At 60.2% G+C, this 60,948-nt stretch overlaps 5 protein-coding genes and 1 long non-coding RNA gene across 25 annotated transcripts in view; 4 read left to right on the top strand and 2 right to left on the bottom strand.

Moving 5' to 3' along the window:
* Positions 1-371: 371 nt before the first annotated feature.
* ABHD17A (abhydrolase domain containing 17A, depalmitoylase) lies at positions 372-8,654 on the top strand. The gene is made up of 5 exons (XM_070793569.1): positions 372-527; positions 3,959-4,495; positions 5,481-5,675; positions 7,895-8,074; positions 8,176-8,654. The coding sequence occupies exons 2-5, from the start codon at positions 4,164-4,166 to the stop codon at positions 8,399-8,401; spliced, it is 933 nt and encodes a 310-aa protein (XP_070649670.1). The 5' UTR covers positions 372-527; positions 3,959-4,163; the 3' UTR covers positions 8,402-8,654.
* A 615-nt stretch (positions 8,655-9,269) lies between these two features.
* LOC139183998 (atherin-like) lies at positions 9,270-16,880 on the bottom strand. The gene is made up of 8 exons (XM_070792299.1): positions 16,751-16,880; positions 16,444-16,699; positions 16,168-16,296; positions 15,664-15,885; positions 15,222-15,313; positions 15,034-15,104; positions 9,469-9,624; positions 9,270-9,416 (listed from the first exon to the last, which is right to left on the bottom strand). Exons 1-8 carry the CDS (start codon positions 16,878-16,880, stop codon positions 9,270-9,272), a joined length of 1,203 nt encoding a protein of 400 aa, XP_070648400.1.
* Positions 16,700-27,631, top strand: KLF16 (KLF transcription factor 16). The gene is made up of 2 exons (XM_070793570.1): positions 16,700-17,335; positions 25,351-27,631. Exons 1-2 carry the CDS (start codon positions 16,879-16,881, stop codon positions 25,650-25,652), a joined length of 759 nt encoding a protein of 252 aa, XP_070649671.1. The 5' UTR covers positions 16,700-16,878; the 3' UTR covers positions 25,653-27,631.
* A 3,283-nt stretch (positions 27,632-30,914) lies between these two features.
* REXO1 (RNA exonuclease 1 homolog) lies at positions 30,915-50,180 on the top strand. 4 transcript variants are annotated; one of them, XM_019964890.2, is made up of 16 exons: positions 30,920-31,186; positions 40,236-41,950; positions 42,716-42,820; positions 43,659-43,869; positions 45,487-45,650; positions 45,764-45,895; positions 45,973-46,096; positions 46,594-46,707; positions 46,817-46,954; positions 47,108-47,221; positions 47,785-47,858; positions 48,055-48,165; positions 48,574-48,689; positions 48,806-48,944; positions 49,087-49,207; positions 49,292-50,180. In XM_019964890.2, the coding sequence occupies exons 1-16, from the start codon at positions 31,030-31,032 to the stop codon at positions 49,378-49,380; spliced, it is 3,624 nt and encodes a 1,207-aa protein (XP_019820449.2). In that variant the 5' UTR covers positions 30,920-31,029; the 3' UTR covers positions 49,381-50,180. The 4 variants fall into 4 exon arrangements, 1 of the variants encoding a protein (XP_019820449.2); XR_002181117.2 differs by lacking the exons at positions 49,087-49,207; positions 49,292-50,180 and having other exon boundaries at positions 30,915-31,186; positions 47,688-47,858; positions 48,806-48,905; XR_011567665.1 differs by lacking the exons at positions 48,574-48,689; positions 49,292-50,180 and having other exon boundaries at positions 30,916-31,186.
* Positions 50,181-50,315: 135 nt separating this feature from the next.
* Positions 50,316-52,173, bottom strand: LOC139184151 (uncharacterized). Of its 2 annotated transcripts, none has more exons than XR_011567666.1 (3): positions 51,564-52,173; positions 51,288-51,396; positions 50,316-51,085 (listed from the first exon to the last, which is right to left on the bottom strand). It is a non-coding gene; the product is annotated as an uncharacterized lncRNA (long non-coding RNA). The 2 variants fall into 2 exon arrangements; XR_011567667.1 differs by having other exon boundaries at positions 51,569-52,173.
* Positions 52,174-54,022: 1,849 nt separating this feature from the next.
* Positions 54,023-60,948, top strand: part of ATP8B3 (ATPase phospholipid transporting 8B3) — a 20,804-nt gene continuing 13,878 nt past the window's right edge. For 6 of the 16 annotated variants that reach the window (XM_070793563.1, XM_070793556.1, XM_070793558.1 and 3 more), the window contains exons 1-9: positions 54,364-54,833; positions 55,405-55,463; positions 55,936-56,027; positions 56,402-56,515; positions 57,557-57,655; positions 58,014-58,075; positions 58,452-58,524; positions 58,755-58,825; positions 59,218-59,300. In XM_070793563.1, coding sequence (XP_070649664.1) covers positions 54,739-54,833; positions 55,405-55,463; positions 55,936-56,027; positions 56,402-56,515; positions 57,557-57,655; positions 58,014-58,075; positions 58,452-58,524; positions 58,755-58,825; positions 59,218-59,300 — 748 coding nt within the window. In that variant the 5' untranslated portion in view covers positions 54,364-54,738. The other 10 variants (XM_070793565.1, XM_070793562.1, XM_070793559.1 and 7 more) reach the window with 10 other exon arrangements.

The raw sequence follows: 60,948 nt of genomic DNA, 5'->3' as shown, positions 1-60,948 counted from the left end.
ATGCCTTCCTCCAGGGGATCTTTCAGACCCCAGGGATGGAACTCTAGTCTCTTACATCTCCTGCACTGGCAGGCAGGTTCTTCACCACTAGCGCCACCTGGGAAGCCCCACTGAGTTTTTTGGCCCCCTGTAAATTTTGATACCAGAAGAGTTCCTCACTAGAGTCCTAGACCTGGAATAAGAGAAGGATTAAGTGAACGGTCATGAGTCTCCACTCACAGAAACCTTGATTGGAACCTGAAGCTCGGCTCCTGCCCACCCAATCGCCCCGCCCACCATGAAAGTTAACCCCGCCCCCGGACGCGCGCCGCGCCTGCTCCCGGTTCTGGCCCCCGGCCCCTCCGGCTCCCCACGCACACCTGCACGTCATTTCCGGGGCGGCCGCGGGAGTGAGGCTCACTTCCGCCCGCGGGGGAGCGGCGGCGGTGGCGGCGCAGGGGACCGGTCCGGGGCGCCGAGGGATTGACGGGCGGGCGGCCGGGAGCCATGGAGCGCGGCCCCGGGGCCGGGTGGCGCGGGCCGCGGCGGTGAGTGTGAAGCAGGGGCTGGCGTTGCGGCTCTGAGTGCCTCCCGCGGTCTCTGCCTCCCGCGGCCGTTTGGAGAGCCGGGCCGGGCCGCGAGGCTGGGGCAGTCCGGCCGGACGTCCCTGAGACCCCGCACTCCCGGGGCGGCTGCGGTCCCGGGTGGAGGACCACTGATCAGGCGCGGGACAGCGTCTCCGACTCTGGCAGAGCAACGTCCACAGTCCATTCAGTCCTCCGACGTGGGATATGCGCTCACCCTCCCGGGGACGCGGCCCCGCCTTCGAGGAGTGCGCTGTCCGAGCCGCGGACTCTGACCCCCGGCCCCGAACAAATGCCCCAGCCTGACACCCTCGCCCGCCACAGCAGCCGGAGCCGAGCCTTGCTTCCTAAACATCTCCAAGACACCTTTGCCCTTTCGCGGGCGTCCTGCGTCCGGCTTGGACACCTGGGCAGGCTTCCCAGCCTCTGCTCCAGTCCCATCTGCAGGCTGCTACCAGGGCACCATGCACAGCGCCAAACCCATGGGCTTAGACCCCAGACCCCCACTCCTTAGGCTCCCCGTTTCCCCCAGGATGAATTTCCCCCAAATTCTGCAGCAGGATTCACGGGCGGGGCCTGACCCAGCTCTCTCCAGGACCCCTCTGCTCACTATTCCTCCCAGTCTGTCTAGTCCAGGACCCCTAGTTCCTGGAACCCGCTCTCACCTCTGGGGTTTAACCTCTCCCCGCTGTCCTGGTCGCTGTCACCAGGCACTCTGCAGGCGCCTTTCAGACTGACTGGGAGAGGTGCGGTCACAGTTGTCCGTATTTAGGTCGTCTTGGAGAATTGTAACTGCCTGGCTCCTTGTTGATCCTCATGATACCAGGAGCCCACACTGGGCCTGGCAGCGGGGTGCCGGATATGTGCTTGTGGACAGAATCACTGGGCTCTGAGTGCTGGGAGTGCCTGCCCAGTGAATGAGGCATCTAGGTGTGCTCTGCAGTTTGAGGGCCGGCACTCTCATTGATATCTGGCACCCTCATTGATATCCGTGTAAGACTGCGGGAGGTCCCAGGTCTGGGAGGCCTGAGAAGAGACTGTCCCCGCTCTCTTGTCAGGCATGGCAGACTGTAGAGCCCCCCCTTCCCCCCGGTCCTTTGTCTGTTCATTCAGCCAGTGTTGATTGAGTGAGAACCGGTGGTGATACTGCCCTCATGGAGTTTCTCTTTGGTTGGAGGCGTGGGGTGAAGGCTGAATTTATACATACAAGCTGTGGAGTCAGATCTGGAGCCTAGAGAGCCTGTGGGGAAGGGACTAACCTGTTTGGAAGGGCACTGGGAGATGTGAAAGGTGGATGGGACAGGGAGCCCAGGCCGTGCAATTAGGGGAACTGCTGGGGCTGCAACTCTGAGGCAGGAGAGGACAGTGTGGTTCATCTGGGGAAAGTGGGTTAGTGATGAGCAAGGGAGGCTGGAGAGGTTGGCCACAGCAGACGGTGGTGAGGGATTTGATCTCCATCATAAAAATAGTGGGACCCCTGGAACAGCCCAGTGGCTGGTAGATTTGTGTTGTGAAGAGATCTTTGGGCTGCAGAGGGCAGAATGGCATGGAACAGGGTGGCGGTGGTCGACGGTTGGGGGGAACCAGCAAGGAAGAAGACTGTGTGCCCCAGGTGGTGGTGGGAGGGAGAGAGGCAGTCAGCAAGCCCTGTGATGGGCCGGTCTTGAGGGTACAGGGAGGTGTCAAGGATGGCATCCTGGTTTCTGGCTTGGTCAGCGGGCCCTTGTCCATCTTGGGGTGCCTGTTCATCCTCGGGTCTCCAGGGGCCTCCTACCTGCCCACTGGCTCTCAGCCAGGCCTCCCTCTCAAAACCAGCCTCGCCTTGCTGCCCAAACTCCAGACCTGCCACGCCATCAAAGCACCGATGGAATGTCAACCTGTTGGGGCCTGGACATCTCTGAGAATATGTTGGAGCAGCCTCAGTTTGATTGACACTCTGGGGAGTGTGTCCTGGGCATGGTGGGGTGTTGAGCAGCATCCCTGGGTTCCACCCACTCAATGCCAATAGTAACCCCCGCAAGTCATGACAACCATAGCTGTCTTTCCAGTGGTTGGCCCATGTCCCCAGAGCATAAATTTGCCTTGGTCTGAGAACCAATGTGATAGACTCTCCCTTCTGAACATGCTTGCACGTAACACAAATCTCCCACCTGGGAGTCTGGGGGCTCCTGGAGGCCGTCTGTGTCCCTGCCTCCCTCTCCCACACCCCTCCATGTGCCCCTGATCCAAGTGACTGTGAGATGTAGCTTTCTGCGGCCCCCGGTCTCAGATCACAGGTCTGAAGCAGGCAGGTGTGTTTCTGGGCCTTGGACTGCACCAACCTGCTCTGCACCCGTGTGGCCCTGGCCCAGTGGTTTTCAAATGCTGTGGCCGGGAAACAGAACAGGCTCAGGTGCTCTGCTGCCAACAGTGAGCTGTGAACGTGTGTCCCTCCCTCGCTCTAGGCTGTAAGGACAACGTAGTAAGTGAGTAGGTTTTTCTCAGACCTCTGTATTTTCTTCCAGCCTCTCTGTTGGCAGCTCCATGCATATTGAGTATAGCTGCTTTAGCAGCTCAGCTGTAGTCTGCTTGAGATAGCGTTCAGGACATTCTGTGCCTGTCCTGAGCCCTGCCTGTCCCACCTCTTTTCCCCTCATCTCATTTACTCTCTTTGTGACCTGTGTGGTGTCTGTACTGATGGAAGTGTAAACTGAGGCCTGGGGAGTCTAAGTGACTTCCCCGAGGCCACAGACCCCTAAGTTGGCGGAGCAGGGGAAGGTGCCCCAGGCTCCTGTGGACCCCAACCCCCACTGCGGCCTGGCCCCAAGCACAGGAGAGAGCCATTGTCCCGGCTCCTTGGGCCTTCCCAGCCTGGAGATGTATCCTGCTTTTGTTCCCAGAGCCTTTGTTTGTTGTATTTCCTCTGCCTGGGCTCCTGTCTCCGGACATCGCAGGCCCTGGGAGCATGCTCTCGGGTCCCTGTGGTCAGCAGTCTGTCCTCCCTTGGCTGAGCTGTGTCACCTGGGGGTGGCAGATGGGAGGGGGTGGAGGAGAGTCTGGGCCAGCTGTGTGGACAGAGGTCTGGGGGTACCAGTCTCCCTGGACCTGGGTCAGGGGCAGTATTGGGGAGAGTTGGGTAGCCAGGGTGCTGATCACCCAGCACGGCCTGCAGGCAGAGGCTGGACTGATGAATGGGGTTAAATGGCAAGAGTCACCTGCAGGCTGAGGAAGTGTGGTAGCAGGCAGGGGGCTGGTTGGGTCCCACCAGGGTCGCTTGGAAGGCTGGTTCCCCAGGGAGGGCAGGCCAGGCCGTGGGGCAGTGGGTGGAGCTGTGGAGATTGGGCGGAGGGGAAGGCCCAGGGCTTGGGACCCGTGGGAGCCCCAGGGGAACCCCACATCATGCTGTCCCCCTACAGGCTTTCCCTCTGTGCCACACGGACACGCGAGGCTGCGAGGCTCCTGAGGGCTCAGCTTGGACCGCGATGGGGCTGTGCCACAGCCTCCTAACGGGGCTCTTATCTGGGGAGGTGGCCGGGGGTTGCCCTGTCCCCTGCCCGCGTCTCCGAGCACCCCCAGCCCTCCCCTGCCGGGTGAGGCCCGCCCCGGCACCCGGCACCCGCCATGAACGGCCTGTCAGTGACCGAGCTTTGCTGCCTCTTCTGTTGCCCGCCCTGCCCCGGTCGCATTGCCGCTAAGCTCGCCTTCCTGCCTCCGGAGCCCACCTACTCGCTGGTGCCTGAGCCTGAGCCCGGGCCTGGTGGGGCCGGGGCTGCCCCCTCAGGGAACCTGCGGGCCTTAGCTGGCACCCCTGGGCGCTGGAAACTCCATCTGATGGAGCGCGCTGACTTCCAGTACAGCCAGCGTGAGCTGGACACCATCGAGGTCTTCCTGACCAAGAGCAGCCGGGGCAACCGCATCTCCTGCATGTACGTGCGCTGTGTGCCTGGTGCCAGGTGAGCCGCGCAGACATGACCCCTGTGGTGGAGGGGCCAACTGGGATGGGGGCCCCAGATATGCTCTGTTCTCAGCCTCTCATTGCGGCCCATGGAGACCACCAGAGGGCCAGAGCCAGCAAAAGCCCATTTGGGTGGGCGGGTGTCCCAGAGATGATTCTTGCCAAGGAGCAGCAGGTGAGATCTGCCCACGGCCACCGAGAAACTGTTTGGGGTCCTTCCACATGCAGCCTCTTGGGGGCCCTCTCTGGGAGCCTCCTGCCTCTGGGTATCAGTGTTCATATGCCCTGGGTCAGTTTCCTGGGCCCTGAGTGCCCAGTGAGGCCTTGGCACCCACTTTCAGGTGGTGGCCCTGAGACTAGGCTGGCAACTGGGGCCAGGTCTGACTCCCCGAGCCCCAGCGTGGCACAGAGGTGGGGCCTTCCAGCTGCTTCTGCCTGCAGAGGAGGCCAGGTCCAAAGGGCAGGCTTTTACCTCGGCTGGGCTGGGCTAGGGCCCAGTGGTGCTGGAGGAAGAAGATTTTGGGAGCCTGTCAACCAGGATCCAGACTGGTCAGACTGCCTGGCAGGGCCGTGTGGGACCCTGGGCAGAGATAAGGGCTCTGGTCCTTTCCCATGGAGAGGGAAGAGCCGTCCCGCAGTGAACAGGGGTTGGCCTTCCTCCCTGTGGTCGGAGCCCCCGCAGTCTCATCCTCCAGGAAGGTTCAGAGCAGCAGGGAGATGAACCACCATCCTTAGGCTCTCAGAGTCTCTCCATCAGGAATGATTCCAGGGGGAGGCAGCTGCCACCCAGGGCCATCGATGTGAAGGTCACTGTGGCTTCTCGGGCTCACACTGGGTGGTCCCCTGGCTGATGGGGAGCCTGAGGCTTCACTGTCTATCCTGGCCTAAGTCCCAGTGAGTAGAACCAATTCTCTGCTCCTTTTATAAGGGCACCAGCCCCCTCCTTCCATCACCCTCTGACTTGTGCTTCCCCGCCTCACCAGGTACACAGTTCTCTTCTCGCACGGCAACGCAGTGGACCTGGGCCAGATGAGCAGCTTCTACATCGGCCTAGGCACACGCATCAACTGCAACATCTTCTCCTACGACTACTCTGGTTATGGCGTGAGCTCCGGCAAACCCTCCGAGAAGAACCTCTACGCTGACATTGACGCTGCCTGGCAGGCCCTGCGCACCAGGTGAGCCCTGGCTGCAACGGGGGGGCAAGGGTGCGCGTCTCCTCACAGGTGACTGGACCCTGTGGGAAGAAGCCCAGGTAGGGGGCTGCAGGGTGAAGCCTGACCCGAGTTCTGTCTGCTTGGTGTGCAGGGAGGCTGGATGGGGCCCTCCACCCTCCTTGGAGTGATCTCCTCCTGGGAGCCCCAGTCTGAGAGGGGTAGGGACAGGGCCTGGGTTTCTCTCCATGGGAACGGAGGCTCTGCCTGGAGGGAGGAGTTAGGCAGAGGACTCAGACCTCTCCTGGGCCTGGTACGTGGTGTGTGAGGGTGGTGTGAAAAGACTCGGAGATCCCCACACCTAAGGGAGCACTTGAGGGGTGGGGAGGGGCCAGACCCCTTGTTGTGGAGCTTGGCTTCATTCTGGGGAGGGTCTCTGGGCCTAGAGGTGTTGTTAGACAGCTTAGTTCCCAACACAGCCCCTGTGGGAGGTCAGCTAGCAGAGGCTGGGGCCTCCCCAGGCACAGTACCCGCCACAGTTGCTGGCTTGATTCAGACAGAGTCCCTGTGGTCTTGTCTACGCCTCTGCCCCTGGAGCTCACCACCCTGGTCGTCCAGGTCCTGGCAACCCCCTTCCACTCCATGGTTGCTCACTGAAGCCTGGTGGCTCAGTCTCAGAGTCAGCACACACAGCCTGTGGCCTGGTGCCCCATGCTGCCCTGGAGGGAGCACCTGACCCCCAGCCTCCTGGAGGTGGTGCCCTCTGCCTGCCCAGGGCGGCCTGACCTCGGCCCTGCCTAGCCAACTGGTGCGACCAGCTCCTTCAGGGCCCATAGCCAGCCTGCCCTGGGGAGGCAGGGCCCTGGTTGCTGTAGTGATGCTCCAGGAGTCCTTGATGCAGGCCCTGGGAACAGGGTCCCCTGGCACCTCTGTGGTACTGGGGACTCATGCTGGGTGGCCTGGTGCAGGTGTTCCACACTCAGCTGCCTCAGCCTGTCCCCGCTGGCTGGGGGTTGCTAGCAGAATCATGCCCTGCCGAAGGGTGAGGGTTCTGAGCTCTGTCATCCGTCCATCTGTCCTGCTGCCAGCATTGACCTCCAGCAACCTTGTTCCTCAGCCCCAACAATTGAGAATCATTAGGAGGGCGGGAGGCATGGGCCCAAGCAGTGGTGCAGGGTGGGGAAGGGCTGGAAAAACTGTGGAATCCAGCACCTGCTGTGTTTGTCCAGGTGGAGACAGCCAGGTGCAGCTGGGAGTCCTGCCTGGAGTTGGGTGACAGGACCGTGCTGGTGCTCAGCACAGCGGTGCTCCTGGCAAACCAGGGAGCAGACTGGGGTGGAGTGGCCAAGGGGGGTTGGCACAAGGTTGGGTGGCATCCCCAAGGCCTGAGGTTGGGGCCAGAGGGCAAGGACAGGTGCTCATGACCCCTGGGTGCCCAGGGGCCCGAGTGCCCTGGCCACTTGGAAGAGGGGCACCCCCTTTGAGATCACAGCTGAGGGTGTGTGGAGGTAAGGCCATGGAGACCTCCTATACCCAGAGGGTGGTGAGTCCTTGAGTGGTCAGGAGAGCTGCGCTGAGGTGGTGCTCTGGGAGTTGTGTGTGGAGTAGGGGGGAAAGGGGCATAGGACCTGACCACTATGTAGGAAAGGTGCCCAAGGAAGGAGGTAGTGACCACTCACTGCCCTCAGGGGCCACTTCCTGCTCACCGACATTTTACTAAGCACCTGAGGGGCTGCATACTGGCTGAGATAATTGGGCAGGAACTGTCTTCATTCCCCAAGGCCAAGGGAGTGGGTGAGGGTGAAGGGAAGACACGCCCCCTTGCAGTGGGACCAGGAAGGGCTGTCAAATTTCGAACTGCAGCGGCAGGAAGGCTCCAAGCAGGTTCTGCATGTGGCCCTGGTCTAGTGTGTGTATGGGTCGGGAGGGCCGGGTGACCAGAAGAAGCCCCAGGGACCTGTCTCCAGGAACCACAGCGCTGGTAGGGCCTACACAGGTGTACTGCCCAGGTGTGACCAAGTACATACTATCGAAACTGAGGGTTTGGGCTGCGGGCAATCAGTTCTCCTCACACCTGGGGATCCTGCCTCCCCTGCTGAGCCAACGCCCTCGGTGCTGGCAGGTTGGGGAGGGTCCCAGGACCCTATCATATTTCCTGGAGCCAGCGCAGAGAATGGTGGACAGGCAGAGTGGGAGGGGTGTGTGAGTTGCTTCGCTGCTGATCCTGCCCCTACCGCCGCCAGGTACGGCATCAGCCCGGACAGCATTGTCCTGTACGGACAGAGCATCGGCACGGTGCCCACCGTGGACCTGGCCTCGCGCTACGAGTGCGCCGCGGTGGTGCTGCATTCGCCGCTCACCTCGGGCATGCGCGTCGCCTTCCCGGACACCAAGAAGACCTACTGCTTTGACGCGTTCCCCAAGTGAGCGCGGGGCGGGGTGGAGCGGGGCGGGGGCGGGGACTAGGGCGGGGCGGGACCTTGGAGGGGCGGGGCGAGGAGGCCTAACGTGCCCCGCCCCGCAGCATCGAGAAGGTGTCGAAGATCACGTCGCCGGTGCTCATCATCCACGGCACGGAGGACGAGGTGATCGACTTCTCTCATGGGCTGGCGCTCTACGAGCGCTGCCCCAAGGCCGTGGAGCCTCTGTGGGTGGAGGGCGCCGGGCACAACGACATCGAGCTCTACAGCCAGTATCTGGAGCGCCTGCGCCGCTTCATCTCCCAGGAGCTCCCCAGCCAGCGCGCCTAGCCTAGTGGCCGGCCCGAGCCGCGCCAGGACCTCAGCAATAAGGCGGCGCCCGGACCCTGCCCCGGCCCCGGGGGCTGCATGTGAACCCCCGGGCGCCCAACGCCCTAGAGGCAGCCGGCCGGCAGGGGTCGGGACCTGCCCCGGCCCCTGGGCCGTGGACAATGTACAGGTGACGGAGCTATGTGCACCTTTCCTTTTGGAAGCAAAACGAAAGAAAAACGTGAAAACAGAAATTAAAGATTTAAAATTTTAAGGTTCCTTTCCCTTTCTTGGCTTGTGCGTGCTCTCCATGGGGCTCAGCGAGCCCAAGACGGGGGCGGGACCAGGCTTTGTCCCCAACCCTCCAGGGGAGTTCACAACTGCAGATGCCAGGTCAGAGTTCCGGTCCTTGAGGCTGTCGGTTGCCTAGGTGGTGATGGAGGGGCGACAGCATTCGAATCCAGGACCCTGCGTGCTCCGAGGGCACGCCTGGGGAGGGTGGTTGGCTCCCTGTCCACAAGACAACCCTGAGGGTGGAAGTGGCCCCCGCGGGTTTAGGCTGGGACTACTCTGGACCCTCAGCGAGACAGACACCCTTCCGTACCCGTGTGGTAGACCTCGCAGGGTTAGGGTTAGCTCCCCCTGCGCGGAAGATCAAGAAGAGTCTTGCACGCTTGCGTCCAGTGGAGGGCAGTGGTAGGTCCGAGGCTCCGTGCGGCCTCCCCAGGAATGGGGTCACGAGGAGCACTCCTGCAGCACACCTCCGGACCTTGGTCTGAGCTCAATACTCCGCGGGGGATGCCCTTAAAGACAGGGACGGCCTAGGTCTTCCGGGATCCTGGCAGAACGCCCGGCTCATCTCCGCCCCCCGGAGTGCCCCCTGCGACCTCTAAGGGCGGCGCCCTGGAGCGCCGAAGGCTTCAGAGACGGGCGACCTGTTGTCCACGCCGAAGTCGGGCGGCAGCTCCGAGTGCCCGACACCAGACAGTGGCGAGGCCGAGAGCCACCGCTGCTTCCGCCTCGTCCCCTCGGGGTCCTAGGCCCCTTTAAAGAAGGGGGCGGTGTCTCGGCCTGGGGGCGGGGGTGACGCCGAAGGGGGCGGCCGAGCGGAAGCGGAAGTGGGGTGGCGTGCGCTTGGCTGCAGTGGCAGGCGTGGAGGCCACGGCCTGGCCGGTAAGTGGCGGCGCCCTGGCGGCCGGCCCTGCCCTTGCCGCCGTCCCGGCCGTGGGGGCGCGCCCAGCGGGCTGGCCGACGCCGGCGGATGTGTGTCAGCGCTTTCTGTGGCTCTCAACTGGGCGTCGGGCCTGGGTGCTGGGAAAGCCAAGAGTGGCCCGGGGCACGCGAGATCGGCCCGGCGGGAGCCCTGGTCTTGAGGTCCCCGACCGAGGACGCTGCCGAGGCTTGTCCCTCCCGAGTCCCCGGGCCCTCCCGCTGGAAATCTAGGTTCCCATTTAATAATCCAGGATGTCTGGGAGCAAAACTTAGCGTGGGTGTGCACTCCCGGGAGCAGAGAGCCTCCTTTGTACTGGCTGGTCCTGGTGACCGAAGTAGCCGGATCTTTACCGATCCCTCCCAGCACGTCCGATTCTTCGGCCATCAGCTGCAGTATTCCTTCCGCAAGCCCCTACCCTGATCCTCCTGCCTTGTGCTGCCACTGACCGCCGCTGCTGCCCCTGTCACAGAGCCCGCCGGCTTTTCACCCCATCAGAATACAAGTTCCCCGAGGGCTGGGGCTCCGCGGTGCAGCAAGTCCAAAGCGACGGCTTACGATTGAACAGAAATGTTTTCAGGCAGAGTAAAAACTTCAGAGTATGAGTGTTGGGTGGTAACTCACTGCTCTTCCCACCCCTGACCTCCAGTGTTCCCGTCTACCGCGGCACAGACAAGCAGTTTTTTAGGTGTCAACAGAGAAAGTGCACGTGTAGCCAAAGAGTTTATACAGAAATGTGGTCCTGTTATCATCGTGGCTTGGAGAATGTTCAGTTACCCCTACATAGATTGGATTCAGTCCTTCTAATGGCTGCACTATATTTTATTAGCACTGTAATTTATTATTCCTGTTACTTTTTGGTTGAAATTTGTTTTTTTCCCCCAAGTCTGTAACAGGCATTGCTAGATCCAGTATCCTTATACACTTCTCTTCCTAAGTACGGGTATTCCTGAAAACTGATTTCCTTACTGCAGAAGGGCTTTCCATAGATCTGTAAATGGGCATATGATCTCTTAAAATAGTATTTCATTGTAGCTTCATATTTCCTAGAAATATAATCAAACATCTCAGTGCTTCTGTCAGACTTATATTTTTTATGTTGATCATTCCTATCACTAATATGGTCATTTTGAAACTGGAAACTATTTTAAACAGTAGATATTTAAAAGCCATTTGTATTTCACATTCTTTGTCCATTTTTCTATTGGGTTCTTGGCATTACTGTTTTCTAGGAATAGATTTAAGAAAATTATCCCACTGTGAAGAAAAAGTATTTTTTCCAACTTGTCATTGGGTTTGACTTGGATTGTATGTGGATTTTTTTGTGTTTATTATTTTTGCCAGGCATTTAAAATCATTATCAGTCATTAATTTATCAATTATGGCTTCTGCATTTCAAATCATGCTGAGATATCTTCCCTACTCCAAGATTATAAAACATTTTGACCTTTTCTTCTGTAAATAATTTGTTTTTTAAAGTATATGTTTAAATTTTGTATCTAATTCTGGAACCGACTCCTGGGAAGGAGTGAGATAGAAATCCAAACTGCTTTTCCCCAAATCGTTTGTCCCCAATTCTATTTCCCCAGAAAGCCATTCTTTGCCAACTAAAGCCCACCTTTTAGCCTTGACCACAGGAGGGGGTCGGTTTCTAGACCCTGTCATCCCAGCTAGCCTGAACCCTGCTGACTTCTCTACTGGGTGTCCAGAGGCCCCGTCTCCCCTCAGGAAAGTCAAGAGAAAACTGTCTAAGAAGTAGTTGATGGCTTGCACGCCTTTAGTGTAATGCTAGTTCTGTTAGAAAGGGTTCTGAAAACTTAAGGCTTTAGGGACTCCTCTGCACCCCAGTGCTGACTTTGCTTGAGGCAGCAGCTTTTGTCAGGAGCCCCACACCCCTGCTTTTACCACCACCCCCCTCCCCTACATGCCTGCCCAGTGAGCAGAAAGGATAAGCTAAGGCCAGGGGCTCCTCAGGCTGGCCTGGCCTGTGGGCTCTGCCCTTCTGCAGTGGGTGCCTCTGAGGGGCTCAGTTTGTGGCCTCTGGGGAACCATAAAGGGGCCTCAATGGGAGGGATGCCAGTGGTACCTTCCGGGATGCTCCCCTCTTCCTTTCAGTTGGTACAGCCCATGGGCCAGGCCGCCTGGGACAGGGGCCAACTTTCGGTTCTCCATTTTGTGGATTTCCCAGGACACATGTGTTCACAAGTGGCAGCGTTCTCCCCCTGGTCAGCAGGCGCCATGGCTCCCCAGAACCTCAGGTCCTCCCCTCGACACCTGGCCTGCCACACTTCACCTGACACCTGGCTCCTGAGTCCCAGAAGCAGATTTCTGGCTCTCTGTTAGCTCCTGGGTACGCCCTGACACCCAGAGACCCCAGGGGATACAGCCTGCCCAGGGGCTGTGAGGTTCTCGAGGGTGGGATCTGGGTTGTGCACAGGCCCCTCTCCCTGAGGAGTCCCTACTGGACTTCCTGTGGGCCCTGGAGTCCCAGCCCCCGAGGGCCAACCATCCATCTTCCCCTCCCTTCCTCTGGCAACCCTGCTTCACTGACCACCCATCAGACTGAGCTGGTGGGACCCACCCCTCTGGCTCTCCATGTGAACTGAGGGCCTCAGAGGTTCCAGAAGAGTGGCAGGGAGTTAAGTGTCCTCGGCCCCTGGTGGCTGTGGTTGACAAGCAGGGGCCTCGGGGAGGGTGCCACCTCTCAAGGCCCCCTGCACCCCCATCTCAGGCCTGGGTGTTCCCCAAGGCAGGCACTTGTCTGTTTGGTTCATGGTCAGGGTGCAGGGCCAGTCTGTTAACCATGGAATTCCATGAGGTGGGGGTGCCAGCCTAACGTCGGGTTCCCCCTTTCTTAATTTTTGAAGCTCCTGCTGGGGATCTTCACGTCAACAACCCTGGGGTGCTGGGGTTGCTGTCCCCACTTTGGGGGAGATGGCTCAGGCCAAGCTGCCCAGAGAAGCAGCCCCAGGGCTCAGACCTAGACTCTCTGCTGCTCTGACGGTCTCGGGACACAGGCATGCCCCGCTGCCAGACACCAGGGCCGGGGACACAGGTCAGAGCTACGTCTGTGTCCACAGCACTTGCTGGCGAGGTGAACGGGCCTGGCTTCGGTCATGGTCACAGCTGGGAGAAGCTGGGCTGGGTGCTCCCAAAGCCTAGCAGAGTGCCACTCGACCTGCTGTGTTACAGAAGAGGGCTTGTCACCTCCATCAGAAGGTCAAGGGGAGGCCAGACCCACGGGTGACCCCCATTACAACTGCACATCTGAAAGGTACTCTGGGAGTAGATGCTTTTCAGGGAGGGTCCTGGGCCATCGAGGAGTAGGGGATAAGGAGCCCTGATCCTGCAGGCCAGATCCTATTCCCTCCCGCCTCCTAGAGAAGGGATATGAGGGCCCTGGGTCTCTCCCTGCAGCTGGGAAAGGGGCCTGGCGCCTTCCGTGGGGGAAGACAGCCACATGCCCACTGCCTGCCTAGGCCTGGCCAGGGGCCCACTGCACCTCCTCTTTTGTGTGACGACCCCTTGGACTGCAGTGAATAATCTGACACGTTAGAAATAAACACGGATGGATTACAGACAAGGCAAAACAGGCGTGAATCTTAAAAACACTCATCAAAGTACAGCAACCTCATCTTCAGGAGGGATGGGAGCTTTGGTCCTTTGAGAGCCACAAGAAGGACCCACACGGAGAGGCTGAAGGTCACACCCACATACACCTGGTGCCAGGCAGGTGGCAGAAATGGGTGCATCTGCCTGTCCAGTGTGCCGCTCTGAGAAGATGGACCCCACCCCTACTCCCCGCCATGTCCCCTTGTGTTTCTTGTGTCTCCTGGCCCCTGCAGAGGTGACCACTGTGGACATGCTGGCAGAGGCCACTGTGCACCAACAGGCTGCCAAGACAGGTGGAAACACGAAGAGTTCACAGCGTGAGGGGGCACGTGACTTCCAGTGAGCTGGAGCTCGTGGCTGACCCTGTCCATATCCTGGGCCCCCATGGCCACGTGCTCCCTGATGCAGTGACAGACACTCAAGTTCATCTGTCCATTTTCCTTTTCTCCCATTACAACAGTGCAGCCATACACAGATATACTTGTTTCCTTAAGAATATTTCTGGGGGGACTTTCCTGCTGGTCCAGTGATTAGGCATGGGTTTGATACCTGGTTGATGAACTAAGATCCCACATGCTGTGGGGTACAGCCAAAAATCAAAACAAAAACAAAATGGAAGTGATACACGTGGATTATAAAAAAGTTGAACTATAGAGAAAGTACTATTAAAAAGTAAAGGCTAGGGTGGGAGACAGACCCAAGAGGGAGGGGATATGTGTATACATATGGCTGATTCACTTCCTTGTACAGCAGAAACTAACACATTGTAAAGCAACTGTACCCTAATTTAAAAAATAGTAAAGACTTCACTGTTTAAAAAAAACCAACTGTGGCCCTTCCAGCATGTCATACAGATACACACAGATACACATCTGTACCGCAGCCTTGATTCTGACCTGGACCTGTCAGGGAGCCCCTGTATGTTGCCTTCTCCTCCGCTTCTGTAACTTCCTGTGTCTGCCACCTGTGCAGCATGGTTCTGTGGGGCCCGCGGTCTGGTGAGAGACCCCTGTGAACCCCTTGGTCCCAGAAGGGAAGCCTGGAGATGGACCCCCGTTTATAGATCAGTAAACTGAGGTCTGGAGAAAGAGAGGACTGAGCACTCTGTGTCTGCCCAGACAGGACAGACGCTCCGCTGCCTCTTAGCTCTGCGTGTGGGCAGCCGCTCCAGGCCACTTCTGGATCCTCTCCCAGCCTTGACTTCTTCATCTATGAAATGGGGCTGACAACTCTTGAAGGGTAGTAGTGAGGACGGAGTGACAGAACTTAAGGTGCAAGTGAGCACACGGTCATCAGGCTCCACGGGTCACTCACATTCTCACATTCCCCTGGGCCCAGGGTGTGAATACAAACACTGCGGGTTGAGAGTGGGCCCCGCTGGGGCTTCCTGCCCGCAGAGTGGCTGGTAGATGAAAACCACAGCTCCAAGACCCTGATTCTCCCTGGGAGTGGATGCACATTTGAGGCTTGTCCAGTGCTGACCACTGCTCTGACATGGTCCACCCCCCGCATTGCCCATGGGGAGAAGGCCCCCCTCCGTTACTGCCCCACTTTCCTCTGGGTGCCCCCTTGAACAGCAGGCTCCAGTGGAGCCAGCTCTGGGATACTCCCCCAGCCCCTCCACGCATCAGGTTTGAGTCCCAGTTGCCTTGCCCTAGACTCTGGGCCCCTGGAGGGCAAGGCCACAGCGGGTGATGTTGCTCTGGGCCTGGTAAACATCACTGGAAGGAACTGACAAAGGGTCCCTGCCTCCTTCTTGCCCTGCTTCTTCCCCGCGTGCTGGAGTGACCCGGGGCCCATGGGGCAGCCTGCAGAGCACTTCCTGCCTTACCTGGACCTGGGAGAGGCTGGGCTCAGGGCCTGGGGACCACCTGTGGGCTGGGGTGCTGAGGCCCTGGAGGGCTGTGGAGATAGGGGAGGGTGAATGCCTGCCCGGGTGGTCCACCTGTTTGAATTTCAAAGGCATGGGAGGCGCAGGCCAGCAGGAATGCTGACCGCCAGTGCCCAGCGGGTGCTTACCTGGACAGTGGTTGTCCTGAGTGGGCTTCTCTGCTAGAGGAAGGGGCTGAGTGTCTCTGCAGCCTTTAGTCAAAGCTCCAGCAGGCCTCTCCCTGCCAGAGAGGGAGGTGCCACCAAGGATGGTCAGGCTTAAACCAGATGGACCCGAGGGACAGCGACAGGCCTGGGGACAAGGGTCTGAGCCAGGCTATATAAGCCACGGTGCGAGGGGGAGGGGGTGAGAATACTGCCCTGGGATGGGGGTCGGGCCCGAGTCCCGGGCTGCTGTCCAAACCCAGACCTGGGTGGGTCACTGAGAAGACTGGAACCCGTGACGGAAGGCCCCCTGGAGGTCGCTTCGGGCACTGCATCGTCCCGTGGCCAGCCTAGGAAGGGGCGGGGGCGTGGCTGCAATGGAGGGGACCACCCCATCGCCCCACTTCCGCCGCCCGCTGCTTTAGACCTGCGGGTTAGGCGGACCCCGGGCGTCTGCTTTCCCGCGTTACCGACGAAGTTAAACAATTTGGCCTGGACGTTCTCGGGGGCGAGGCCCCACTTTCCCTGTTCGCGCCCGAAAGCCAGCGCCAGGGAGCGAAGTTCCCGACCCCCGTATTCTGACAAGGCTGGGCACTCTTTCTCCCCAAAGCACCCCGAACCCTGCCCGCCCTTTGTGACCCTGGTCGTCCTAACTCCCAAATGGGGCGCAAAAAGAGAAACGAGCGCAAGCTCGCTCGACACAGCCAGGAGAGGAGTTCCTCCCTTCCCAGTCTAGCTGCGGGTCTACGAGAAAGGCGATGGGGTCCCCCATAAGAAAGGGCGAAGAAACGCAAGGGCGCGCGGTCCAGCAGGGCCACAAGTTGGGGAAGAGGAGAGGGGGAAGGGTCGCGCACGTGGCCGGGGGGCGGGGCTGGCCGCTTCCGCACCCCCACCGGGCCACGTGGGGAGCGGACCCCTCCCCCATCCCGACCTGGGGCGCGCCCTGGACCGGGTGGAAGCGTCCGGGGAAGGGGCGGGCCCCCGCCGGCCGCGCGCCTTAGCGCGCGGTGGGCGAGCCCGCGAGGAGGCGGGGCGCGCGCCGAGCAGGGAAGGACTCGCCCTAGGGGGCGGGGGCGGGCCCACCCAAGGAAGGAGGGGCGTGCCGGGATGGGGCGGGACTCGCTCCGGAGGCGGGACCCTACCAGGGACGGGCGGAGTTTCCTGGCGTGAGGAGGGGGTTCTCTGGGGGCGGACCGGAGGGAGCTACTGAGGGAAAGGCGCGCCAGAGGGAGCTGGCTCCTCAGCCTGCTGCCCGGCGTGGGGAAGGCGCGCTCGGGGAGGGAGGAGGGCGTACTGCGGGGCCAGAGTGGGCGCGACAGGGGGCGGTTCCTTCGGCCCGGGCTCCGCCCCCGGAGGCCTCGCGCGGAGGGCAGGGTGGTAGAGGGCGCGCCGGGCGGGGGGCGTGGCAGCGCGCCCCGAGGGGGCGTCCTCCAGGCGGGGCGGGCCGCGGCCGCCCCCGCGGGCTCCGGTGCGTCAGGGCGCGTCAGGCGGGGCGGGGCGGGCAGAGCGCGGGCGGCGGCGGCGGCGGCGCGCGCCGGCCTCCTCCTCCTCCTCCCGCACTCGAGCAGCCGCCACCGGCCGGACGGGCGCCGCTCCTGCCTCCGCTCCGCCCGCTCGGCCGCGCCGCTCGCCCCTGCTTGGCATGTCGGCAGCCGTGGCGTGCGTGGATTACTTCGCCGCCGACGTGCTCATGGCCATCTCCTCGGGTGCCGTGGTGCACCGCGGGCGGCCGGGCCCCGAGGGCGCGGGCCCAGCCACCGGCCTGGATGTGCGCGCGCCGCGCCGCGAGGCCGCCCCGCCTGGACCCCCTGGGCCGCCGCCGCCGGCCCCCGCTGTCCTAGGCCCAGGCCCCGGCGCCGCCGCCGCCGCACCCCACCTGCTGGCCGCCAGCATCCTGGCCGACCTGCGCGGTGGGCCCAGCGCCGCTCCGGGGGGCGCCTCGCCCGCCTCCTCTTCTTCGGCCGCCTCGTCCCCGTCCTCTGGCCGCGCCCCCGGCGCCGCGCCCGCCGCCGCCAAGAGCCACCGCTGCCCCTTCCAGGGCTGCGCTAAGGCGTACTACAAGTCCTCCCACCTCAAGTCGCACCTGCGGACGCACACAGGTGAGCCCGATCGCGAGCCGGACCCGCGCGGGGGCGGTCTCCCGCGCCCCCTCCCCCGCCGGGACCCCGAAACTGCGTGGCGCGTCGGGGGCGGGGAGGGGGGCGCGCCCGGGCAGCCGCCGCGCCGGCCGGGAGGGCGGGGCCTCGGTGGGTGGGGCGCGCGCGGGGGGCGTGGCGGCCACGCGGTCGGGTGGCGAGCGGATGGCGGGCGCGGAGGCCGCCGCAGGAGCTCGCCGGGTGCCGGTTGCTGCGGGATCCGCGGGCGGGATCGGGGCTCCTGGGTAGTCCCCTTCGCCTTCGGCCTGGTTTCTCTTTTGTTTTCCGTTGGTTTCGGATCGGGGCGGTGGGCAACGTGGTCGAAGCGCTCAGTTCTGAGGTTCTCGTCTCCTCCCCTGCCTTGGTTTCCTTATCTGTAGAAAGGCAGCAGGCACCGTGGCGCTGTCTCCGAGGTGGTCGCGAGGATTCACCCCGGAGAGCGGCCGAGCGCCTGGTGCTCGGCGAGGTTGGGGGATGCCCGGCACGTTTTTTCTGTCCTTTGCTGTGTTTTAGTAAGGCGGAAGGCGGGGCTGGGAGTGCGGGTTAGGGTTTGAGCCTCGGGAGGAGGGGGATCCCTGAGGGCGTCATGTTATCCCCCTGTTTCCCAGCGTACTGGATTCCTCCCACCTGCTCCGGGATCCGAGAAGGCTTGGTGGCGGGGGAGGGCTCCGCGATACTGTCACGTCTCACAGCCCAGCCCGGCGGCAGGGGGCTCTGGCCACCCTTTCACTCGGGCACCCCCTCTTTTTCCTCTTGCGGTTCCTTCCAGTTCTCCCTATGAAGTCCCACCTTCAACCCTGAGAATTTTTTCTTGAGCTGGGGGCCAGGGGATGGTGGTCACCAGCCTGAGTTTGACCATTGGAGGTGATCCTTCGGTTGGGAAGGGCAGGGAAGCTGGGTGGGCGTGGGCTTGGACTCGGTGGTTCTGCCACTTTCTAGCACAAGACCTCCTCTTCTGGGTGGGTTTTTTGTCTGTATAAAGGGCTCTCTGACGCCTTCTCCTGAGGGTCCTTACGTGGGTCACGTCAGGGCACATGGACATGGTTCAGTGGACATGCTCCCCTTGTAGGGACACGTGGAGGGCCGAGGTGGGGCTGGCCCTGGAATTGTGGCAGAGACAGGGATGGTGTGACCCCTGAAAGCGGCTCAGACCCCCGGTGCCTTGGTTTTTTTCCCGCACTCTGTCCTGCTCTCTAGGTCTGGTGAAGGGTGGGGGGGGCAGGCCACCTCCCATTGTGGCTCCCCAGGGACACTTCCCCAGGGTTTGCTGGGGTTTTAAGGACCTCCGTGAGTCCCTAGGCAGTGTTGACTGCCCCCTACGCCCGTGGAGGAGAAAGGACTCATTGTCCAGTGCCTGTGTGTATGTCAGTGTTGCCATTCCTGGCTTTAAAGAGAAACTGAGACCCAGGAGACCGAGTCGGGGTGTTCCAGTGATGGGTGGGGGAGGGCAGGGAGCCATTCCTCCATTCCTTGCTCCCTTGATAATAACTGTGCTGGGCACTGGGGGGCACCTGGGTACTGAGAGTCAAAGTCCTGCACCCAGGCTCCCTTGGTTCCAGCTTTGGATGCTTTGGGGTACCTTCGTGCTTAATGATGGCTAATGCAGCATCTTTCTGGCACTCAGGACCACCAGACTCTACCTTACCAAAACCCTCTGTATCAAGGCCTTTTGGCTTTTCCAGCCCCCAGGGGTGGGGAAGTCATACCTGTCTTAGGTCTGTATGATAGAGTGGTGTTGCCCACTGCCAGGGGCAAGCCTGGGGACAGATCTGATGAACAGACTTAATTAGATGCTGGCTGTCTGCTGCAGGAGCCATTGTGCCCCAAGGGTCTTTGGGAGGGGGTCCTGTCCCACCCATCACTGCCTGACAGCAGCTCTTCTCTCTGTAGAGAGAACTCCCTTCCTGGTCTGGCCCCATTTTACAGATGAGCAAGCAGGCCCAGCAGGAGCCATCATCGTCTCTGCTCCATTTGGCACAGAGGGTTGGGGTGGGGAGATGTGGAGGGGTGATGGGGTCTTCCTTGGGGCCACACAGCTGCAGGGGAGCAGCTGGGAGCGGGGATGGCTGGCCTCTAGTCCCCTGGGTCTGCCCTGCAGTCACTGGCCTACAATGAGCTCCCCTGCTTCCGCGTGGGGCAGGGAAAGACTTGGAAGCTGCAGGAGATGTTGACGCGGTTGCCATGGATACCGAGATGGAGAGGGAGGGAGGTGGGGCGGGGGCGGAGGCGAGCTGGCAGTCTACTCCTTGCTCTCCCCACCTCCCTCATCTACCACTGTTTTCCTGCCTCAGAGCCCCCAATGCCCAGCACCTCCTGGGGGGCTCAGGCCCCTCCCCACAAGGAGCTCAGATCTGGAGTGGGGGAGACTGTTAGTCTTTGGCACTGCTCACTCTTAGACCGGGTCATTCTCTGTCCGACATCCTGGCCACTGTAGGGTGTTGAGCAGCCTCCCTGGCCCCCACCTGGGGCACCTTCAGTTGTGACAATAACAGATGTCCTCAGACAGCACACACTGTCTCCTGGGGCTTGCGGGATCTCTCCTGTAGAGACCCCTGTCTGGTTACGCCTGAGAAAGAGTAGCTGAATGTTGATTGTGTGTGAGAGGGGCACTGCGGGGATGACCCGATCCCTGTCCCCCGGGACCCCTGGAACGTTGTAGGGGGCGGTGACAGCAGTGGTGATGGAGAAGCCTTCCTGGAGGAAGCAGCTTCTCTGGCGGATGCTGTGGGTTGATTGCAGCCTGGAAAGGCGTGTCTCAGGAGAAGGGCAGCACCGTGGCTGCAGGGGGTGGAGGCAGGGGCCCTGGGGGGTGGGCTGGGAGGCTAGGCTCTGGTGGAAGGTGGGGAGGGGGCCGAGCAGGTGAGCAGTCTGGTTAATCCCCAGGGCAGGGTGGGGGTGGGTGGGGAAGCAGGCCGGCTTTGCAGAGGAAAATCCGTTTATGAGGACGGGATTAGGGTCCAGGAGAGGGGTTGAGGAGGGGGGCTGTGGTGTGGGAGGCCAAGAGAAGCCCCGTGACACTGGGGACAAGAAGTGGCTAGGGGAACCCCTCTGTGCTGACCCGGGGGCGGGGGTGGGGGTGCACGTGGGGGTATTTTTTGCTGAACAGGCCCCCAGGAGGGGAGGCAGATGGGGAAACTGAGGCAGCAGCGGGCATGGGGGCTATGTATGGAGGCAGATCCCACCTCTACTCCTTGCAGAGCCATGAGTGCCCCTAGGGCCAGGTGGGGCTCAGAAGACTACTGGTTATCTGGGGGGCCAGAGTGTGGCAATGCCGAGGTGGGGTGGGGGGTGTGAGTGCCCAGGACTGCCTCCCCATCTAGCCCCCTTCTCTTGCAGTAGTGCAGTGAGCAGCTGGGGACTGGGGAAGGGTGCCCCAACATTTTTTGGGGGTGGAGAGGGTGCCCCAACATTGTGGAGGCGATAACCACCCCCCACCCAGGCTCCCTGATAAAGGTGGCCCAGATGGCCCGGGAGTGGGCATATGATACCAGCCTGAGGAGCCGGCCTCCCAGAGAGGGAGGGAGCCACCCTCGCCCAGTCCTATTTCCAGAACAGCAGGGCTTCGGAACACACATGCTCTGGGGCCTGAGAGGGCCGTGACCCCTCAGCCCTAGGCACTGAGAGGGCCACCAGCCCCCACGCTGAAGACGCCAGTCTGGGTGGGGGATGTGGTAAAGCCGGGGCTGCCTGGGTTCCCAGGGAGGGAGGCAGGGTGTGAGGCAGCAGGGGGTCCACCTTTTAACTAAACAGGGCTGGGGTGGGGGGTGGAGTGGCTCCTACCTGGGGGTTGGGGGGTAAACCAGATGATGCACCAGCACACTTGGCAGCTGGTTAGCTGCTGCTGGAGCCAGCCACTCCAGCGTCATTCTGTCTACTCAGGCCCTGTAGACTCTGCACATGTGTATGATGCACCCTCAGGGGGCCAGGCTTGCGCCCTCAGCTTTAGGGTTGGCTGGGGGCAGAGATCACATCCAGGAGAGACTGAGCTCCAGCATAGGAAAGCTGAGAACGGAGACAGTGGAGGGGATACACTAGGAGAGTGTGCTCTGAAGGGTAGAGCAGACATGCGATGGAGGAAGGGACAGAGGTTCCAGCAGGAATCAGGGGTGTGAGAAGCATCCAGGCTCCAGTAAAGACTTCAGCCTGGACCCTGAGCCCAAGAGCAGAGCACTGAGTGGGCAGCTCCGACACGGGCCGCACCAGTCCAAGCCAGCTAGGGCCTGGAGACAAGGAGGTTTGGAGATATTTTGTTTGAAGGGGGCTCTGATGGGATTTGTTGCCAGGTACCACCTGGGAAGGTGAGAACCTGGGAGATCTCTGCCTAATAAGCTTTTGGTGCAACAGGCAGAGCAATTGAAATGGAAAACCTGTAGGAGGAGTGGGGACTGGGAGGGAGGGAGGTGGGCAGTCTTGGGTTGGGGGAAGGGGGCTAACATCTGGCAGGTATTTAAGATCACAGAGTGGATCCTCATGCCTGCTGGTCCTTGTAAAGCCTTCAGGATGGCCAGCACACAGGGGCCCTGGGCCCGGGTCTCCAGACTTCACCATCAATTTTCCATTCTTTTGGCTGCATCTCTGTACTGCCCTTTGGGTTCTTTGTGGCCTGTTCAGCCCCATCTCCTTCGGGAAGCTTCCCTGCTTCCGGCCCCCCACCCTGCCACCTGCTGCAGCCCCAGCTTTCTCCAGCTGTCCTGGGATGCTGCCTTACCTGAGCCCTGCCCCCGGTGCAGTCCACCTGGCAGGTGGGCATTTGTGCAAGGGTTGGCTGTGGGCTGCACCTTCCCCTCCTTAGATTAGAGATGACCTCCGGAGGTCACGGAGAAGGCTAGCTGTCGGACCCTTGGCCTCCAGCCTGGGGAGGTGGGGCACTGGCTTCCCGGCCCCACCCCACGCCCTCTTCAAAGGCGGAGCAGGCTGAGCCAGGCCTGGCGCACGGTCGCCCGGACCTCCTGGCCTTCATTTTCTGGCTGTCCTGAGTTCACCCCAAAGCCCAGCCCAAGTCAGAGGGTCAAGTCCACCGCAGCCCCACCCACCGCATCCTTCTCCAGCGCCCAGGTAGACTCTGGAGACAGGCGGCAGGCCAGGTGCAGCCAGGCTCTGAGCCTCCGAATATTACAACACGCCCACCCCCCACCTCCCTTTCCACCCCCGCCAGTGGACTGAGAGGGTGACAGGACATGGCATCCTGCAGGCATTCGCCTAACGTTGTGGGGGCGGGAAGCCTGCGCTCCGGGACGGCCACCCACGTGTGCACGTGCTCCGCACTCCCGGGCCACCCGGCGTGGGGCGGGGCTGGCAGCCGTCCAGCCGGCGGGGCGACCCCAGGCCCCGGCTGGAGCGGCACCACGTGAGCAGGGCCGGCTGGGCCTGCGGCTGTCCTTGCGGCCGCCGAGATACGTGTGGCAGCTGTGTTCCCGGCGGCTGCGTGCGTTCAGCCCCTACGGGCCCCGGCACCGCTCTTGCAACCTGCCGGTGGTGGTGAAGGAGAGCTGCGGGGCGGAGGGAGGGAGAGAAGGGTGGGAGGCGGGACCAGCCCCGTTGCCCTAAATGGGGAAGTGAGCCAACCCGAGCGGGAGGGCCCTTTCCCCCGCCACCGGCACCACCTGCCCCTCCAGCCCCTCCGCTCCTCCCCGCCTGCGCCTTGCAAGATGGCGACAGGGCCGCATGCCCCACGGAGGGGCGTCCCGCCTCCGCCCCCGCCACTGTCTGCCTGGAAGCCAGCAGCCCCGCCCCTATCGCCCCCTCCCCCAGACTTCGGCGCTCGGAACCTGTCGGTTCCAAGTAGGGTGGGGGGTCCTTTCCCGCGCTGTTTTGAGCCCCGTGATTCCGTTGAGGAGGTCCCCGCCCGGACCCCTTCCCCAGCTGCTGTGGACTTTGCCTTCTGGATTGTTCCAGGGGAGGCGAATGGTGGTGAGGGACAGCCTCGGGGATTTGGGGCCACCTGTGGTCTTGGGGACAGTTGCTCTCCCTCCAGCAGCACGGTTGTGGCCCGTGTAACTATCCTCCCCCAGGGAGGTGGCACCAGCACTTCTGGGTTCGCAGCCTCCTGGGGCCTGCCCTCCCCCAGCTGCAAGCATAACCGACAGGTATCCCACAAGAAATCTTCTGGGGGGAGTTTCTACTAGGACCCTTTCGTGCCGTGCTGGGGGTGTCCCGAGTCTGGCCAGGAGGAACGATGTGGGAGGGGAGGTTTTACTGGGCCTCCAGGGCCGCGGGTGATAGTAGGAGCCTCTCTGAAGTCTACTGGTGCCCCTCTGCGGTTCCTCCCTCCTAGCCTTTCTCCCTAGGCAGGCCTTGCTTCCAGAGCGGAGATGTCACTGGGTCACCCTGAGATTCCAGCCCTCCCCCACTCCCTCACGGCTGCGGCTCTGTCCCATGGCCCCTGCCGCTGGTTCCTGGTCATCTCTGCCAGGGATCAGAGAAGAGCCCCTTCAGGTCTCTTCTCTGATCCCTGGCAGAGGACACCCTTCAAGTCTGTCTCCCTCGCCACCTCCTCCCAGTGGGCGTGTGCAGGGTCAGCCTGGGTCACCAAAGTCCCCAGGGCCTGGTGTGGGCCTCCCAGTGTGTAACCTACCCTAACCCCACTGTGGCTTCCCCTCTTTTGTCCCCCAGCTGGCGTCCCCCCTTCCTCTTCTGGGTTCCATTCTATGCCGCGAGGGGAGACCCTGCCCACATATCCGCATCTGTTCTCCCCAACATACCCCGCAAAACCCCACCGCATTGGGCACACAACGTCTGGGGGGTTCCAGGGTCCCAGGTACCCCGCGCTGGGTCCCGGAGCGTGCAAACTCTGGGAAGCTCACCGCCCCTAGGACGGGCGTGGCGGGGGTCCCCCCGAGTCGGCTGGGGACACGCTGACGATACGCGGTTGAGAGGGGATCGGGCGGCACTGTCGTAGGGCGGAGACCCCCATGGGATGGGCGGGTGGGGACAGGCGGGCGGGGATGGCGGCGGCCGCCGGGGCAGGATGGGCGAGGCCGGCCTGGCGGTGGGAGGGGTCTGCGAAGGAAGTTGCCGGTGGCGGCCCGCCCCTCCCCTAGCCTTCTGCTCTGCGGGGGCGGGACAAGTCCTGGGCTGCCTCGGGCTCCGCCCCTTCCCGCGCCCGAACCCAGGGGCAATCCCCGCCGCGCCTTCTGACCCTTTCCACCCTGCTAGCGCGGCGGGGGGTTGGGGGTGTCCCTTCACATGTTCCTCTGCTCGTAGAGGGCCACAAGGGTCAGTGGTGGCGTCAGGCACGGGAAACCGCCCAGATGATGCCCGGCACCTGCGCCCCTGGTGGTCATTTCCCAGAGGAAGGGGCTTAGCTGGGATCGCCAGCACCTGGGAGCCCTCGGAATGCCCCACAGGAAAGGTAGAAGGGAGTTTCGCGGGGGCGGGGACAGCAGGAACTGTTGCCTTAAGATCGGAGCGGTCACGTGTGTGGCAAGTACATTGGGAGACACATGTCACCGAGGTGACGCCGTCTTAGGGGTAGGGGTAGGCGGACAGGCCTGGGAGAACCAGGTCTCTGTAGGTTTTCCTTTCAACTCGTGGCAGCTGCTCCAGTCTGTAATTACCATTGTGCTCAGACTCTTTGCGAACCCATGGACTGTAGCCCACCAGGCTCCTCTGTCTATGGGATTCTTCAGGCAGGAATACTGGAGTGGGTTGCCGTGTCCTCCAAGGGGAATCTTCCTGACCCAGGGATCGAACTGTCTTCTGCATTGGCAGGCAGATTCTTTCACTGGCGCCACCTGGAAAAGCTAGTAATTACCATTAGTCGTAAGAAATAGACTAGGGGATATTCACAGTGTTCGGGAAATGAGTTGGGGTCATTTTCTTCATACATTTACACGTTTTAAATTCACACCCAGAATTCAGCCTCTCGAACGAGTTTTGCGGGGGAAGTGGGGATGAGACAAATGACCAGCACCCTTTGAGATCTGATGGAACGGCCTTCTCTCTCCCCACACACTGATCACTGTCTGTTTTCCACGCAGGTGAGCGCCCCTTCGCTTGCGACTGGCCGGGATGCGACAAGAAGTTCGCACGCTCTGACGAGCTGGCCCGCCACCACCGGACGCACACCGGCGAGAAGCGCTTCCCCTGCCCGCTCTGCTCCAAGCGCTTCACCCGCAGCGACCACCTGACCAAGCACGCGCGTCGCCACCCCGGCTTCCGCCCGGAACTTCTCCGGCGCCAGGGCACCCGCAGCACCTCGCCCAGCGACTCGCTGCCCTGCAGCCTGGCGGGCAGCCCTGCGCCCAGCCCAGTGCCCAGCCCGGCCCCAGTCGGCCTGTAGAGCCCTGTTCCAGCCGCCCTGAGTGCACCCCCGCTGGGCCTGGGCATGGAGCACCAGCAACCCGCCTGCTGTCCCGGGCCCTGGTGGGGCTCGGATTGACTGCCAGACCAGCCCCTTCCAGTGTCCCCCTGAGGGCCCCCCCGAGTTGCCCCTGCCCCCTCGAGAAAACCAGGAGGGGGCCTGAGACTGGACCGGGGTCATCTGGGCCTTGGAGGTTGCTCTCCGGGAGGAGCATGGCCCCGTGTCTGTACATAGCCATGATGTTAACTCTCTTCCCAGCTGTTGAACAGGGACCCTAGGTGGGGGGCCAGAAGGCATCCCTTCTCCCTCACCACCTCCCTGCTTTGGGTGGCATGTGGGCCTTGGGGGGAGGTGCCCCAGGAAAGGCACCCCCTAACCAGCGTTCAGACCTGGCCCCCAGGCCCCTCTCTCCAGGTTGGGATGAAGTGTGCAGAGCCATAGGTGAACTAGGGGTTACCGCGTGGGCTGCCTCTTGTCCCCCCATACCCCGCCCCGGGAGCCCTTCACCCCATCGAAAGCCATTGGAGATGTTCAGGGAAACAGGGTGCGGCCTGGCCGCCCCATTCGGGTACTCAATCTCAGGTGTCCACACTGGCCCACTGCCGAGGGAGGGGCCCCTCAGCTCCCCAGCCGCCGGGGCGGGGTGGGGGTGGGGGAAGTGGTAGGGTCTCTACAAGGGGTCCTGATTTGCTTCTGAGACTTGGGATAGGGAGGGAGAGAAATGGGGGTTCTTCCAAAGAGCAATTAGACTCACTTGGGGGGTGGATATCACGGGATATGAGTAAATGCAGGCTTATTTATTGTTCTCTGTCTGCTGGAGTTGGGGCTGCACTGCCCCTCGCTGGGTGGGTGTGCGATTGTGTGAGTGAGAGACTGGGAGAAGCTGGTGCCATCGCCGGCCTCCCTCCTGCAGGGGAAGAGTCCCCGACACTGGCCTTGAGCAGTATCATGTGACAATCAGTCCCTCCTATTTGGACCAGAACAGCCTTTGGGCCAAATGGACCCCTTCCCAGCACTGCGGATGGGGGCGAAGAGGCCCTGGGCCCTGGCTCCATCCTGCCCTCCTGGTGGTGGCAGCAGGGTGGCCCCTGGACCCGCGGTTGAGGCCCCACCCACGGGGGCGGGAAGTATAGCTCGATTTTTTTTGGACCGGGTAGAATATTTTTTCAGGCTCCAATCCCTTCCTTGATCTGGGCCCCTGTGGGTGGTCTGTTGTCCTCAGGGGTTGTGGGTGTGGGGGGAGGATCTTCGTGGTCTGAATTTAGGGTAGGGGAGGGATAAATGCCACATCCCCTCCTGGGGTTCTCCCACTGTGGCTGAGGTTGGATTTCATTTTGGAGAGAGACTGAAGACCCCGGCCTTGGAATGGGAAGGGACCCAGGCTCCCTGTCCCTTACCGTGAAAAGGCCTATTGCATAGCCTTTGGCTGCAGATCTGTGGCACCCTCCCAACCTGTTCCAGAAACTTCCTGTCTCCCAGTAGGGGGCTGGGGCGTTTGGACGGCACTAGTGTGGACCCAAACCGGCCCTGGCAGGATCCAGGGGCAGCGCCTAGGGTCCCGGGGAGGGGGCTGCGCCATGGTGAGATGCCTTAGCCCTAGCCCGGGGTGGGGAGGGAAGTGGGGAGGGGTGGGGCGGGCCTAACCTTGTTTCCCTTTGTGTCCATCTGGATGCCCCTCCCCATATTGTCCCAGCGCTGGCCGGTGCTTGTCCACAGGAGGTGGACTGTGGTCTGAGGACCCAGGGAGCTGAGAACTTGCCCCTCCGCCCCTCCCCAGTGTCCGGGGGCCTGAAGGGACCGGTGTTCACCTGGACCTGGTTCCAGCCATTTAACTGTGGCCTCTAGAGGTGGGTGGAGGGGGAGGGCCCCAAGGGACTTTGCTTTCGGGTGACTCCCTCCCCCCTGTCCTGCCTGGCCTCATCCTGGTATTTAATTAAACAAGTCTTTTTTAAACCCGATTCCGGAGACTGTGTGGTTTTTCTCTTCGCCGGTTCAAGGTGGTGGGCCTCCTGGGACTCTGTCCCGCTTGCCAATGTGGGTCCTCAGCCTCCTCTTGCGGGAACTGAGCCAGTGGGCTGGTGAATCCGCGGACCTGCAGGCGGTCTTGGCAACGCCCCTTAGCCCTAAAGCCGGAGGAGGGGGCTGCCCTCTTCAGCTCGCGCTGCAGACCAGAGGCACCCACACCTCGGGCATCTGAGCCCCCGGCCCGCCTTCCAGCTTCGTTACCCGGCAACTGAGGCACGGTGACATGGCGTCCGGGGGCGTCTGCTGCCCGCCCCTCTCCGGCGCCGCGGGCGCGGGGATCCCGCACTTCTCTACACTGCTCTACAGGGTTCCTCCCGAGTGTACCCCGCAGCACTCCTGTGTCCAGTCGTCTGGCCGCTCCTGTATTGTATGCCTGCTGTATGCCGGCTCCCAAATGGAAGGGAGAGGAAGGAGCGTTGGGAAATTGGTGAGAGTTCTGATCCCCTTCTTAGGAAAAGTGCACCCCAGATTACAGCCATCTCTAGAGCCCGGAAGGACAGTGGGGCTGTGGTGACACGCAGCGCAGACACTTCCCAAGGGTTTTGCTACTTCCCGCCCTCGAGAAGGTGGCAGCCCCGCCATCTGGTGGTCGCCCAACGGCATTGCAATACCGACACCGTTAATTCTCCTCCGCAGGGTCCTGCCCTTGGGGCCGCCAAGGTCGCTCCAATCTAGACACGTGGCCCTCGTCTTACCCTCTGGAACCCCCTCCCTCCTTGCTCTCTTTCTTAATGGAATATGGCCCGAAAGCTCGCAGATGTCCCTCCCCGGACCCCTGTCCCACTCCAGCTCTGGCAGACTTCTCTGCTCCTTTGCGGCAGGGTTCCTGGAATGCTAGGTCCGCAAGCTCAGAGCCCCCTTAAATCTCTCTTGCATGCACTCTCCGTGTCCCGGAATCACCAAGAGGATTTCTGCCTCCTAGACGCTCCATTGGCAGGTGATCTCGGGGACCCTTAGCCCCCCTCCCCAGGTTCAGGTCCCCCTGTGCAAAGACAACCCCTGGTTCATGCCAGCCTCACCCTCAACTTCGGGCCCAGTATGTTCTTACCCCTCCCCCACTGCATATTCATCTTTCCAAGCATGCAAAATCTTTGGGGTCGTCCTTGACTCCCAGCTTTGGCTGACCATCCACATCTAGTACCTCCAGAAATCTCCCTGGAGCTCTACCTTCAAACATATCCAGAGTCCCCCCATTTCTCCCCTCTCTTTTGCCTCCACCTTCCCACATCAATGGCTCACCTGAACCAGTCCAGCCTCCCCCTGCTTGGTGCACCCACAGCCGCCCACAATAGCCACCAGGGGGGCGCCCGTGAGCACCTGAGTCAGGTTTCCTTTCTCTGCGCACAGCCCCCAGGGCTCCCACCTCCCTTGGGTAAAAGTCCAAGTCTTCCCCTAGGCTCTCAAGGCCCTGTATGACCTGCCCGGTTCCCCTCCCTGCTCTCCCCTCCTCCCTCACTCTTTCTGCTCCAACACCGGCCTCCTCACCACGGTCGCTCTGATAAGCTTGATGCAGTCCCCCTGGGCCTTTGCCCATACAATGCCCTCTGCCTGGAATGCCTTTCCACCAGATGTCTGCTCAGTCATCCCATTTCCTTCTTCAGAACTGCTCAAAGCCCACCTTTCCCATAGGACCACATGGACCACTCCCTTTTCCCACCCCCCTACTGTAAAGGAAATCAGTCCTGAATATTCACTGGAAGGACTGATGCTGAAGCTGAAACTCCAATACTTTGGCCACCTGATTCGAAGAACTGACTCATTGGAAAAGACCCTGATGCTGGGAAAGATTGAAGGCAGGAGGAGAAGGGGACGACAGAGGATGAGATGGTTGAATGGCATCATCAACCAGACGGAAATGAGTTTGAGCAAGCTTCGAGAGTTGGTGATGGACAGGGAAGCCTGGCGTGCTGCAGTCCATGGGGTCACAAAGAGCCGAACACAACTGAGAGACTGAACTTCCTACTCCGTTCTACTCCCCCCACCCCATAGCACTTTTCACCTTGTACTTGTGATATCTCACTTACTGATTTCCTGTTGTCTGTCCACATGTAGACACTACCTCCACCAGGGTGAGGATATTTGCTTTGTTCAGGAGCCCACCCCACTGTTGGCAGTGGAGGAGAGACAACGAGAGATCCCGGGGGGTGAGGGGGTCTCAAGCCTCTGTGTCTGCAGGGCCAGGTGCTGAGGTAGGGACAAAAGTGGGCTATAAGTGGGAGGTGACCTAAAAAGACTATCCCCTGCTCAGGGGGATCCTTGGTAATTGCCAGATGGTGGACAGCCTGGAAATTGTAGTTTTTCTTGCAACATTTCCCCCAATTTTTTTTTTCCTGGCTGCACCGTGCAGCCATTTGGGATCTTAGTTCCCTGACCAGGGATCAAACTCATGCCTCTGCATTGAGAGCGCAGTCTTAACCACTAGACCGCCAGCGAAGTCCTCTCACAACTTTTTAAACGGGCAACAAACACATTTACACCATTTGAAAAACTAGTACTGAAACAAAACTGGTGCTCACATACCTATATATGCATGTTCACAGTAGCACAATTCACCAAAGGCAAAAACCAGAAACCTCTGAAATTTCCATCATCTGGTAACTGGATAAAATACTTTGGGGCATGGCCTTGGTATACAGTAGGTGCTCAAATATTAGGTAAACCGATGAATGAATCGGAACAGGTCTCCTCTGGTGTACCTGGATATTTAACTGCCGCAAGTGTTCAGGTGGGAGAAATGAAGCACTTACCGCGAGTCAACCCGGGCGGAGTTGAGTTTCACAGCCTGAACTGGGTGGGTAACTCAGGTGCCGTTGAGATGCATATGCAGAACTCCAATAGACCACCAGAGGGCGCCTTAGGAAGACAAGCTAAAAAAACGCAAATTGAATGCAAATAAGCCGTAGAGGGGCAGTGAGGAGCTTTTTTTTTTTTTGGATCAGGCGCGCCTTGGACAGCCCTGGCGCCGCAGGGGCCTGGGGCTCAAGATGGCGCTGCTGCTGGTAGAGGACCCGGCGGAGGCGCCAGCGAGGCGCTCTGAGGCCTCAGACAGGGCAGCCTGTGTCCTCTATCCCTCCCTTGGGGGCCATCTGTCTCAGACCAGGGGCCTGCGATCCGTCTCGGTCCCGCGGGAGCAGGCATTTCTGATCAGGCGCACTTCGGGCAGCCGCTCCCGGGGTCCCTTGCGGCAGCATCCCGGGGGCCTCCGGGGACCTCGGAGCAAGATGGCGGCGGCGGCGGGGTCCGTGAGGCGCGGGCGGCGGCGACCGCGGCGTCAGTGAGGGGGCCCGGGGGCCCGGCGGCTCCGGGCCGGGGCGCCGCCGCCGGACGGACCATGCTACGCTCCACCGGCTTCTTCCGGGCCATCGACTGCCCCTATTGGGCTGGGGCGCCCGGGGGACCCTGCCGGCGGCCCTACTGCCACTTCCGGCACCGCGGGGCCCGGGGCCCGGGCGCGCCCGGCGAAGGTGGAGCGGTGTCCCCCGCAGCAGGTAATGTCTGCCTGCCCGCTCCGAGTTCGGTTCCCCGTCGAGGGTTGGACCCCAACGCCCAGGCTTCCTCGGTTTCCCGTTCCCCGCTCAGCTCTCTCCCTATACACTCGCGAGCGACGTCCCTCCAAGCCGGGGTCACCCATCCCAGAGCCTAGTGCCGGTCTCGGGTCCTCTATGCCTGCGTTTTCGCGACTGTAAAACTTAAACGAGAGGACCTGCCCTCCTAGTGGTGTCGCGAGCGTGAAGCGAGTGGGGGTCGGGAAAAGAGCGCGGCCAGCACTGGTCAACAGGCTCGGGACTCCTGCTGGGGGAACCGTTCCCGCCCCCTCCCCGGCCCGGGGTGTTGGTTGCAGCCATTGTTTACTTCCGCGCTCGTTCCTCCGCCGCACCTCTGCTCGTGGCCGCCCCTGTTGACAACAGCGGAGTCGAGAGGGTCTTGTTTAGGAGCTCACCGACTGGGTGTCGAGCCCTGTGTGTCATACTAGGGTCAGGGAGGGAGTCAAACCTGATTGATTGCGTGTGTGTGTGTGTTGGGATGGGGGCAGACTTCCGAGAGGACGTTCAGAGGCTGCGCGTCTCTCTGCGTGGTGATTGTCAATGTCACAGAGTTCAGGTGAGAGCTGCCAGGAGGCAGGCACTGTTTCTCTTAGGAGCTGTAGGCTTTGAGCAGAGACATGAAGAACGGGGGTAAAAAGAGGGGCATCACAAGGAAAGGTCCACAGGGAGGATGTGTGTCGTTCCTTTCAGGGGAATTCAGGCTCCGGTTGTAGCCCCTGTTCTCGGGGACTGGCTCCCTCTTTCCATCAGACCCAGATTGCCTTGTTCAGTTATTCTCTCTGCTTAAGACACAGATCTTCATCTCAGAGCTTTTTTACTTGAGAAGCACCCTTGCTAGTATGAAGGCCTGTTTCCCCCACCCCCTAAAAGGAGAAGAAAAGAATTGTCTCAAATTTCCACCCTAAATTTTTCTTGGTCCATTGGCCTTGCATCAGCCGCCCACATGCCATCGTTCAAGGTCAGGCTGCACACCTGGGTGGGACACCGGCCTGGCTCTTGGAAACTTTCCCTCAAGGAAGGAAGATAGCTGTGCCCACAGGTGCCTGAGCTTTAGGCCTGAGTGTGGGACGCTCCTTGGGGGCCACCCTGCCCCGGTGCACTTTCTCGCTCCATCTTTTGACGTGCTGGTGCGGTCTGCATGATGTTCTGTAAAGAGCCCCTGATGTCTAGGGGCAGGCCGGCTCCCTCAGACCCTGGGCAGTGACTCGTCTGCAGGCCCACAGGTTGACTTCCAGCCGTCTGAGAGCGCTGATTTATCTCTTGTGTGTTCTTCCAAGTTCATTGGTCTCTTGATGTCTTCCTGCATCACAAATGGCCAGTTTCCCAAAGTGTCATTTTTGAGAACCCGTTGGTGATGTGGTCCTGTCTGCTTCGCTTTCCCGCAGGAAAAAGTGCAGCTGCCTACCCCTGACCCCAGTGTGTCTACATTTTCCTTTTGCAGGTGAGAACAAGCAGTCCTCTTCTCCTCTCCTCTCGTGGGGCGGGTGGGGCTCTTCCTGCAGCTCAGCCTCCGTCTTGCTGTGGGACCTCTTTGATGCTGTTTCCTCCTCTTTGACGGGTTCAGGTGTGAATCCCCCCCCCCCCCCCCCCCCCCCCCGCACCTTTCAGCTCCCCCTTGCTCTGGACTTTGACAGGCACACTTCCTGTGGGGCTTGGAGAGGCTGCAGCCACAGGCCAGATTTTGTCTGGGTCCCCCTGTGAGCAGACTGACATGGCCCAAGAGCAGATGCTTGGCCAGGGTGGGCTGGGCAGGGATGCAGATGGTACTGACTGCCTACAGGCAGGATGTAGGGGTTCCAGCACCTCCGGCCTTGGTCTGCCGGCCCCCTGAGGCCCATGTAGGGCCCATCCCATTCTTTCTGGCCCTTAGATCCGCCCTCCTGTGCTCCAGGGTCCCCACCCCCATGCTCTGCTGGGGTTGCCCAGTTACTCCCGTGCACCCTCAGGCATGCTCTTTATTCATAACTCTTAACTGGTGGGAGGGACAATTGTCCCAATTTTACAGACAAGGAGATGGGTCCAGAGAGGGGAAGCTACGCACCTGTGTACGCATGGTTGGTAAGTGTGCCTCTTGGGGTCGGATCAGGGTGGTCAGGCCCTTGCCCCCTCACTTCCTGTTGCTGGGCACCTGGGTGCCCATCACGTGTGGGCTCAGTGCTGTGTCCCAAGGCTTAGAGGCAGCAGTGAGACCTGGGGAAGGGCCTCACCCATTCTGCAGGGCCTGAGCACTGAAATCTCCCAAAGACCGGCCGAAGGAAGCCCTGACTTGTGCTGGAAGGCAGGGTGGCCCCAGCTCGCCTGGGTCTCACATTGGGCCCCTGGGGGACCCTTGTGGTCTGGTGTCCTGAGAGCAAGCCTTGCTTCTTAAGGGATGCTAAGGGCCAGGAGTCAGGTGGGAAGGGAGAGTGTAGCCAGAGAAGTGTGTGCTTCCGAAGGGGCAGTAGCCCTTCACTGCCTTCCCCATGGGCTGGGGGCCAGCGGGATTCACGAGGGCATGACTCCCCACTGCCCTGATGGCCATGCTCAGAGACAGAAGGGAAGTGTTCTTCTGTTTGGTGCTTTCTCTTCCTGAATGAGCCATACACACCCTTTCCTACCCTTCCTGGGAGAGAAAGCCCAGCAAAGAGCAGTGTCACCTGTGTATCTGAAGGTCTGGCCGGGTACTTGACTACCTCCAGGGCTTCCCTAGCTTACCGCCAGGTGTGGTCTTGGGTCAGGCCTGTCAAGGACCTCTGACTTTGTCGGGAGACGGTGGAGCCATGAATAATGCCAGAAACTGATGGGGGGCTGTAGGGGGGGATATCCTGGGCTCTGTGCAGGATGGAGCAGCCTCCTTGGCCCTACCTCTTTGATGCCAGGAGTCCCCCAGTCTTAATAAGCACAGGTGTCCCCAGACTTCACCCAGTGTTCCCTGGGGGCAGGAGCACCCTGGAGAAGACCCGGGTCATCAGTCTCACCTTCCCACCCATCCTGGGGAGCTGTGTGCACAGGTGCAGCTCAGCCAAGGGAGCTGGGCCACCAGGCTCGGGACCCAGGCTTGCCACCTCCCAGGGGAGGAGCCTGCACTGCCATCCGGTGGGTGGTTCCATTGTTCCATTGTTCTTGACTTCTCTGTGAAGAGGGAGTGGAGGAGAGGTACTGTGGCTTTTCAGAGCAGCACGAATCCCTTTCTTACTACAGGATGAGGGCAGTCTAAGTTCAGTGGGTGGTGCAGCCCCTGTCTTCAGAGGCAGTGTCCCATCCCAGCTAAGTCATCTCTGTTTAGAGTGCCTCTTTTTGGTCTCGGAGTAATGTTCATTTTAAACATACAGGAGAACACTGGAAAGTCAAAGGAGATGCGTCTTGTAAATGGTGATGTCCCCACTCCCGCATCAGCGGGCTTTCTGTGCCTCCTCCCAGCCTGGGACATGGTCTGTCCTTCCTGTACTTGTAACCCTGCCCTTTTGGGGAGCTGGATCCTTCTGTCAAGGTTGCAGAAACCCCAGCGAGGTGTGAGGCCTGCCCTGTGCCTCTGGTTCCCACACCTGGTGGCCCCTCTTGAAGCACCTGGGGAGCTTTCTAGACTGGCCTTCTTGCCCAGATCCAGGCTTGGGCCATTTGAATAAGGATACAGCTGCCCCCAGAGCTGGGGGTTTTTTTGGCATTTTTAGGGTTCTCTGCTTAGTGTCAGCAAAGCAGTGTCTTGCCTGGGGTTCACACTGACCTTCCTGGGGACACATCTGTGGTTGTCAGGATGGAGGGGGCTCCTGGCAAAGGGGTGTCCAGGGATGCCGCTCAGCACTTCACAGTGCCCGGGGCAGTTCCCTTTCCCTGCACACATGTGGCCTTGTCCAGCTCCAAGTGTCAGTGCTGCCAAACGAGATGGAGGAGCCTGAACAGTGTCCCAGCCCTGGCCTGTTTCTGTATCTGAGGATGGGCTGAGAGAGCCGGCTTTGGCCTGCTGAGAGAGCACCACCCCGAGAATTGCCACACCAACCCCCCCCACCCCTCCCGCCCCAGCTCCTCCGGGACCCAAGGTGAGAGGCAGAGCAGCCCAAGCGCCAGGGTTGGATCAGTGAGGACAGCACAGCAGCCCGGCGAGCTCAGGGGCTATGCAAGATGCTTGAGTGCACCCCATCCCCAGAGTGTACGGCAGAGGGGAGGCACAAGCCCCATGGCAGGCTTGCAGCCCTGCAGGCGGAGTGGAGCCTCAGGTGAAGGCGTTGGGGCAGTGTCCTCCATGGTGCGAGGAGCCTAGCCTCCCACTGCTCAGTGTCACCGCCTCAGCCTTGGCCACCCCTTCTGCCAGGTGGGGTCTTGAGGTAGGCCTCTCAATAAGCAGTGCGCCTCTCCTGTCTCACCCAGCTGTCCTGCGCAGTATCCTTGCCTTGCCATCCTCCTCTGCCCCGGCTCCTCCCTCAGAATCCCCATGACCAGAACACTGGACTTGAACAGTGGTTGTGCAGGAACTTGGTTTGTTGGTGTCGAAGCCGTGCCCGTGTGGAAGGTTGACTTCTGTCAGTGTGATCTAACTCACAGCAAAAACTGTGCCAGTCGTTTTAGGGTGATGGGTCCATGGCTGAGGCTTTCTGTGAAGGCTGACCCTGCCCCAAGCGATCTGCACAGGTGGCAGGCAGGGTTGGAAGCACAGAAAAGTGTAGGGAGCAGGACGGGTGGCTGACGGACCTGAGCACTCGTGGAGGGTGGTGGGGGGGGGGTGGGGGGGGGTGGCGGGGAGGGCGGCTTGGCCATCTTAGCTGTGAGCTCGGCACAGATACACAGGCATGGTCCACCCAGCCTCTGAGTCAGCTGTGAAATCTGGAGCTGGCTCTGGCATCCTCTAGGGCTCTTCGGGTCTGTCTGAATTCAGTACTCATCTGTAGATCCTCTGGGAGGGAAGGAGTGTCCAGCAGGACATATCTGGGCCAGAATCCAGGAGAGCGAGCCATTGGCACCTGTGGTTGCAACATGTCGGGCAAGTATCCGCAGCCAAGTGGTTGCTGAGCTGGCTTTTGAGGGATGAATAGGAGTTTGCCTGGTGTCTGGAAGCTGATAGTCCTCTCTCTGCCTTCGAGGCTTCTGCCGCCTGGGCAGCTTCCTGCCGAAGGAGTGGGCCTCATTGCTCTCCTTTGACTGGTTCTTTTGTCCTACTCATCTCTCATGTAGCAGGGATGGTGCCTGTCCCTTCCTGACCCCCTGGCCTGCCCCCTTGGGTTGTGACCATCCCCTGAGGCGAAAGAGTCCCCACTGTTGTCTAACCAGGGCACAAAGTAGGGGGTGGCACTGCCATGTGCATATCGTCTGTTGATGGGGGGCAGAGGCGTAAGGGGAAGGTGGGGTGGTGGAGAGTCCTTTGGACCGTAGAGAATCAGGTGGCACTGGGTCTTCTGGTCTGGGGAGGGAAGCCAGGGTTTTGGGGTATGGCACTGCCCCAGTCCCAGCCTCCTCTGTGAGGGAGGCCAAAGCAGGCAGGATGGGCGTGAGGATTAAAGGGGAAGGCCTCAGAGTTAGAGTCGATTGGGTTGGGGCCCGTGCCTCCCAGTGAGGCCTTCCTGCCCACTTGTCTGCTCATTAACTGCACTTGCAGCTGGAGCTGCGGGCCAGTTGTCTTCAGAGTGTTTCCTCAATTGAGGGTGGTAGGGGGGAGCAGAGGACAGGGCTCAGAGGTATTGGGGCAGCTGCCACCCCACACTGTCCTTCCACCCAAAGTGAGCTCTGGGTGATCTGTTCCCTGAGCACTGTGGCCGTGTGTGTTCCTGGCTGGAGATGGGACAGCTGGCCTGGGCTTTGCCATGCTGGATACCTGGCCACCTGGAGCTGGTGACCAGGGCATGTTGGGACCAGGTCACGGGGAGAGCGGCCTCGGGTGCCAGACCAGGAGGGGGCTGGCACACAAAGACCGGGCACGGGGACAGCCCAGGAGCTGCCAGGGGCCTCCCTAGGGTGTCTCTTCCGTGGTGGCCCTGCTTGCCAGCCCATTTCTTGCCCTGGGTCTGGGGCAGGAACTTCTCCTGAGAGTGTAACCCCGGCAGCCAGGCCTTCCAGGAGGTTTCCCAGTCAGCTTGAGAGTCGACCCCTTGCTGAAAAACAGCCAATTAGTCTTGTTTACCAAAGGCATTCTTCCCTGGTACAAACCCCGAAGGAGCGCCCGTTGGCTTCCAGCCAGATTAACTCCCTGTTAACGGGAAGGTGCTTCTGCGGCGCCGCGGCCCCTCTCCACCTCTTGAGGGTCACCTGTCGCTTGGTTTCTCCAGTTCCTCCTGGTCCCCTGAGGGCTGGTCCCTTGAGGCAGGGTGGGGTGGGGGCTAGGTAGCATCACAAATGCCTTCTCCATCTACCTGCCTCCCCCTAGAGGCCTCCAGAAGCTTCAGCAGGAGCATGGGGGTCAAACTCTGGGCCCCACACACTTCTGAGCTGCAGGGGCTGCGGCCGAGCCCCAGCAGCTGTGTGGTTGATGTGCCTAGACCTGCAGCCTTGTGTCACCTCAGGGACGCTGAGGCTTAGAGGGGAGGGTCTTGACCTAGACCCTCTGCTTTCTTCTGGGGATGTTTCTTTTCTTTTTTTCAATTTAGCATGGTGGGGTGTGGAGAGGGAGCCTCCCTGGTACTGAAACATCCCACCTCGGCAGGGCTCTGGGATGCCCAGATCTCGGGGGCTGGGCCTGGCCAGGGGTTTACTCTCTTCAGAGTCTGAGTGTTGGGCCGTGGAGGCTGCAGGAAGTGGAGGGAGTACTGCCCTCAGAAAGCCCTCTGATGCTAGAGCAGGCCTTCATCAGAGAGCAGGAGCTCCTCTCCCCATCAGGGTGCCCAGCGGGCCCCCTGGGGCCTTGGCAGCCTGCCACCCTCTTCCTTACTTGTGGCCTGGCCCTTTGGGCACCTCCTTCCTCTCCTTGCTTCCCAAGTGCAGGCCTGCTTGTGATGGGATTCCTGTCACACCGTGAAGTGCAGAGGTCTGAACTCTGGCATGAGAAGGGCATGAGGCACTCCGGGGGGTTTCTGTGTTGCTGGGGCACATTGCCACATGTTCCAGAGCTGGTCAGAGTGGGGAGGACCTCCATCCATTAGAACCCCACTCCCTCCGGGGTGAGGGGCATTTCCCCCAGATGAGCCCTGCTACTGGGAGCCATCTCAGCCTCAGGAGGAGGGAGGTCAGGGAGTGAGGGGGGTTGGGGCTGGAGGTCCCCCAAGACTTGCAGGACCCAGTCCACCGCTTGCTGACATGCCCTGTCAGTGCCCCCCAGGTTGTGTTCTAGGCCCTCCACTCTGCTGGGCAACCAAGACTTCGAGGAGAGGAGAGAGCACTGGCTTTTCTGTTCGCATGGGCCGCAAGTGGCTGGGGTGGGTCTGTGGTAGTGCCTGTGGGCCCGCTGTGGGTTAGGGTCAGCTGTGGGGAGGGTCCTGGATCCTGCCCTTGGGGGTTTCTGGACCTCTGGATGGTCGCTTCCTCCTGAACCTCTTCTGGGGCAGAGGGGCAAGTGCCTGTGTGTTCTGACCAGTCACCAGCACCCAGTCCCGCTGTGGCCTGTGCGACTTGGTTTTGCCACCCTGTCTATAACCTGCAGGCTGGGTGTGTCTGGGGTGGTCTGAAGCACAGACACACACGTCCTCTCAAGTGTCACTTGAGAAATAGGTTCCAGGGTAAAAGCTGGACAGTAGGTCTGTGATGGAACCTGCACCCCTGGCCCCCTGGTCGTCTAGCAGCCCAGCTACCCACCCTTGTCCTGCAGCAGCGCCAGTTCTCCTATGCGTCCCCTCTCAAGGGTGTTTGCGCTTCCTGGGGTTTCTACAGTAAGAGCCCTCCTCACCAGGTACCTTAGAAGAGCACAGGGTTTCCTCTGGCGGTTCTGGAGGTCAGAGGCCCCGAGTGGGGGCACAGTTGGTTCCATCCTGAGGCTCCTGGAGCATGGCCAAGCACAGGGCATCAGAACAAGTCACTTTTTCTTCAGAGTTTCACAGACTCGTGTCCGGGAGACGTTCTAACCAGAAACCATTTTAAATTCTGAAACAATTGAATCTAGTTACTCACTTCTGGGAGCATTGGGCTTTACCTGCTCACACCTTACGGAGAAGCTTTGCACCTTTGTCCATAAGGGAGTCTTCTGTGAGGTCCCTGCCAGCTTGTGTGGTGCTCGGCTGTTCCTGTGTAATGTACCCTGGAGGCGGGTCAGTAACAGCAGCCACTTGCCCGCCAGCTGCCCCGCCACCCCTGTTCCGATGCAGACATGAGTGTGTCCCATGCCCGCCCTGTCGTCCACCCCACTGTGCTTCCCCAATGTCACGCGTTGTCTCTACATCTTAAACTTGGGCATCGTTCTGGGGACAGTATGCCTTGCTTCCCCTGTGAAGTTTGCCATGTTCTGCGTACACCCAGCTGCCACCTCCTCACAGTCGACACTTCAGGACTTTCCATGTCCTCACTGGTATATGCGCCACCGGTGGATTTTTTTGTGGGCGAGAAAGCTTGTGGGAGGACAGAGCCTTAAAGGCACAGTCACCAGGCAGGGCTGTGCATGTCTGCCCGCTGCTCTGGGTGGGTTGTGTCGGGCCCACCTTCTGCTCCCTGCCCCCAAGTCAGACGGCTCTGTGCCCTGTGCTTTTGGCCCTGGCTGGCTGGCTATCCGGCCTTCTGCCAGTGTCCTCCTGCCCCCCTGGCTTCAGGGAGCTGTGTGGTATGGCTTAAGTGTGGGCTGAGCCATGTGGAAAGCCCACCCTTGCCCAGTTCCCCAGACTTCACCATCCATGTTCCAGGTCAGGAAGACCCCAGGCTCTGTGCCCCACACCCCACTTGGTGGCAGGACCTGCACAGAGGAACCCTCCAGGACCCTTGATTTGCTTCCAGAGCTTCTGTGCAGTCAGCTGTAGACCTGGCCCTGGCAGGTTCTGAAAGGCTGGTTCTCTGCTCTTCCCTGCTGGCCCCAAGGGTCAAGGCCTGGGATTAGGCAGTGGCTGGTCACCGGCTCAGGTGGCCGCTGCTGCACCAGCCTGCTCATGGCTGTTTCTCCTCTCCGTTTCAGGGCTTGGTTATGACCCGTACAACCCTGAGCTGCCCAAGCCCCCTGCACAGAGGGAGAATGGCGCCCTGGGCAGAGGCATTGATTCCCGCTCAGACATCCTGGAGCTGGAGCTGGTCAACCAGGCCATCGAGGCCGTGCGCTCTGAGGTGGAGCTGGAGCAGAGGCGCTACCAGGAGCTCCTGGAGACGGCCCGGGAGTGCGGTTCAGCCGAGGCCCCCGTCCTGGCACCTCATGGCCCTGCTGCCTGCCCCGCCACCAGCCTGGATGGGGACGCCTTCCCACTGTCCTTCGATTACAACCCCAGCGGCCATGGCCTTTTGAGCCCTGATGCCAGCTATCAGCCCACCCCACTGGCTGCCACCGCTGAGCCTGGCTGCAAGTATTCACTGGCCTCGCCAGACCGGGCTCAGGGCCATGGTGGAGGGGGTGGCGGCGCCCTGGAGTATGTCCCCAAGGCCGTGGGCCAGCCCCGGCGGTACAGCCGCCCTGTCTCCAGCAGCAAGTACGTGGTGGACAACTCTAAGCCGTCTACAGACCTGGAGTATGACCCCCTGTCCAACTTCTCTGCCCGCCTGCTCAGCAGGGCCAGCACCAAGGACGAAAGGGCCCCCAAGCGGCCCCGGAGCTCCCGTGGCAGCGAGCCCTACACACCTGCACCCAAGAAGCCCTGTGACCCCTTTGGCAGCTGCGACGCCAGGTTCTCGGACTCGGACGATGAAGCTGTTGTCGCTCCAGGTGACAAATCTGTCACCACCAGCCCCCCAAGAGCTCAAGGGGGTGCTGAGAGCAAGGCCCCGGGGAAGCCGGGCTCCAGGGAGGGCCCTGAACTGGAGGAGGGCAGCCTTCGGGAGACCAAGGAGATGGCGGTGCAGTGTGACGTAGAGGATCTTGGGCCACCCCCTCGGAGCCCGGGCAGGCCACCCCTGGCTAAGCCCAGCTCACCAGCCAGGGCTGCGCCAGAGCGCAGCAGCCCCAAGGAGGGGAGGCCTAAGAAGAAAAGTGGGGTGTCACCCACCGCCAGCCACAAGGACAGTGTCCGGAAGACAGATAAGGGTAAGGATGGTGCACGAGGGAGGCCGGCTGAGAAGCCCGCTGCAGACAGGAGGGGCCCGCAGGCCGGCAGCCCCAGGCACAAAGCAGAGCGGCCCCAAGGGACCAAGAAAAAGCCATCTTCAGCCACTCCGGTGGCCAGCTCAGGGAAAGGCCGACCAGAATGGCCAGGACCGCTGCTGAGCCCCGCACAGGGGGCAGCCCGCCAACCATCAGATAGGATAGCTGGGAAGACCCTGTCAGGGAAGCTGGCAGAGAGGAAGGCCCTCTCGCTGGACGAGGGCGCCCCCCGGGACGCCCCCAAGCTGCCCAGGCGGACCCTGAGCCATGCTGAGCTCTTCGGGGATGAGAGTGAGGACGAGGACCCGCGGCCCCAGACGCCGGCCACCCGGCCTCTCGCTCCCCCCAGCCTCAGCTCCAGCTCGGACTCGGACTCAGACTCGGACTCCAGCCTGGGCCTGTCGGCTGCGCGGGGGCCGCCCAAGCGCCTCAAGGCCTCCCCGCCCCCCTCCTCCTCGTCCTCTTCGGGGGCGGGCTCTGACGTGGACTACTCAGCCCTGGAGAAGGAGGTTGACTTTGACTCTGACCCCATGGAGGAGTGCCTGCGCATCTTCAACGAGTCAACGGCTGTCAAGACTGAGGACAAGGGCCGCCTGGCCCGGCAGGTGAGGGCAGGCAAGCCAGGCACCTCCCTGACTCCCCTGTGACCAGAGTCCCGGCACCCAGTGGAGATGGCTTTCTCAGCACCAGCCTCGCAACTCATTCATAATTCAGACCCCTGGATGGCTACCACTTGCCCGCTCCTGATCCTGCTTATTCCCTACCTCTCTCACCGCTTCCCTATTCCTTGCAGCCCCCATTCCCCTCCTTTCCCCTCTCCTCCCTGTCAGACCCCCAAACTCAGCCAGCCTCCACCTTTCTGGTTTCCTGCTGCAGTGTCCCCACCTCACCACCAGAGGGACCTTTGCTCTGAACAAAGCTGGCACAGCCAGTCCCACAGGCAACCTGCAGCTGCAGGGGCATCCCTAGTGGGACCCTTGCCCCACCCCCTGCTCCCCCTTCCTTAGTGCCCATCCCTGTTCCTGGCCCTCTGCTTTTCTCATTTCTTTCTTCATTCCCACAATTGTGAACCTGCACCGGTCCCTGTGCTGGGTGGGCGGAAGTGTGGGCTGGGTGGTCTGCAGAACTCACCCTCTGGGGACCTTGAGAGGTGGGCCCAAGGTGCCAAGTCTGTGTCCTCACCTGGAGGCAGGGCCTGTGCACGTTCTGGGGGGAGGTGAGAACCCTGAAACCCCTTCTCCAGCCGGGCAGCCAGTTAGTGTCTTCCCATCTGCTCCTGTCTCAGGCCTGGGTGTACCCCAGGCCAGGACGAGTGGAAGAGCTGTGGCTGATGTGGGGTGGGCTCGCTGAGGGACAGATCTGTGTCTCAGCCCTCTAAGGAGGAGAAGACTGAGGACAAGGGGCATTCAGGCCTGACCACACTGTTTCCTGGGCAGAAGAGGAGGATTTCTCACCTCTCCAAGCAAGGCAAGGAGGTAAGTGTCTGCCTCTGGGTCCTGAAGGAATGGGCACCCATCTACAGAGGCAGGGCCTCCTCACGCTCCCTTGCTGCTGGGGCCTCTGGCTCTGCTCGTGTCCTGCAGAGCAGTTCTTAGGATCCATATCCGGTCATCAAGGTGTGCTTAGTGCTGGGGGGCAAAGCCCCGAGCATGGTGAGCCAGGTGAGGGCAGCCCTCCAGCAGGGTCACACTGCCCAGCCCCAGTTCGGAGGTGGTCTGTGATCCTGGGCAAGTGCTGCCACATCTCTGAGCCTAGGGTTCTTCCCTTGTAGTGTACAGACAGGATCAGTTGTCAGTCACCGTGGGGCTAGTCAGTGAGCCAGCACTCGGAAGGCTGGGGCAGAAGAGAAAAATGGAGGTGATCCACTCATCAGTCCCTCTGCACCCTGCTGGGCATTTTGAAAGTACCGTTCAGAGAAGATTGGATCGAGCAGGATATAATCTAACGGGTGGGTGGGAACACACAGCCTGTGCCTACAGAAGGGCTGAGGGGACTGGGCACACAGAAGCCAGCAGGGCAGGGCCGGATGGGGCTGGGGAGAGTGGAGCGTCATGGTGAATTTGAGTGCTGAAGTGCCCAGCTGGTTCCTGCCTGGGTATGAGCACACTTGGGAGGAAACCCAGCTGGTTCTGTCCAGGCGGTCAGCAGACTCAGATGAAGGCCAGCTGCTTCCCTCCAGGGCACCTGCCCGCCCAGGAGAAGGTCCCTGGGCTGGCCTGCCCCATCCTGCAGTGCTACCTCTGTCCTGATGCCCTGGAAGGCCTGTTCTGGCCTCTGATCCAGAGCGTCCTGGACTTGGAATTCTTCACCTAGGTGGAGCCCACTAGGAGAGGCCCTGCACCCCCTGCCCGGCCCCCGACCGCCCAGGAGGTGTGCTACCGACGGGCTCAGCAGGCACAGAGGGAGTCAGCCGGCTGGCTCCAGGCCGCCCAGCAGCTGGGTGAGAAGCCAAGCTCTGTCCACATCTCGGCCCCAGGAGAGAAGCGGAGGATCGCCCATGTCCCCAACCCCCTCCTGGCTGCAGGTGGGTCCCAGAGGCTGGGGAATGCTGCCACCAGCAGGGAGAGCCCCGGCCTGGCTCCTGCTCTGCCGGGGGCTGTGGCCTTGAGCGGTGCTGGCTGGATGTCTATGCTTACCTGTGAAGCAGCCCCGATGCTAGTGGGAGGTGCCTGGCGGGGCTATCCTGGGGAGTCCGAGGGTGGCTTCCTCTCTTCCCTGTCTGTCCCCAGACTGAGAGTGACTCTCCATGCCTCCCCTGCCGGCTGGGTCTAGGAGGCTCCCACCCAGGTGTGGTACCTTACAAGGTGTTAATGAGGGGGTGGCTCTGGAGGCCCTCAACCCTCCAGTCAAACCAGTGGATCTGGGGTAGGGGTTGGGCCTGAGTTTCCTCCCCTCCTACCCTGAGGCCACTGTCCTCTAACTTGGGCTTGTCTTAAAGTTGTTACACCTCAATGGTGCTATAAGCATGGGGCTTAGGCGTACAAAGGGAGCAGGGCTGTGCAGCCCCTGAAGGCTCATCCAGATGCAGAGAACTGGGCTTCCCTGGGTGGGAGACCCTGCTGTCTGACTAACTCCCTGGGTGTCCTTGCTGCTGCTTCCAAACCCCTCGAGGAGACAGCTCCAGGTTTCTGAAGGCTCTTTAGGTTTCCTGGTGCTAGAGCCTCCCATAGGAGAAGCCCTCGGCGTTCCTGGCCCTCCCCTCAGGGTGCCTGAGGTGCAGCTCCCAGCGACCATGCAGTCCATCTCCAGCAGGCCATGAGGGGACAGGAAGGGAGAGAGCATTGAACCGTGGCCCTGAGGCGCACATTCAGAAGCCTAACCTTACTCTTGGCTGTCTGGTCATCTCCATTGACTTAGGACAGTTCTGTGGTGGTGTCACTGCCTGCACTGTGGCGGCAGGGCGGTTTCCCCAAGCCTCAGGAGTACTTTCCTGCCGATGCCTCCTACTCTACATAACCCTGAAAGCGTTCCTGTCACTGAGAAGTGTGCATCCTTAGAAACGAGGCTGGTGGCCAGCTCACCTCCCTCATGGCTGAGCCTGTTGTGGGCAGGCTTGGGTCACCGCTCTGTCCACTCCTTGGTGATCTCACTCTGTCCCCATGCCCCTTCCCCAGCCTCACTGCCAGCTGCTGCTCCGCCTGGGGCCCTTGGAGACAGCCCTGCTGGTGGCCCCCTCCTCTGTCTGGTTTGTGACCTCATCAAGGGGAGCGGCAGAACACTGGGGTGGCTGCAGACAGCCGGCTGGTCACAATGAGCGGGCCGGGGGCAACCCGCATGCTCTGGTGCTCAACCCGGGAGCCAGGGCCTTTCGTCCCTCACACTTCCATGCCTTGGAGTCGGGGGCCGGAACATGTGGCAGAGGCTCCCTGCACCCCCCACCACTCGCCGCACCACCCTGGCGGTGACCTTGCCTGAGCTGGCCTCTGAAGCCCCATTTTCGCCCCCACCCCCTCGATGGACTTACCTGAAAGCCAATAGAGCCTGATGTCATTTCACAGCCCTCGGGCCCGACCCCGGACCCTCCCTCTGTGCTCCCAGATGCATGTCCTGCTGGCGCTCCACGGCCGCGGCCGCCTGGTGCTTTGCAGCTCGGTGATGGGCGTGCTCTCCTCCTGCTCTCATGGCCCCTGTCCCCCCACAGCCCCCACAGGCGCCAAGAGGACCCTCTCGGCCAGCAGCAGCCAGCCCCCCAGCGGCCCCGAGCCAGGCAGCCAGCCCTTGAAGACGCGCACATTGTCGGGCATGGCGTCCAAGACCACCACCACCATGGCCCCGAAGCGTGTGGCACACAGCCCGTCCTTACAGGTGAGCACTCAGTACTGCCTGCTGTCTCCCTTTAACTGAGTCGACCCTGAGCTGGGCCAGGCCAGGGCCAGGTGGGAGCAAGCCTGCCACCCTCTGCTGGTCTCTTTCTCTAGAGTTTAAAGAAGCCCATTATCCCAAAAGAGTTCGGGGGCAAAGTCCCTACTGTCATCCGCCAGCGGTATCTCAACCTGTTTATTGAAGAGTGCCTCAAGTTTTGCTCTTCTAACCAGGAAGCCATAGAGAAGGTGCGTGGTGAGGGTGGGAGAGTTGGGGGATGATGGGAGGCGGGGCCGAGTGGGGCTGAGTCCATGTCCTCCCACAGGCGCTCAACGAGGAGAAGGTAGCCTACGACCGCAGCCCCAGCAAGAACATCTACCTGAACGTGGCTGTGAACACCCTCAAGAAGCTGCGCGGCCTGGGACCGGGTGCCGGAGCTGGTCTCAACAGTAAGTCATGTCCAAAAGACCCAGGCCTCGGCCTTTAGCAGCCCCCCTCCCGTCAGGAGGCTGTCAGACAGAGGCTCTGCCGTGCCCGGTTGTCTGGCCCCTGTGGAGGATAACGTTGGCCCTGCGCCCTCAAAAGAGCCTCCTCTCACTGTTAACTGTCCTTCTCAGTGAGCTGTGGGGCCGCTGCTAATGGCGGGGGGCGGGGGGGTGGGGGGGCTCTTCAAAAGCTTGAGGCAGGAGGGTACTTCTAAGCTTCTTAAGGGATGCATTAGCGCCTTCTGCACTTTGTCTGCCGCAGGCCAGCCCCCTCCTCCTCCCATGTAGAGGTCTTGCCCTTCCCTTCTGAGCGGGGAAGACCCCGGGGAGGGGAAGAGGCTTCCAGGCAGCCTACTGGTCCCCAAAGAGTTAAGGTCACAGGAGGTCAGGCTGTTCCCTTCTTTGGGGAGCGGAGCACTTGGAAGGACTCAGGCTGAACTGTGTTCACTACCCTCTTCCAGAAACCAGCGGCCGGAGGGTGGTGTCCCATGAAGTGGTGCTGGGGGGCAAGTTGGCTGCCAGGACCAGCTTTTCGCTCAGCCGCCCTAGCAGCCCCCGTGTGGAGGATCTGAAAGGTGAGCCTGACTCCTGCAGGGCTTCCCCGGCAGCTCTCAGCCCTCTTTCCCAGGGCCCTAGTGTGGCCCCAGTGTGGCCGTGGGCTGACCACCTTTCTCGTGTCCCCAGGGGCTGCCCTGTACAGCCGCCTCAAGGAGTACCTGCTCACGGAGGGCCAGCTCAAGGAGAATGGCTACCCCTTCCCGCACCCCGAGAAGCCTGGTGGCGCCGTCATCTTCACAGCCGAGGAGAAGAAACCCAAGGACTGTGAGTACTTCTTGCACCATCGCCCTGGGGTCGGGGGGCTGGGGAGGGGGCCGTCTGGGGACAGGGAGTGTTCCAGCCAATGGGTATGGACACAGAGTTTAGGGCCAGGCAGGCTGGCCTGATGCACCCCACCCCCACCCCCCCACCCGGTAGCCTCCTGCAGGATCTGCTGCCGCTGCGGCGCTGAGTACCTCGTGTCCTCCTCTGGCCGCTGCGTGCGTGAGGAGGAGTGTTACTACCACTGGGGGCGGCTCCGCCGGAACCGAGGTGAGACCCCTGCCGGGCTGGGCTGGGCTGGCCACCTGCTCTGATTGTTTGTAACTTTTTTTCCACTGTGGGTTTTTATGGTAAAAATAATACAAAGGGCTTCCCGTGACAGCATTCATAAAAGGAAGGTTTCCGGCCCCACCCACCGGGTGCCCTTTCCACCCCTGTTGCCTTTGAAGAACAGGGGCAGTTTAGCCCAAGGGAACCAAGGCTTCATCCTGTCTTGTGGCTGCTTGCTTCCTTTTGTCGTCAGTGTGGCCATTTCCCACTCACGGGCACATACAGGGCTCCTTAAGTTCTGCCCGCTGGCTGCCCAAGACCCTCTCTGGGTGGGCAAGCCTCCCTGGGGCCACACCAAGCTCGTCCTCACTGCCTAGTGAGGAGAACTAGTGCTGGGTGAGGGTGGGATGGGGTCTGCCAGGTGTCTCTGCCCCTCACGCCCTGGTTGGGCCTGGCGCTCCCCTAGGGAAGGGGCCTGGGAAGCCCCTGCCCACCAGGCAGACCGAGTGTTCTAGACTGGGCCGGAGCATTGGGTGGACCTGCTTGACCGCATCTGTTTATAGTGGCCGGTGGCTGGGAGACTCAGTATACATGCTGCTCAGCTGCCATAGGCTCTACCGGCTGTCAGGTCGCCAAGGTAAGTGTCCTGGGTCATTCCTTGTCCTGGGGAGCACTGGCCCCAAGCCTCCCTTTTCCTGTCCTTGATTTTCCCGCCTGGTGTGGGGACCTTGGGTAAAGGACAGTCCGTGACTGCTGCCAGCACAGCCCAGCCCCTGAGCCCAGCCTTGCCCTTCCGAGTCCACAACCTGATCTTCCCTTCCTTCCACCCCAAGCAACATGTGCAGGATGGCCGGAAGGAAAACTTGGAAGGGTTTGTGAAGACTTTTGAGAAAGAGCTTTCAGGAGATGCGCATCCAGGAGTCTACGCCCTCGACTGTGAGATGGTGAGTGGGCCCGGCTACCCTGAACTTCCTCAGCCGTCAGGGAGCTTGCTGCCTGGGAGGGGCTTCCCAGTCCCTCTTGCAGAACCTCAGGCTGTGCTGGCGTCAGAAGAAGAGGGTGTCTGGCAGTGAGTCCACCTCTCCCCCGAGCTCATGTCACAGCCTGGCCAGCACCTGAGCCTGAGGGCCTGGTGCACAACACAGCCCCTGGCTCAGCTTTGGCGCGGGGAGGGCACCCATGTTCTTATCTTCCTCTGACCCCCCAGAGAAGCCCCTGGAAGGCCTCTGGCATGGGTTCTGTATCTAAAAGTAGGGCCTGAGTTGCCACGTATGGGGCTCAGGGACCCTGGGCTGTGGAGCGGGAAGGGCTGTCGGGACCCTCCGTCTGAGGCGTGTCCCTTGGCCCCACAGTCCTACACCACGTATGGCCTGGAGCTGACGCGCGTCACAGTGGTGGACACGGACCTCCAGGTTGTGTATGACACCTTTGTCAGGCCAGACAACGAGATTGTCGACTATAACACTAGGTGCGCGTCCTCTGCCCATTCCCCACCACGGCCCAACCCCCTGCCTGCAGCCGAGTCCCCGCCCGGCCCCAGGTTGGGGCCTCCCAGCTCCATAATGCCTCCTTCCTCCCACCCAGGTTTTCAGGAGTGACTGAGGCTGACCTTGCAGACACGAGCATCTCGCTCCGGGATGTCCAGGCCGTGTTGCTTAGCATGTTCAGCTCAGACACCGTCCTCATCGGTCACAGTCTGGAGAGCGACCTGCTGGCCTTGAAGGTACCCTGTCCCCTCCATCCTGGTTCCCAGAAGGCGGCTGGGGCCCATTGTTCTCAATCTAGGGAGGGAGCTGTGGAATCTGAGGCCAGGCCCCGGCGTGCCCTCTGGGACCCTCCCTGACCGCCCGCCCACCTGCCTGCAGGTCATCCACAGCACCGTGGTGGACACGTCTGTGTTATTCCCACATCGCCTGGGCCTCCCCTACAAGCGCTCCCTGCGGAATCTCATGGCCGACTACCTCAGACAGATCATCCAGGACAATGGTGAGTGCTGGGGCACAGGCACGTGGGAGCCTTGGGGGATATGGGGGCTGCAGGTTCCCGGCTCTGACACCCATTTGCCTGCAGTGGACGGGCACAGCTCCAGCGAGGATGCCAGTGCCTGCATGCACCTGGTGATCTGGAAGATCCGAGAAGACGCCAAGACCAAGCGGTGACCGCCGCCTGCCTGCCCGCTCGCCTCTCCCACAGCCCCGGCCCGTCCTCTACCCCAGGCCTCTTCCAAAACAGTGCAATAAATCTCGAGAGCTAACCCTGTCCACGTCGCCGAGACACAGAAAACCGAGAGAACCAGATGAGCTGGCGGCAGAGAGCCCAGCGCCGAGACCGACCCTGGAGCCCTGAGCCCCTCCGCGCCCCTGCCCGTCCCCGCCTCTGCCCCTGACCTCTGTCCTCAGACTGCTGCTGACTCAACGGGCGGGGCCGGCTTGCCACCCCCACAGGCCCTGCTGGTGCCCCTTCTTGTGGGTGGAGGGTGCGGGGGTGGCAGGCTTGTCAAGGGTTTGTTTGTGACAGGGGTTTGTCTTTTTATTTTGTATTGTTATTTTTATTATTTTGAATTTAAACCTGATGACTTGACAGTTGTCTTCCCCACCCGGAGGTGCAAGACCCCGGTGCTGCCTTCCCTCCTGGGGGGTGGGGGTGGAGCTGGGAGTGCAGCTGGCGCCCCAAAGGCCACCAGGACCTGGGAGTTCCACCTAGCCTGGGCCTGGACAGTGGGATCTGGCCTCCCCAACCTACCTGGACCCTGGGGCTTCTGGTAACCAATCCAGCGCCTCCATCAGCCCCCCAGACCTCGCCTTCTGGAAACCCTAGGGCCTACTGGCCTCTGGACACTGTCCTCCCGCCAGAGCGCCGCCCTCCCCTGGGGGCTCTCTGTAAAGCCCCACAGCACCCCCTTCCAAGATCCCCTCCCCACCCCCAGGCAGGGGCAGAATAAATGTTTGTATGGATTTTAGAGCTTGTGACATGTCGTGTTCTTGGTGCCAGGTGTGGCTCTCCATGCACAGTGGAGGTCACTCACCCCTAGTTGGGGGCGGGTGTCAGGACCTTGCTCTCCCTCGTGGACCCAGGGCCCCATGTTTCCAGACCCTTCCCAGTGCTGGTGATTACAGCCAGCAGCCAAGAGTCAGGCCCCTGCCACCAGCCACTGGCCATCCTGACCCTCTGGGACCCATTATGACCCATGTTCTAGTGACCTATTGACTTTCCCCCCCTTTTTTTGAACAAGGAGTGGTTTTCTAAATACAGGATGCAAGCATGTCTCCGAAGGACATTGCTGTGTGGGTTCCATCCCTCTCCCCCTCCCCAGAGCACGAGTACCCCAGGGAAGCCTTGGGCAGCTGGGGGAGGGGCTTTCGGATGCAGGGGAGGGGGTCAAGTTGGGGGTGGGACGAAAGCTTTCAGCTTGCCAAAACTGCTGGTTCACAGAGGCAGAAGAGCTTTTGCAAACCAGATCTGCCTGCTTGGGAAACTCCCTTTTGTCACCATGTGGGAAGGGGGGTGCTGAATACCAAATGCCCTCTGCATAGGTGCACGCCTGGTGGTGGTGTCTCGGAGGCTGTTGGAGCAATTTGTCCAAGCCCCTCCCCAGGGTGTTTCTCAGTAAGCCCTGGATGGGGCTGGAAGAGCAGGATGCTGCTCAATGTGCAGGGCTTCCCAAGAAATGGGGGTGGAGGCTGCTGCTCTGATGGGGCGGTCAGCTTCTGGGTTCTGTCTCCACTCCATCATTCATTCACCCAACATCAGTTTGGAAGGCAGGACAGGCAGGTACATTTGGCCTGTTCAGTCACAGCTGGCCAGAGGGAGCGACTGACTCCAAAGCTGGGAAGTACCTTCCTAATTTCTGTTCTTCAGAAGGTTCTTTAAAAGAATATGAAAAACAGCTTAATCACCTCCCCTGAACCCTCAAACTTGCCCCTCCTAAGAGGACCCTACCTTTAGTAGTGCCCCGCACACACTGCCCCACCCTGATCCAAGTACCCCACCTCTGGCCTGAATGCTGCCCAAACCTCATCGCTGCCTCACACCCCTGCCCCCTCCAGGAAGGCCCCCGGAGCCCTACCTGAGTGCTGGGTAGGCAAACTCCAGGCTGCAACCCTCCGTGCTGCTTCCTGGTAGGATGGTCTCAGTGGTTCTAACAGCCTTCCCCAGCCAGACGCCCAACACTCTACCTATGCATAGGAGATGCTCATTGAATTGAAATGGGATGAATGAAAGAGAACCCAGGCCCATGGCTCAGACTCAATTCCTGATTATCTAACACCCCAGCATCCTTCCTCTACCTCTAGCCTCTCCCCAACCCTGTGGGCCCACCCAGCTTCAACCAGGTCCAACCCACCTCACCGAGTGCAAGCTTTACAAGATTCCACCACTAAAGGACTTGCCCCCGTGTCCTTTGCGACCACAGTTTGTTGTAAATGACAAACCTAGACAGAATGTAAAACAGAAACATCACTTTGCTGACAGAGGTCCATATAGTCAAAGCTATGGTTTTTCCAGTAGTCATGCATGGATGTGAGAGTTCAACCATAAAGGCTAAGTCCTGAAGAATTGATGCATTTGAAAAGCGGTACTGGAGAAGACTTTGACTTCTGACCCATCTGACTCTTTGTGACCACGTGGACTGCAGCACACCAAGCTTCCCTGTCCTTTACCATCTCTTGCAGCTTGCTCAAACTCATATCCATTAAGTCAGTGATGCCATCCAACCATCTCATCCTCTATCATCCCCTTCTCCTCCTGCCTCCAATATTTCCTAGCATCAGGGTCTTTTCCAATGAGTCAGTTTTTCACATCAAGTGGCCAAAGTATTGGAACTTCAGCTCCATCGTGCTGCTAAGTCGCTTCAGTCGTGTCCAACTCTGTGCGACCTCATAGACAGCAGCCCACCAGGCTCCGCCATCCCTGGGATTCTCCAGGCAAGAACACTGGTGTGGGTTGCCATTTCCTTCTCCCAGCTTCAGCCTAAGTCCTTCCAATGAATATTCAGAGTTGACTTCCCTTAGGATTGACTGGTTTGATCTCCTTGCAGTCCAAGGGATTCTCAAAAGTCTTCTCCATCACCACTTTTCAAATTCATCAATTCTTCAGGGCTTAGCCTTTATGGTTCGGCTCTCACATCCATACATGATTACTGGAAAAACCATAGCTTTGACTATACGGACCTCTGTAGGCAAAGTGATGTTTCTGTTTTGTTTTTTTTTTTACATTCTGTCTAGGTTTGTCATTCACAACAGACTGGAAAATTCTTAAAGAGATGGGAATACCAGACCACCTGACCTGCCTCTTGAGAAATCTGTATGCAGGTCTAGAAACAACAGTCAGAACTGGACTTAGAACAACAGACTGGTTCCAAATTGGGAAAGGAGTACCTCAAGTCTGCATATTGTCATCCTGGTTATTTAACTTATATGCAGAGTACATCATGAGAAATGCTGGACTGGATGAAGCACAAGCTGGAATCAAAATAGCCAGGAGAAATATCAATAACCTCAGATATGCAGATGACACCACCCTTATAGCAGAAAGCGAAGAAAAACTAAAGAGCCTCTTGATGAAAGTGAAAGAGGAGAGTGAAAAAGTTGGCTTAAAACTCAACATTCAGAAAACTGAAATCATGGCATCTGGTCCCATCACTTCATGGCAAATAGATGGGGAACAATGGAAACAGTGACAGAATTTATTTTGGGGGGCTCCAAAATCACTGCAGATGGTGAGTGCAGCCATGAAATTAAAAGATGCTTACTCCTTAAAAGAAAAGTTATGACCAACCTAGACAGCATATTCAAAAGCAGAGACATTACTTTGCCAACAAAGGTCCATCTAGTCAAAGCTTTGGTTTTTCCAGTAATCATGTATGGATGTGAGAGTTGGACAATAAAGGCTGAGCACCAAGTAATTGATGCTTTTGAACTGTGGTGTTGGAGAAGACTCTTGAGAGTCCTTGGACTGCAAGGAGATCCAACCAGTCCATCCTAAAGGAAATCAGTTCTGAATATTCATTGGAAGGACTGATGCTGAAGCTGAAACTCCAATACTTTGGCCACCTGATGCAAAAAACTGACTCATTTGAAAAGACCCTGATGCTGGGAAAGATTAAAGGCTGGAGGAGAAGGGGACGACAGAGGATGAGATGGTTGGATGGTATCACCGACTCAAAGGACATGAGTTTGAGTAAGCTCTGGCAGTTGGTGATGGACAGGGAAGCGTGGCATACTGCAGTCCATGGGGTTGCAAAGAGTCGGACACGACTGAGCGACTGAAATGAACTAACAGGTTTGTCATAGCCCCTTAATACAAAAGCCCAGATTAAGACTCTTCCATCAAGCCCCACTGGCAAGGCCTCACTCGGCCCCGCCTTCGGCCCCTCCCCCTTGGTCCCGCCTCCTCTAGCTCTGTTGCGCGAAGTCACACTAGGCTCCTCCGCCTGGAGCCGTGTTCGGCGTGGATGACTCTCGGCCCCGCCTTCCCCCCCGCCTCGCCTTCGGTATTGGCCCTGCCTCTGGGTAACGCCCTTCTTCCTTGGTTCTCATCTTCCGCTCAGACCACGCCCTCGACGCCCGCACCGTCCTTAGCCCCGCCCGCTCTTTCCCCGTTCCTCGAGGTCACTGGGCCCTGCCTTCGGCTCCGCCTCTTTTGACTCTGTTCAGTTTGGCCTCGCTCGACCCCGCCTTCGGCCCCGCCCCTACTTTGGTATTGGCCCCGCCTCCGGCCCTAGACCCCGCCCTCCCGCCCAGCTCCGCTCCGCCCCGCCCCCGCGCCGCCCGTTTCAGGCCCGTTGGCACCCGGCTAACAGCTTCCACCACGTCCGTCGCTTTGAACTCCAGCGGACTGCCCCAGGCAGCCCGGCCCCGCCCGCCCCGGCCCGCGCAGGTGAGCGGCGGCGCTTCCACAGCTGTGTGTCTCTGTGGGCCCGCGCACCCTCTCTGAACTCCGCCGGGCCTGAAGGCGGGAGTCCGTGGCGGAGGAGGCGCCCCCTAGAGGTCCGCGCGGGCCAGGGTCCGGACGGGCGCTGGAGCTCACGGTGTGTAGTGGACCGAGATCTCCCGGTGCATTTTCCGGGGCTGGGCATCGAATCCTGCGTCGCTTCGCTGTGGGAATGCTCGGGATTTCCCCAGGGTTAGTGGACGTTCTGGTGAGCCGAGAGTGGGGTGAGGAAGAAGCAAGCCCTTGTCGGGGGAGGCGTGTTGCCGTCCCCAAAAACACTCTGCGTGAATTCTGACCAGCAGCAGCCCTCTAACCCCATCTGGCCCGGGCAGGGATTCCTAGTGGCTCTGGTCCCACAGGCTGAGCCTCACTCACCCCGAGCCTCGTTTTTTCTCTTCTGGCGAATGGGCACTGGCCTTCATCAGGCTCCCGGGAGCATCAGCGCCGGCCCCGAGCCAGGCCATCCCACCCCGGGGCCCTGGGGACACCAATGACTCAGACGCCAGCAGTCCCTGCTCTGGGAGGTTCCAGTTTCAGCAGGCAACCCAGATGGGGGAAGACGCAGAGAAAGGGTGATCAGAGCTGGAATGGGGGACCCTGCAGGCAGAAGGGAGGCCCAGAGGAGGCGCCAGAACAAGAACAAGCCTGGGCCATCGGAGAAATATGAGCTGAGAGCAGATGGGTGAGGAGCCTCCGGCCAGCCTGTCAAAAGGGAACGGTCCTGCTGGCAGAGGGAACAGTGGGACCAGGGGTGTGGAGTGCTGGGGCTGGGGGTCATTTGGGGAGCTGCCAGGGGCACTGAAGGACTAGGAGGGACCAGGCTTCTGGCTCTATGGAAATCTGGTGGTTGCTACCCCAGGGCCACACTCAGACCTCTCAGCCCCTTGGCCACATACACTCCCTTTCGAGATATGACAGAGAACCCTGGGGGCCCATTTAGTCTGTCAACAAAGAAATCGATCGAACACCTGACCAGGCTGGATGTCCTGTGCTGTGTGGAAGGACATGTGTGCAGCCTTTCCAGGAGCGGCAATGCGGGGCTTGGACTACAGAGGGCCGTGCGGGGCTGTGGGGTGGGGAACAGTGGCCAGGTGACCACAGCAGTGAGCAAGGACTCACAGCTGGTGACTGGACCTTCAGATTCTGGGGAGGAGACTTTATCAGGTGGGCATAGGAAATGACTTTTCCAAGAAGGTTGGAGTGGTGGGCACTATACAGCCGCCAGTGTGACCTCAGGCCACTCTGCCCGACAGCCCCACCAGCATGGGCAGTCTCGCGTACCGAGAAGACCTTGACGAGGAGAAGAACTCAGGTGCATGTCTGGGCGAAGCGTGGGCATAGGGTGGGGGGAAAGGTGTGGGCACAAGGTGGGCTCCACCAAGGGGCATTAGAAAGCACAGTGGCTGAAGTGGGGAGACAGGAGGCCCAGTGCAGGGTTCTCATGGGGTTACAGGTAGTTCAAAATCCTGGGACTGAAGGGTGCACTCAGGACTTGGAAACCTGGGACCCAGAGCACCTGGGCTGGGCATGGAGCCTCCGACACCTTGGAGCTCATCCCCGGGGCCTTGTAGTTTACCCCTCTGTAGAAGGAGTGGGTGTGAATAGGTCTCCCATGGCCTAGGGGTTGTCTCGGGGTGGCTGGATCCTCAGATCTACCTGGGCTCCCCGAGCAAGTGCCTACCGTGTACAGAGGCCGAGGGCCCTCCTGTCTGTTTACCAGCTGGATCCCCCAGGGGCCCATTAGCCCTCCTCCATGGTGTCATTAGCCTGTGTTTATCCTCCAGAGTTCACCTGGGAGGTGCAGGCCAACAACCGGGCCTACAACAGCCAGTTCAAGGAGAAGGTCTTTCTGTGTTGGCAGAGAAGGAAGTATAAGGTGGGCAGGCCTCCCCCATCCCCGCTCCCACAGGCTTTGGGGACCTGCCAGTGAGGGAGAGTGGTCACCGGGGCTCTGCCTGCTGGGTTCTCCCACTTGGTCCTGAGGACTGTAGTGCTGGCCTGACAGAGTCACTGGTCCGGCACGGATGCCCCACGTGGCTCCTCTGCCCTAAATATGTTCCTAGGCAGCTTTCGCAGTACAGTATGTCTGTCAGGCTCTACCTTCCTGCAGGGAATCCTGGGGTCACTGACCTAGCTCACCAAGCCTGCACCCAGTAGGGGCTCTGTTCATGCTCTTCGTGGCTGGAGGGCAGGTGGGTGGAGGCCAGGTGGGGCTGGGCAGGCAGACCCCCACACCAGCTCTCCTTCCAGAAGAACATCATCCACACGGCCAAGTACAATGTCTTCTCCTTCCTGCCCTTGAACCTGTATGAGCAGTTCCACCGCTTTTCCAACCTCTACTTCCTTCTCATCATCCTCCTCCAGGTGAGGTGAGGGTAGTCCCAGGAGTCAGTGCCCATGGTCACTCCACTCCTTCTACCTGCTTGAGCTGTCTCCTCCAGGAAGCCCCCATCCCCACCCCCGCACTTCCCACCTTCCCACATGGCTCTGTAGACCCAGGGTGGTTCCCACATGGCTCTGTAGACCCATGTTTTTGTGTGGTTAGTGGGTCAGTGTCCACTCCCCACAGACTGGGAGTTCCGTTATGGCTGGGTCCTCACTGCCCAGTCCAGGGCCTGGAACACAGGACGTGCTCAATATATATTGAAGGACGTGAGTGCATGGATGGCTCCTCCAGGTTTGAGGAGGCCTCCTGACCCCTTTGGTCTCAGCAGGTCCCAGAGGGCAAGGAGGAAGGATCAGATTCTAGGGACTCGCTGGGTTACTTCCTGGCATCAGGCTGGTCATGGGTGGAGATGGATGAGCAGTGGTGGGTAGAGATGGGGCCCCGTGTGGTGAGGGAAGTTTCCAAAACACTCCAACTCGTACCCAGTGTCTCATTCTGATCTGAGTAAAGTGAGACGCTGCTTTTATCCATCAAGCCAATAAACACTTCTTGAGCACCTACTGTATGCAGGTACTGTTCTGAGCACTGTGGACCCAGTAGTGGCCCTGACACCTGTCTTAAGGTGGCTCAGGACTGGGGGAAATGACTGTCATTAAACCACATGGTAGGAACAAGTGATGGGGTGGGCCCCCCACCCAAACTGTGCTGAGGGCAGATCTGAGGTTGCACAGAGGGGATCTCATGAGAGCCAAGGCCTTGAGGAGGGATCAAGCATGGGGTTAGGAGGGCTTCCTGGAGGAGAGGACCTGGGGGGGCGGTGCATGGAAGGAAGAGGAGGCATTGCTGGGCAGGAGGTCCAGGCAGGGAGAGGGCCCAGAGGGGAGTTGCCTGCAGGTGGGAACAGCAGGATGCGAGGTTGTGGTGCTGGATGTGTGGGTGGGAGGGGGCAGGATTGAAGGGAGGGGAGGCGGTCAGGGTGCCCAAGACGGTTGGCTGGCATGACCCATCCTCTGTGTCAGGGCATCCCCGAGATCTCCACGCTGCCCTGGTTCACACTGTTCGCCCCACTCGTCTGCCTCCTCACCATCCGGGCCATCCGAGACCTGGTGGATGATATTGTAAGGAGGGACGGGGTGAGGGCAGGGCGAAGGCAGGTGGGTCCTCCTGACTCCTGGGTGCGGTGGGAGGAAGGTCCACACTGGTGGGCAGAAGGCAGCCCCGGTGGGCTGTGTTGTCCATTGTGCCCTGTGACCACTGGGGCAGGTGCCAGTGTCCCTTCAGCAGGTCATCCAAGTGTCCACATGGGCAGCCTGCAGGAAACCGCCCTCTTTCTGCTGCCAACACCCTCCCCAGGGCAGGGTCACTGGACAGGCACCGCAGGGTTTGGGCTCTCTAGCCGGGCACCTGTGTCTGTCCTGTTGCCTGAGCGGCATGAGGGGAATCGTCGCTGCTCTGACCTACCCCCCATCGGCCCAGGGGAGACACAGGAGTGACAAGATCGTCAACAATCGGCCATGCCAGATCCTAATGGGGAAGAGGTGAGGCCGCAGCGGCTGGGTGTGGGATCTGTCCAAGGGAGGCAACTCCAGCATGGAAGAGGGATGCACACTCACGGGGGGTGTGCCTGGAAGATCATCCAGCATCTTCTGAGCTCTTGGACATCCTGTGGGGCCAGGGGAAACCCAGACCAGCACTTATTAGATGCCTGCTGTCTACCAGGCTTGGGGTGGGCCTGTGCAGGGGCAGGGGCTGAAGATCCAATTGTTCACCCTCATGGAGCAGAGTTCAGCCAAAGGGGAGGGTAGGAAGGTCTGAAGGGCCTTGGAATCTGGGAGGAGGGGGCAATCAGGACAGGGATAAGGGGTGGGAGGACCCCCCCACCCCACCCCACCCCTGCCACCCCTACCCACGCAGCTTTCTGTGGAGAAAATGGAAGAATCTACATGTGGGAGACCTGGTCTGTCTGCATAAAGACAGCATTGTCCCGGTGAGCTGCAGGGGGTGCTCCGGAGACAGGGTATTTCCCCCCCTCCTCCCCGTCCCTCACCCTGCTGGTCTCCCACACTCTGCCCCTATGCAAGGCCATCATCTCCTCCTCATTGAGCTGGGTTGGGGGGGTGGTTTGGAGGCAGGGCTGTCCCCCTCCCCCCACCACTGGTCTCCCCCTTCTCTGCCCCCATGCAAGGCTGTCATCTCCCACCCTGCTCCTCACCCCAGGCTGACTTGGTTTTGCTGGCCAGCACAGAGCCCAGCAGCTTGTGCTATGTGGAGACGGCTGACATCGACGGGTGAGACCAGGTCATCACTAGGGCTTTTGGGGACTTGAGAGCTGCACACCCGGCCCACTTGGATGTTGTGGTCCTTTGCCCTGGGAGCATGCAGACACTTGAATGTCAGCTGGGGCAATAAAAATGCACCACCATTTCTGGAAGCCCATCTCCCCCACCCACCATGAGCCAGGTGCCAAAGCAAGAAGGCCCAGGGTCTGGCCTCAGCCCTTTGGCAAACACACTGTGTGACCTTGGGCAAGGCCCTCTCCCTCTCTGGGCCTCAGCCTCCTGCTTGGCAGCTGGTGCACAGTAGGTGCTTAGGGAAAATGCCAGAGTGGCTCTGCTGGGCATGCCCTGACCAGGCACTGTCTGTCCCACCTTTTTTGTCTTGCTCCCCTTCTTGTCACCAGGGAGACCAACTTGAAGTTCAGGCAGGCCCCAATGATCACGCACCACGAGCTGACCAGTATAAGGAAGATAGCCTCCTTCCAAGGTGGGAGCTGGCAAACCCATCCAGCCTCTCTGGGCCCTGTCTCCCCCCACTGCAGTGGGAGCACAGGTTCCCCACCTGCTGGGTGGAGGGTGTTGTGCAGCTTCTGACATCCAGATGGGCACATTACCCTCTGTTGTCCTGTCTTATTTATTCCCAGACCATTTGTTTGTTTATTCAAAAAGGCAGCCTATGGGAATTCCTTGGAGGTCCATTGGTTAGGACTCAGCACTTTCACTGCCAGGGCCTGAGTTCAATCCCTGGTCAGGGAACTAAGATCCCACAAGCCAAGTGGCGCAACCAGAAAGAAGAAACAAAACAAAACAAAGAAACCAAGGCAGCCCATGTACACTGGCTAGCAATTCACCTACATGTTTGGGAGAGGCCCACAGGGACATCTCCAGGTTTATTATTTTCTGCCAGATAAGTATGACATTTCATACCTATTGGTTCAGTTACTGTTTGCTGAGCCCCAGCAATGGGATAATTTTTTTTAATTGTTACTATTTGCTATCATTATTTTCCTGTCAAATTGCAAAGGCAAGTTACTCTAATTGGCTCTGGAGCATGCCAGAAGCTTTCTCTCCAAGCACAGCCCCTCTGCTCCCGACATCCAGACACTGGTTTTGTGTCTGCTCATGGATCTGGAGAAAGGCCCTGCCACCCTGACAGCTCTCTCTGGGTCCTGACCCACCCCAAATGGCCCAGAATCCTTGCCCATTTTGCAGAGGGGGAGACTGCGGTTCAGAGGGGTAGTGAGAGGTGTGGGCTTGCCCCATGGCTCCTCCGTCCTTCTCCTGCCCCTCCCTAGACAGCTCTCATGTCTACTTTCAGGAAACACAGGGTCCGGCCCCTGAGAAGGAAGGGTGAGGGTCACTTAAGAGCCCCGTGGCCCCCCAGCCCACTCCCTGCCAGATGCTGCCTTGGGCCAGCCTTTGCATGCTGGGTGGGTTTTGTCAAACAGAAGTGAGACCAGTGGCTGTACTCTCTCAGGGTGATGGTGGACAGGCCCTCCCCTACTGCCTGCTGGGGAACTCTGTGCCCTGTGTTTGGTCCCTGTAGTTTAGGGTGCTGGATGGGGGCACCACTTCCTTCCCTCCCTCCTCATATGTGTTCAGCACTTACTGTGTGTCAGGTGCTGGACTGGGCCCTGGTGTCCCCAGCTCAACTGAGATAAGGCCGGTGCCTGCACTGGTGGACCTTACAAACATTTAAAAATATTTATTGATTTATTTGGCTGTGCTGGTATGTGGGACCTTTTTAGTTGTGGCATGGAAACTCTTAGTTGTGGTGTGCAGGATCTAGTTGTCCGACCAGGGATGGAACCTAGGCCCTCTGCATTGGGAGCAGGGAGTCTTAGCCACTGGACCACCAAGGAAGTCCCTCACAGACATTACTGATATGGCTGCAGGAATAAACGTCTGGTGACATCAGACACTGGCAGGGAGGAAGGGGCTCAATGCGGGGAGGGTCATATCTGGCTGGAGGATCAAGGGGGGCTTCCCTGAGGAGGTGTGTGTACCACCACAGGAGACAGCACACGCAAAGGCCCTGAGGCCAGGAACGCCCAGCTTGGAGCATCCAGGAGGAGGCTGTGTTGTATAGTGGGGGTGGAGGTGCCATTGGGGCTGGTTTGGGGTAGTGTGGGGCC

Source organism: Bos indicus, chromosome 7 (genome assembly GCF_029378745.1).
Source record: "Bos indicus isolate NIAB-ARS_2022 breed Sahiwal x Tharparkar chromosome 7, NIAB-ARS_B.indTharparkar_mat_pri_1.0, whole genome shotgun sequence".
Classification (NCBI taxonomy): domain Eukaryota; kingdom Metazoa; phylum Chordata; class Mammalia; order Artiodactyla; family Bovidae; genus Bos; species Bos indicus.
Note: the sequence above shows the minus strand (reverse complement) of the source record. Positions and strands in the feature narration are given on the sequence as shown.

Coding starts and splice junctions, on each gene's coding strand:
- ABHD17A (XM_070793569.1), top strand. CDS start 4,164: ATGAACGGCCTGTCAGTGACCGAGCTTTGCTGCCTCTTCTGTTGCCCG. Junction 4,496..5,480: donor CGCTGTGTGCCTGGTGCCAG/GTGAGCCGCGCA, acceptor CCGCCTCACCAG/GTACACAGTTCTCTTCTCGC. Junction 8,075..8,175: donor TGCTTTGACGCGTTCCCCAA/GTGAGCGCGGGG, acceptor CCCGCCCCGCAG/CATCGAGAAGGTGTCGAAGA.
- KLF16 (XM_070793570.1), top strand. CDS start 16,879: ATGTCGGCAGCCGTGGCGTGCGTGGATTACTTCGCCGCCGACGTGCTC. Junction 17,336..25,350: donor GCACCTGCGGACGCACACAG/GTGAGCCCGATC, acceptor TTTTCCACGCAG/GTGAGCGCCCCTTCGCTTGC.
- LOC139183998 (XM_070792299.1), bottom strand. CDS start 16,880: ATGCCAAGCAGGGGCGAGCGGCGCGGCCGAGCGGGCGGAGCGGAGGCA. Junction 15,886..16,167: donor CGGTCCAGGGCGCGCCCCAG/GTCGGGATGGGG, acceptor TTTGGGAGTTAG/GACGACCAGGGTCACAAAGG. Junction 15,314..15,663: donor GGGGTCCGCCTAACCCGCAG/GTCTAAAGCAGC, acceptor CCTCTCTGGCAG/GGAGAGGCCTGCTGGAGCTT.
- REXO1 (XM_019964890.2), top strand. CDS start 31,030: ATGCTACGCTCCACCGGCTTCTTCCGGGCCATCGACTGCCCCTATTGG. Junction 45,651..45,763: donor CACACAGCCCGTCCTTACAG/GTGAGCACTCAG, acceptor CTCTTTCTCTAG/AGTTTAAAGAAGCCCATTAT. Junction 47,859..48,054: donor CCGGCTGTCAGGTCGCCAAG/GTAAGTGTCCTG, acceptor TTCCACCCCAAG/CAACATGTGCAGGATGGCCG.